We start from the raw sequence: 68,731 nt of genomic DNA, 5'->3' as shown, positions 1-68,731 counted from the left end.
AGAGCAGTTTTAGAGGTCACTGTGGTTGTTCGCGTCCGCGGGCAAAGTTAGCTCGTCCTCGGTCGCTCAACAGTTCTCTCAGGTGTCCCTGATTTAGCACTCTCACTACCTCCTGCCGCAGACCTATGCAATCCTCGACTTTATGACCCCTTTCCTGGTGGAACTCGCAAAGAACGTTCAACTTCCGGGTGCTTGGGTCGGACTTCGTCTTTTGCAGCCATTGTACCTTTGGACCGAGCTTTTCTAGTGCGTACACTATTTCTGAAGGGGAAACACAAAAATTGTGAGTAGATAAGAGCGTAGGCAAACCTTTTTCGTTTCGGTGGCGCGGTATGTCGAGGCGGGACATCTGTGTGCCGCGGAGGAGGTGGGATGGATGTCTTGATGTAGGGCTGATGTCTTTCTCGGCCGAGACGGGGACCTAACCGATCCCTTCGACCGTCGTTGCGACGATCTTTCCTTGCTTTGGCTTGAACTGACGTCAGTCGTTGGATCGGGCCATTGAGGTCGTCCTCGCAGCCCTTACCTCGGCGCAATAGGCGTTGTGGATTTCTTCCCAAGTGGTGGGAGGGTATTTCATTAGCCTGCTTAACAGCTTTCTGGTTGCTCTCGACTCATTCATTTAACCCATTCTGGAAGGCTGCTACCGCCATCCCCTCTGAAACATTTGGATCCTATTCCGGCCGGGAGAACAGGCCATTCGAACAGGGAGATTCTGAAATTGCAGAGGCTTGGTTCGATCAAGCCGCTGAGTATTGGAAAACTGGNGCTAATAAGTCCCTGAGTCCCTCGCCGTGCGTCTGCCTAACGACGAATATGTCGTTTACCCTGGCTTCCGCCTTTTTAGCTCCTGCATGAGTGGTAACGAACTTGTCCGCCAGTTCTTTGAACGTTGTTATTGACCGTGCTGGTAGTTGTGAGTACCAGGTTAGGGCTTCCCCTGTTAGGGTTTCGCCGAATTTTTTCAGTAGCACCGATGGTACTTGTTCTTTCGAAAGATTGTTGCCTTTTACGGCTGTGATGTAGCGGATGATATGATCTTCTGGGTCTGTAGTACCGTCATATATCTTCAGGTATGGTGGCATTTTGAAGGTTTTCGGAATGGCCTGAGGGGTTGCTTCCTCATTGTATGGTTGCTCGATGAATCGACCAACGTCCCGTTTTGGTAACAACTTTGGGGCGCCTGGTATTTTATTGACCCTTTCTTGATGCTCCTTTATCTGGTCACGGAGTGCCTTATTTTCATTTTCCATTTCCTCCATTTTCTTTAGAATAGTTGCGAGTGCGTCATTACCTGCGTCAACAGTAGTATGAGTGTTACCTTTATGGGGGGCATCTTGTTCGCTAGCGATTGTCGTGACATTTATGTGTGCAATGTCTCTATTCTCCCTTTGAGCGGGTTTATCAAGTATGTTGTTCAGAGTGTTTGTTAGCCATTCTTCCAGTAGTCTTTTCACCGTCGGTGGTGCCTCTCCTGTTGTAGACGCGGAGGCTTCCCTTTCGCGCGAAGCAGTTACGCTTTCGCGTGGGGGAGGTGAAGCGTCTCTCCTAGGTGTAGTGTTTGGTGTCACGTTTTCGTTATCTTCCCTGCCATCTTCGTTGATGGTGTCCAGGATGTTGGCTGTGACACCCGCTATCGCTTTTAACCTTGCATCTCCTTTTCCTGCCATTGTTAGTTTATGCAAAGCTAGGAAGAGATGGCTATCCCTTTTTATGATCTAGATGAAACTAAAATCTTAACTAAAGAAGTCCCCACAGACGGCGCCAAATTGTTTGACCAAAAAAGTATTAAACCTTTTGATTAAATCAATCAATGATGAGAAGAGGAGTGAATCTTAGTTAAGGATGATAAATCTAGATCAAATGATAGATAGAATAGACAAAATGGAAGACGTTGGTTAATATGTTTGAGTCGATTAAATGCTCATAAATGCAGCAACATAAATATGCAATCAATTTAAGTAAATGCGATAGGCGTAATCATACGAAGTTGCTACCCAATTATTGGGATCTTACGGAAAGCTTCTTTCCTCGGTAACAGAGTGGAAAGAGAAGAGATATGAGATGATTGAGGAATCTTTGGACCCTGTTAATGTAAAACAATGATGTATATTTTTTCATATGAATTTGTTACAAAGTGTTCTTTTTTCTCTCTTGCCCGGATCCCCCCCTTTTTTTTACTAACTCTTCCTATTTATAAGGGACAATCCCCCAAGAAACCCTAAAAAGTACAATATAAAAAATATTCGAAAAGCATATTCTTATTGTCTCCTACTAAGTTTAAGTTGTCGTTGACATCTCGTCTCGACTGACCGCTCTTGGTCGTCGTCCTACTCGGTAACTGTCGTGGTTGCCAAATTTGGACCCATAAAATGACAATCCATCTCAATAGCAATAGGGGATCTATGGTACTTCATCTTCAACCACCTCAAGGCTTCACGGACTGTTAAAATTTCAGCCATTACTGCATCATGTTAAGCTTCCAATGGAGTACTAAACCCTCGAATAAAATTTCCATGAGTGTCGCGAATCAATATACCATCTCATGCCATAGTTAACATCATAGGAAGCATCAATGTTGCATTTCAGGGTACCCGGATCAGGGGGAAACCACTTAACAATAAATTCTGGCCCAGGCACGAAATAAATATTATCATCAAACCGCGCCGAACTCCACTCTTTCCGGGAAACACTGGCTCAAAGAATGACAATCTCTGGCTGTATAGTTTTGCCATTACAAATCAAATTGTTGCGGGTATTCCAGATCTCTCATAGAAGCATAATAGCCTCCTGCAAATTTTCACTCGTGACAGCTGGTACTAGCGCCGTGAACCCTTCCGTAAACGAGGTTCCCACTGGCAGAGGCGGATCCAGAATTTTAAATCCTATGGATTTAATTTTAAGGTTTTTAACAGTTTGTTTGGATGGTTGTTACGTATCGTTTCATAATGTATCGTGTTGTATTGTATTGTATTGTACTGTATCGTTTGATGAATACAATGTTTGGATGGATTGTGTCGTTTTGGCGTCGTTTCATGGTATCACGCACTTGTGATATGATGAATAGACTTGCAATATTATAAAGAAAAATTATGATACGGTATATAAAAAGGTAGGGTAAATAATAAAATAAAATTATTTAATAATAATGAAGGGTGAGATTGAGAGAAAAACACAAGGAACGACGCGATCACACCAAATCGGTCGTTACATAAAGTGGCACATTTCATCGTTACGTAACGACGGATTTAACGATACGATACAATAAAATTTAAGTAACAATCAAAACAAACATTGTATTTAAAGAAACAATATGATACGATACAATAGGTAACAACCATCCAAACAAGCTGTAACATTGAACCGCATTATATTTTAAAAGTTATGAGTTCATATCTACTATTTTTGCAATTTTAATGAATTTTTACATACAAATTTTTACTCCGCGTTGAAAGTGAAAGAAATTAGACTTGGGCCACCCATATGGGCCAACCCAGTCCATGTTTAATAAGTAAATATATTTATAAGTGTGTGTATATATATATATATATATATATATATATATATATATATATATATATATATATATATATATATATATATATATATATATCTNATTAAAAATAAAAGAAGAGACACAACGGTTAGGACTCCCTAAACTGTTGTGTCGTATCTGTTCAATAAAAGGAGGAGTATGCGTGAAAATTCGGGTATTGAATTCTCTCCTCCTTCAACGGAAAAAATCTCTCTCTTGTCTCACAAAGTTCTAAAGAGTTCCAGTGAAGATCTTGTGAAGATTTCTTCTGTGAAACACTTGGAACGAATCTCTTTAACAAGGTACGATCATAGACTGTGAACTTTATAGTTTAATTCGTGTGTTAATATGTGATTGAACTATGTGACTAGTGAAACAAATACACTGATCCTGCAAACTATGTGTTTGATTTAATTCTTCAGAAAGTTATGGGTTCAGTTGAACCCGTAGGTAGTACATTACATCCGCCTCTGCCCATTGGACGCCACTTCATAGAAGATTTAAGCCATACTAGTTTTGTTGCAGTGCACATGACTAAACAGTGCACGACATATTAAAGGCATGCTAGACAAATATTGCTTTGAAGAACATTTCTAGAGAATAAATTGTCACGAGTTGGTAAAACTCCTTTCAACGCTCGCCCAGCAAAATTTAAAACCTTTGGTGGCAATTTTAAAGTCTAGAGTTTCTTTCTAATGTTACCGTCCGAACTAGAAAGATTATTATTTTGTAATTTATAGCACCAAGTAGCCACTCTTAACAGTATATTTTCCTTTTCTATCTAACCTTCACATCCAAATATCATCACGGAGATTTAATCCAAGAGGAACGCCAGGTAAAGTTAGGATTCGATCTCTCGCCCACACTAATAAAGTCAGAGTTGCAAAAATATTTAGCCTTGAGGACGCGACTTACAATAGCACGTGGTCTTGTCAAATTGTCCAGCCCGTTTCAGCTAGTAGTATTGTATCGGTATCTCGATGTCCCCGAATTCTCATACCACCTTCACTTATCTATTTAGTAAGGCGCTCCCATGAAATCTATTTAATTTCAGATCTCTCATTTCCTCCACTGTTTATAATAAAATCTCCTTTCCTGCTTTTGCCAGTATTATTCGTTTCCAACTTTCAAGTTTTGAACGTATTTTATCCACGTATATTGTGAACCAATTAAAACGGAAGAGAATAAAATATTCACATTGTCTTTTCTTTCCTATATTCAAAGGACAATAGATTTTCAATTTTCTCAAAAGATACAATTAGTTATCTTTGAAGCATCCGAACCATCAATTTCAACCTAATATTCTTCATATCATCTGTCTATTATTTTTTTAACGTTTTTATACGTTTCTTCATTCTAGTGCTTTATTACAAAATTTCAAACCGATTAAACCATATGCTCCAAGCTACTATTCACTTTTTTAGCCACTTTAGCATCAATTCTAACAATTATGAGGAAAAAGACGTACTATTTGTTTTACCCAGAGAAAGTCAAGTTGAATGTATAGGAGATGTAGGAGATAATATCTTGTATAGTTAATGTACCAAAAGATATAAAGTCCAATATATCTAACATGTTTATTTAATAAATATCTTAATATTTTCCCGTGATATAGTAGTATTTTATTATTTAACAAGAGACCCATCAAGCTGGGGCGGAGCCAATGTATAAGTTACGAGTTCGGCCGAACCCACTAACTTTGGTTCAAATTCCATATTTGTTTAAAATTTTTATTGAATATGTGCACATTATTAATTTAGAACTCATTAACTTATAAAATTAAAAGTTTGAACTCATAAACTTCGAATTCTGACTCCGCCTCTACCAACGAGATAAGACGTCCAAACCATCTATATAATTCACGCAAAGCTGTTGATTTAAGACAATTTAATTAGCTGCCAAATTTGGTTATAGATTTATAGGGTTCACCAAGGTCTATCCATGTCGTTGCCTTTTTTTTTCTTCTTTTTTTTCCTAATCGCTTTATACTTGTAATACAGTACTGTCCTTTTCCTTCTATTTCAATTTCTAGATGTTTTCAATATTCATGATTAATTATCAATTAAGATTTGTGACGTATATGTCTCATTAGAAGAGGAAACCTCCCTGAAAAGGGTCAAGAGATTTCTCAATTCAGAAGGTTCGAACTCAAAACTTTTGATTAAGGGTAAATTGTTCCTATCATCCACCACACACCTTAGCCGTTGGGCATGATATTATATTAAATAAGAGGATACCTTTTAATGTATATGAATTAAAGATGTGATTTCACATTGTGCATAATGTAAATTTTAAAAAATATGTTGAATTAAATTGGGTTCCATCATACCAGTGATAATGCTTGAGGAGCTTTAATTATATAGGTAATATCACGGAAGTATAATTATTTTCAGACACTTATTTGTTCGACGTACAATAATACATTTGATTATTTATAAAATATGTGAGTGAAATATCAACATTTGATGTTTGTACAATAATATCCACTACTCCTAAATAGCCGGGCACCGTAACAAGAAATGATGTATTCTATTAAATCGGCCCTTTACGTAAATTGTTTTGAATAAATTAATTAATTACTTACTCATGAGGATCCGACATTAATCCTTTTGTACCTACTAACTAATGTACTCGAGATGTATTACCTCTAAGTTCCAAAAGACATTATATAAAGTGAATTAAGAGAATTAGTCATCCTAAATTAAGATTAATTTTTTGTCACAAATATTCTTTAATGAGTTGACATAATTTTAGTTGATTTGTTTGTTTCTTTGATCTCCTCTAGCTCACCCTACAATTTGATCATTTGTCCTCGAGGATCTGACATTAATTATCTCGTACTTATTAATTGATTGTACCGGATGCATTGTCTATAACTCCCCATAAAGACATTGTATGAATTGGATTAAGAGAATCAATCATCCTAAAATTAAGATTTATTTCATGTCGCAAATATTCATTCGTACGTAGCATATTATATTTTAATGGATTGATGTAATGTTGGTTGATTTGTTTGTTTCCTTGCTTACCTCCTGCCGACCCTGCTACTTGACCATCTGTGTCCTCGAGGACCTGACATTAATTCTCTCGTACCTACTAAATGATGTACCTAGGATGTATTTTCTCTGGCTTCCAAAAAGACATTATATGAATTGGATTGACAAATACATAAAATTAGAATTTAGTTCTTGCGGCAAATATGCAGTTGTAGCATATCATATTTTAATGGATTGACGTAATTTTTGTTGATTTGTTTGCTTCTTTGCTCCTCGCTTGCCCACCCTACAATTTGATCATCTGCCTTTGAGGACCCGACATTAATCCTCTCATACCTACTAACTTATGTACTTGAGATGCATCTCCTTTAGCTCCCCACAGAAGACATTATATGAATTGGATTGAAAGGATCGATCTTTCTAAAATTAGGATTTATTTCTTATCCTAAATATTCATTTACGACATATCATATTTTAATGAATTGACGTGATTTCAGTTGATTTGCTTGTTTCTTCGCTCCCCACCTGCCCACCCTATCCTATTTGATCCATTGCCTCATGTAACTAGTAGTTTTTAAGGAAACTTCAAAATTTATTTGAAAAAAAAATCATTTCTTCCTTTATTTCTAGCAAGTTGCATCTAAGACTAAAAAAATAAAAAAAAGTAAGTATGTGTGCGAAAAAGTCATGATTTGAAGTTATAATAAATCATATATGATATGTGCATTCCTTATATAAAATATAAAACCCATCAATGTGTTCCATTGATTGGCCAGTCAAGCATTAAAATTAAATATTTAAGCATTTTTTTTAATAAAAAAATTAGCGTTCATTACGAATACATGTGTACTTTCGAAAATTATATTTGACATACTTCATAATTGCCTTTAAGCTCTCTGAGAAATTATTAGTACTAGATAATAGTTGGAAGAGTAAAACCGGAACCCAAAATATTTATGTGTTACGTTTGTTATTATTTAAACTTTTTTATTTAAGAATAGAGTCTCCGATCTTGGGATGGACATCAAACAACTACTAACTACTTTTATAGTAGCCTTATTGTCAATAGATTTCTTTGGGAGGTATGTTGTTGCTGACATTTTTATTATGCATTTAGGTATTTGATTATAAAATAATTTATGCTTCTCAACCAAATAAAAAAATAAAACATAAACTCGACACCGAGTCTGAAGACTCTTAACGCCCTAAACAATAATAATAGCACATGTGTTCGAAATAGTAATTCACGGATCATAGACGTATCTTAATAGATTATATAAAATTATTACTATAACTGTACCATTGTCAATGTGTCATGATCTAAACAAGTTAGTAGCAAAGTGTAGACTTAAATAATAACGCACGTTAAAATTTATTTTATGAAAGATGATTTAATAAAAAATCAAAATTAAATCACATAAGACGACGATGCTTTTGCCGTTAAGACAATATGGGATTCTACAAGCAAGGCTTGCATGCTATTTAATTTTATATAACTTCAAAATCAATATTGATTGGGACCACATAAATTTCAGGGTAAGGTAAAATCATGTCACTTTGTTATTGCAAAATACACAATTATTGTAATTAAATTATCAATTAAAGATCATAAATATTCAAGCAAAACACAATACTATGTCATTGCAATTATCATGTTGTTCCTGCTCTTGAAAAACAATGTAATAAAAAGGAAAATAAAAGAAAAGAAAAAAGCAAACATGTGGTACCAATCTCCAAGCAATAAAAATGTAATCTACACATATAAATATAGTAGTAGCGTGGTCCGTGCTGGTAAGCAGGAAAATAAACGATACCGAACAAATCTACTGTGTGTGTGTGTGTTTGCTCGTACGCCGCAAGCGAATGAGAAAGAGAGAGAAGACAGTGCGTGTTGTAACTGTTCACTGAACGAATCAAATGTTCATTCAAATACCTTCCTAATCTCCGCCATAGATTTACAGCTCCCAAAGTATTTTCCTTTTTCTAATAAAAAATACACATTAGAATATACATACTCCAATTAGATTGTACTCCATACATAGTAAGTATTTTATTTTTCTCGGATTTTTTCTTTTCATGTTTTGCATAATCGCCCTTTACAACTTTCAAAATTAACATTTGCTACCACATATATAATCAATATCAATAGAGAGAGAAATAGAGAGCGAGAGAGGGTACAGATAATACGCATTTGTATTTTTGGGGGTATTCTTTGTGCTATTTTGTTCATTGCATGCGTTGAATTGTAGAGATAATTACGGTTTGAATGGTATCCCCAAACAAAGGCAAAGGTGGATGCTTGATGTTAATCGATCCTCTCCTTGTCGGCGATGTCTAAACACAACAAGGAACGAACTATCAATGACTTATACAATGTGACTTTCACTCTCCCCCAACCTAAGGCACGTCATTTGCCCTTTTTTTAAAATTCAATTAGGGTTTTCTTCCTGTGTTTTTTGTCTTATATCCTATCAGTTCATCAGTAGATAATAGCTTCAATTGATGCCGGTGTCTTTCAGTTTTAACTGCCTCCTAAATCGTTGCATCAATCAAAAGTTTCGATTTTTTTTATCTCAATCGGAATCAGTATGGAACAGCATCGTTTGTGGATAAAATCAATGTTGATTTGTTCCTGATACTTGTTTGAAGACGATTTATCTGTTCTGTGAAGGTTAGGGTTTCCGATTATCAAAGATATACTTTTTATTAATTTATTATTTCCTTCATATATGCATACTGGAGTTGTGGGAATTATTCAGTTCAGTTTATGTTATTGAAGTTGTTATGCTTTGGCATGTTACACGATCTGTTTGCTGCAGCACTGTTGTTTTTAGATTTTTGTATGATGCTATTTGGCTTTGACTGATAGTGTATTTAATTCGTTTTTAGATCACCCCTGTGTTGAGAGGAAGCTATCGAATGCAAGGGCCATTTGATGAACCTATCTGTAACTCCCAGACGTATACGGTGAGACTACAGGGTAATTTACGTGCTGTGTGCTCGTTCTTCTGACTCATTATTCTCTTCCATTACTACGATGTACATTCACTTCCTATTTGCTGTCGATTAGTTTATTTGGAAAATGTATGTAAATTGCGGGTTTTAGTTCTTTTTTATACTGGAGTCGCCTGGAGTTTGACACTCCCCTGAATTATGCTTCACAACGTTGTTAAGATATTCTTTGTTGGTTTTTCGGAGATTTGGTTGTTTACTGTGGAGAGCAGTGCCATTTCTTGGGCTATATTATGGCATCATTGATAATTACAAGCTGTTAGCAACTTAGAAGAAATGTGTAATGTGGTGCAAGTAGAATGTGTCTGATTGAATCTAGCATTTTTCATTATTAACGGAAGGATGTGAGAGAATCTTTTTCCTGTATTTGGTAACAGACCTTTAGAATAGGCAATATCTGAACAAAATGTTAATCATAGGGGTTAGTCTTTCTAATGGAAGGGAAGTACTTTTGAAATGCGAAGGACTATTTTTTTGTTATTCAGTTATAGTTTCAGTAAGGAAGGGCCGATTCTTTTCGTTTAATATATTTAGACTCTGAGATCTTAGGATTTGGTAACAGGTACTTTTGTTTTTGACTAATGTTAAGAGGAATCTTTTGAATGTGAAGGACCAGCCCGTTCTTATTTATTCTCCCTTTTTGTTTTTAAGAAAAAGAAGGGCGCTGAGTGCTCCTGTTCAGTTAATACCATTTAAGATACCTGAGATGTTAAAAGTCTGTTAGTAGGCCTTTTCTAGTATGCGCTTTCCGGTAAGGATCTTTTCCTAGTTTGCTTGACTCACCTTTTTTGCCTTAATCTCTTTTTGTTGAGCAAGGTTTCCATGTTGTTGATTCCTCCCCTCAAAAACTCCTTTTCAAATGCTCTGTTGTGTTCAGGTGTCAACTGACGTCAGTAAGGAATCCATTCGGTGTCCTTGGAATCAGAGTGTTGGTGGAAGTCTAGTCTCCGGGTTGTGTAACGTGTGTTCTACTCCTTGCTCATCTTGTTTTCCTACTAGTCAAAGTCTCATGGAGTCAACAGTCGATGAGTTTTCCGGGGAAACCGGTATGATAAATAGTTTAAGTTTCTCTGTCAATGATGTTTCATCTTCTAATAAGACGAGAAAATGTGAAATTAGACAGAGTAGTGAAATAAACAGTGTAATCCGCACAAGTTCGAGTAACTTATCTTTTTCTGCAAATGCTGAAATTAAATCAAATGCAAGGACTTCTGATGTTTCATCCGCTACTTCAGATGGTGCAGCGTATTTGAAGTTAAAGGATCCCAAATCTCTTGAAGGCCTTGATGACAATATATCATGTGTCATTAGAGCCGATGAAGCTAATAAATTGTCCAGCTCCAGTAAGATGAGCGAAGACAGATCAAGTCTACAGTGTTCTTCTACTTCTGGTGGAAAAACAATAAATAATCAAACTTCTGCTGGATGTGTACATGTGAAAAATGAGGCAGATGACAGTCCAATTGACCATAGTGGCCGGAATGAAAGTAATGGTGAGGCGAATAATAAGGCACCTATGGGGGAAACATCTTCAAGAAATGCGCATAGTATAGGAGACTATTTGGAAATTAACCATTCATCAATAAAGAACGATGTGGCATCTGAAGCTTCTGGCGATCTACCTGCTGATACTTGTCCTGAGAAGGATGACCAAAAGATTGTTGGATCACCCGTTTCGTCTGATACAAAGGATGCTCTGCAATCACATCAAATGGATGGGAGTGAGGATTCTGACATTGAGGAGCAAGATGTAAGTAAGAATGCTTTTGCTATTTTCTCTTGGAATACTCCTTTCTTTTTGTTTGTTTTGTTTTTAATTTGTCTCATCCCAATAGATCAACCCCAGGCAAGACCAACATGATTTGTAACTGATAGTCAGTTGTGATTGAATTTTGTTTAATTACCCTTTACTGTGTGCTGCACAACCTGACTTAGGAGACTATGGGCGATTAACTTCTAGGGTAGGAAATGTGAGAAATCTTATGCTTCCGTCTCTTTAGATACTGAAGAAGCTAACTAAAATTTTAGATGTAAACGCATTTGCATATGTTCTTTCATGTCATCAGTCACATGCAGAAATCACTTAAGCTCATAGATTATGTTTATTTTGTAATATCTTGCATGTCGAGGCAGAGGACTATTGAATGACTAGAGCATGACGGGCATCATGCCTACTATGGGGTTAGACAGTTCTAACTTGCTTACAGAAAATAGTATTTTTACGCTGGTAGAGCGAAATGCCAATATCAAATTCTATGGTTCTTTGTTGAAGATGTTAGTACCTCACTCACTGTATATCAGACAGGGGTTATTAGATCTAAACAGGAAAACTGCTACTTCAAATAACAAAGGAAAAACTGTTGAGCAGAAAACTAATGAATAGTTGCACTTCAAATGGATGGTCAAATCGATTAACTTCTATATATGAACACTAAAAAAACAAGCGGTTCCTGATCTGCAACAACTGCGTCGTTGGTTCTTTGTTTGTTTAGATTAGTCATCCAGATTCATTTTGGCCAAAAAAGGTTTAATAAATTAAGGTGTCATCTGAAATTCCTTAAGCAGGAAGATGTTTTCTCAATACTATTACTTATTACAATGCATGAATTAGTGCTATGCATGTGACTTTTGTTTCCATCTTTAATTGAGGCACACATTTCTCTTTTCTTATGCACTTAAGTGATGAATTTGGCATGTCTTGTTTTCTAGTATAAGAAATCATGCTGCCTTATTGTGCGGATTTTGTAGTTGTTACTTCTTCCTAGTTTGTAAATTTGTATGTAAGACCCTCCTTTTTCCTCTTTGAAATTGTCGGTGTAATTTCGTTGCCAATTACAGGTGAAAGTTTGTGATATATGTGGAGATGCTGGTCGGGAGGATTTACTTGCCATATGTTGCAAGTGTACAGATGGTGCGGAGCATACGTAAGCCTCTAATTCATTTTATCTCCACGTGTTCATTTTTGTTCCTTGTGTTGTGGTTAATGAAAATGTTGCTTTATCCTAGGTATTGCATGCGAGAGATGTTACAAAAAGTTCCAGAGGGGGATTGGATGTGCGAGGAATGCAAATTTGACGTGGAAATGAAAAATCGGAAAGGTGATAAATCTGTGAAGTTTGATGGATACAGAAAAAGTTATCGTACTGGACAAACTGCTATTGACGATACAGGCGTCACAATAAAAACGGAAGCAAAACCTTCTGATGCTGATGGGGAAACAGCTTCTGATACTAAAATTTCTGGCAAGAGGCGTATGGATGATAGTGAAGTTTCTTCTGTGGCAAAGAAGCAGGCCTTTGAGCCAGCTTCGGGATCACCAAAAACACTAAGTCCCAACAGACTTACTGCACTTTCCCGTGAAAGTTCATTTAAGAACTCAGATAAGGGGAAGTTGAAATCCGTTAATCAGATCTCTTCTGGAGGTCTTTCTGTTCATGATACTCCAGCATGGGGGCCACGACTACAAACTGCTAGAGGTAATTTTATCGAAATTGGCTTGGATCATACCTTCTCCACTTACTAAGAGATTCTCTGAATTCTCTAAACTTTTAGCCACTTTGTACGGCTCATAGTATTGCGTTATTAATTAAGCTGGATTCTTTTTTCTACCTGCAGGTACCTTTTCAAAGTCTAATTCTTTCAGTTCCCTGGCTGCAAAACGAAAAGTGCAACTTGTAGATGAAGGTTTCCCGCCGAAGCAGAAATTGGTTAGAGAATCTGCTGGTCTTGATGTGAAAGAGAGTTCAATCCGATCAATGAGCAAATCTATGTCATTTAGATCCATAAGCACAAGCCGCAACAATGTCTCTGAAGCAAAGGTTAAGATGTTATCCCCCAAGTTTTCCCCTGCTCAGGACAAAGGACAAATGCAGACAAAAGAACGAAATCCACTTGAAAGGAAGAGTTCTTTTAGATCAGAACGTTCTTCTGGTACTTCTGTTCCTTCTAAAACCGAGCAAAGATCAGCATTTCGAGGTGACCCTTCTCCACTTTCTTCCTCAAATAATAACCGTGATTCTAGACCAGGTCAGCTTGACAGCAAACCTGTGTCATTATTGAAATCATCTGGTGCTGTTGCTCGTAGGACTCCAGAAGTATCTGTTCATTCAGGTAGAGTGGCTTTGCATTGATGTGCCTTTTCAATCCTTTACTCATAATTTTCTGCGAGGGGGTGGGAGTTAAAGCCTTTTACTTTTAATAGTCATTTCATGACGTATCTTTTGGTCTACGTGAATCAGATGAAGCTAAGAAGCAGATATCACTCACATCCATCTCCACTGGAGTTCCCGCTGCCAATAAAATTAGTAGCTCTGATCAGAGGCCTAACCAGAGTAATGCAAGGGATGATCCTTCGTCGAACTCTTATATTGCTGAGAGGCCAACATCCAACACTGGTGAAGGTCTGTTGGATGGGGTGTCCCAGCAGAGGGAAACAAAAAATGTTGGTGAGAGAATAAGGGAGAATTCTGGGAGACGCTTAAAACACAGTGGAACTGGTACGAAGTCACTTTTCTGCCAGAGGTGTAAAGGAAGCGGTCACTTGACAGAAAGTTGCACTGCTGACGGGCCTGATTTATCCACGTCTGATGTTTCTGCTGTAAAAAATTCTAGAGAGGCCCCAAATGGCACCAGCGATCTGAAAGCTGCAATTGAGGCCGCCATGCTAAGGAAGCCTGGAATTTGCCGTAAGAATAGGGTTTTTGATCAGTCTGATGATTTGGCTATGTCAAACACAAATTCTGAAACAATGGCTCAAGATCTACCATCTGGTTCTACTGGCAGAAGAATTTTACCTACCAATGAAGAAGGTTATGGGGTTTTGTCGAACTCTATGGCTGGCTCCTATAAACAGGAAATCAGCAATATGAGGCAGCTGTCAGTGCTTGCCGCTGAAGCTCTTAGCAGAGCAGGGAATGCGGTCCCTATTCTTCCGTCTGACGAAAAGTCTTCATTTGTTGATTTAGATAGATATTCTCAAGCAGCAATCGCAATACTTTCGAGGACAGCAATTCCAGAGCATGAATATATATGGCAGTATGATGTCCACCTTTTATCTTAATTTTTGTTATAGTTTTTCCCTTGGGGTTTATAATTGGTTGTAGTTGTGAGATTTTATTGCATTTCGGAAGCAGTTATTTACGCATACCTTTTTGTTCAGGGGTGCTTTTGAGGTTCAGAAGAATGGGAGAACTCTTGACTTATGTGATGGAATTCAGGCTCATTTATCAAGTTGTGCATCACCCAAAGTTCTTGACACAGTAAACAAATTTCCTCAAAAGGTCCTCTTTAACGAGGTTTCACGATTGAGCACTTGGCCAATACAATTTCAGGAGTATGGTGTTACAGAAGATAATATTGCACTGTTCTTTTTTGCTAAAGACATTGAGAGGTAAAATTTTACTTTCCTCCTAAGCTTTCTTGCTTTCAATAAATTGGGTGTCCCACCAGTATTATCTAGGTTTCGATCTGAAATTGATGGTATTGTAAAATGTCTCAGCTACGAGAGGTGCTATAAAACATTGCTGGAGAATATGATTAGGAATGACATGGCTCTCAAAGCGAATCTTGAAGGTTGTGAGCTGCTGATATTCCCATCTAACCGACTTCCTGAAAAATCTCAACGTAAGGATGATTGCATTTTGTGAGATACTTCCTTGAACTTGATATATGCTGTGCTTTGACATTTTTAATGTTATTCATAGCTACTTTATATTTTTAAGCATTATCTCGTAATTTTATTTCAAGCATGAGGCTCTATGGACTGTGACAGACTTGATTCACATTCTATTACCTTGCTTTGCTATACGGAGTTACTGGATATGGATGGATTAGGGTTTTTTGATGTTTCTGATCCTGTACCCCGATGCCAAAAATAGAAGAACTCGTCTTCTGTAACTTCTTTTATCAGCATTTGCTGAATACTCCCCTTTCAATTATTGTTTAAGCAGATGCTGCTTTTCTGCTTGCTACATTAGCTACTCTCTACTTGCTTCTATGCAATTGTGAGTATACTGGTCAGCGCATTTCAGTTCATTCACATGTGGTGATCAATGATCTGTAGGTTGTTGAAATTGAACACATGCATTAATGCAAACTTATGCTCTGGAAGATACTTAATGCAAATGAGATGGAGAAAATTGCTCTTTGTTTTTGCTTATTCTGATCAACTTGTTTATGCAGGGTGGAATATGATGTTCTTCCTATGGGGTGTCTTTAGGGTAAAGAAGGCAAGTTGTGCACAACATATGCAGGCAACTGGAAAGCCATTTCCTGTACCCCAGGATATTCCAAAGTCAAGCATGCCTTTTCCAGAGAAGGTACATTGTCTCAGCCCTGTCGACAATGCTGCAAGTGATAATGTTACCATGGATGTTGAGGTAATTGCTTCAAAGGAGTCTGGTTGTCCATTGGTCAATGGAAATGTTAATTCGAAAGCATCCCAAGTGTGCAAAGGTGACTCTGTAGCCGTAAACGTGGAGCACCTGGAGCCTAGCTCCGTCACAAATGTACCAACTAGCCGGTTGAATTCTTCCCCAGGGAGGAGAGGATATGGCATTTTCCAGGTGCTGTTTTAACTTCATCATGTTTGCATAGAGGGGTTCGCCAACCACTGTTCAATGGTTCAGTTTTGTAATAGTTTCATCTAGAACAAATTTGATTAGTTGTTTCCTGCTTATTGTCTTTTGAATGCAATCTGGTTTCTAGTAGGTGGTGGGGCATTTGTATTTACCCTCTATTTCTATCTGGGATGTTCTTTTTAGGTACATGTGAACAAGGAGGTTATGCTTCCATTATAGGAGAAAACTTGAGAGGAGAAATGAGAGAGCAAGGAGTTCCCAAGGCAATGAAGTAGAAAATTTCCTATTAAACAAGATTTGGAAAGAGCCAGTGTGTGAATTTGAAACTCATTTTGTTCATACACAGTTACACACGTTGCACTAGAGTGCCAGCCCCAACTCCTCCCCCCCAACCAGCCCAACCCAAAAAATGAAAAGAAAAAGGCACACACACACACACACACACACACTCTCTCTCACAGAGATAGTTCCAGTCCAGTGCTGCTTTGAGTTCCTTTTGAGACTCTAGTATGTTGTCTGCTTGGTTGCTTCAGTGACTTGCTATTCAGTACTTATTGTGCTTTTTAATTCTTGCCTTTAAGAAAAAGTACTTATTCTGTGTTTCATTGTTAAGGGCTTGCCAATCTGGGTTTTTGCTGTTGAATTTGTGACCTTACAAACAAATCCTAGTCAGCATTGAGTTTTCTAGTTTGTAAATAACATGTCATATATCAATTTTTTTTAATAAGGTAGGATAAAAAACATGTCATATATCAACTCAAAGTCCAAATGCAGCCAATTCTGGCATTTGTTGCTTCAAGTGATGAATGGTGTCATTATGGCTTGATTTTTCAGAGTTTATATCTTTTTTTTTAGGTTTGCGCATTTCTTGCTAGTATCATTTCCTCTCTTTTGGCTGGTGTAAGGATCATGGAGAGCACTTGAGTCATTTGACTTGATATCTAGACTTGTTATACTGATTTTTATATGGATCACAACATTTTCTTATGGATGTATTCTCATTATGTCCCAAAACACTGTAATTGGCTTGGGCGACCCACTGAGAGTCTCTACCTCAATCTTTCATTTGGGTCATCTCTGACTTAATGGGGATAAAATCTTGGACTTCTATATGTTTACACTTAGGATATAGTTGAATTGTGCCATGTGCTATTAAGTCCATATCATTCATTTGTTGCTCACATCTAATGCTCGAAGTTGGAATAGGTAATTGGCTATTATTTCAGGCTTTGCAACTGTCCCGCTTCACTTAGATTTGGCATAGCTTATTTAGCTATTGCACGCTGTTTTCCTCATGTCAGTACATCTGATTTAGTTCTCTTGTGTATATTGTCAACCCTAGTTTTTGTGTTTCGTTGTCACTGTTTTAATATGCTTCCCTGCTAGTTAGTTGTCATGTCAGTGATGGCTTTTCAAACCTAATAGACCTATAAAGGTACCACGGTTATACCAGAGGCCCACCATCAATCTAGGATTGAAGTTAGGAAGAAGTTCTCAATGACAAATGAAACTAAAGAAGAAAAACTCTATGGTTGTTTATCTTGTCGCATACTAGTTGTCCCTTAATGGTCAACCTGCTGCTATGTTGTGGATATGGTAGTAGGTTTAACTTGTTATTCACAAATATTTCTTATGCTTCTTTTTTCCTTAGTAGTGAGTGTCAGCTCAAATTTCTTTTCTTCAAAATCATGTCTAATCTATCCTTCATGCTGCAGTTATATGGGTTTTATTTTTCTGGCTCAATACCTATTGGCAGCATAATTGGTCCAAAAGATTTGGCCTCTTTTAGGCCAACGGCCCTGATCATCGTGTAGGGACCACAAGTGGACCATGTCCACAGTTCCGTATTGCTCACTCGCTTTTTAAAATTCTTCTAGTGGCTTGATTTATTGCCTTTACCTAGTGGGATCAATTTGTGCAAAAGTGTTCGTCCTAAGCCTGCAACCAGTGGCTTGGGTGGGGTGGGGGACTCCCTGTTTTCATTCCTTGAATGTTTATTCGGAAGATTTTCCCTTACTCTGCTGCTTAAAAACTAGTTCATTTACGTTGCTGTTGCTTGTTCCTAATGCACATCATTAACACTCTCTTAGGTCGGAGATGCTGGACAGGAATGCAAATCGGAATCGCAAAATAGTTCTACTCCAGCTGCCAATACTTGGACAAATGTTAGAATAACTGAACCAGTGCCAATGGAATGTGGTTCTTTAGTTGATAGACAGAGGCCATCCCGTTCTGTTGATGAAGCTCCAGGCTGTATGCAGGAGAAAGCTTCTATGGGCAGCACGGAGAAGGGCTTCGGTAGCACAAATGGTAGGAAATTCGAGATAAATCTGGAGGATGAGTATAAGGATGAAGAAGCATCTGAAACGAGCGGAAGTGCAACTACTGAACCAACACGGAAGGTGCTTAATAGTGATATGCTGAACCACCTTAAACGTCCACGTTCCGTGGAGACAGTGATGCAATCTGTCGACTCTGGAGTTAATCTGGCAACCCGAAGTTTTAATGATAATGACATTGTAGTTGAAAAGGCACCCTACGACAAAAAATTGAAGACTAGTATTGGTGGATCATATGGTAATAGCGAGCAAACTAGTTGTTCCAGTGATGATTTTTTGTCACGGATGCATGGTTCCTCTTATGGACCCTATCTTCCGGATACAGGGTGTGATGAAGCTCTGAGTAAAGCAGCTATCCCGGAGTGCTCAGGGAGTGCTGCAAGATATTTCTTCCCTGTCGATCCACATCCTGTTGAGGCTAGCTCAGCGCCTTGGCAAATGCACCATTCAGATAATGATCGGCTTAGTGATAGAGTCCCTAATCTCGAGCTAGCGTTAGGTGGTGAGTCAAATTCGCTGACACAGGGAATCCCACCCTTTTTAGTTGGGAAAGTAGACAAGAAAATCATTCAAGACCAAGCTGCTGAGACACATTTGCTGACTCAGGGAATCCCACCCTTTTTAATTGGGAAAGTAGACAAGAGAGTCATCCAGGAACCTTCTTCAGCTAAGGAAGCAATTAGAGTGGAGGAGGTGGAGGATGTCTCTGCTTCTCTCTCCCTTTCTCTTTCATTTCCTTTCCCGGAAAAGGAACAGCAGAAAGGTTCTGTTTCACAAAAAGAGCAGGCAATGCCTGAAACAAGACGCGGTAATACACCTCTGCTTTTCTTTGGGGGGCTCGGCAACAAGTAGGGTGAGATTACCAATAACGGTGTACATTACAGTTATTCACATGGATGCGGTAGGTTTACAACATGTTCATAAGGATACAGGGTTTATAATTTTGTTAGGTGTTTCTGGTCTCAATTTTTATTTAGCTTGCAAGTGCAGAGTGACGGCTCTTTGTAAATATAAAGAGGATATTAGCCGTTATGGGCTCTAGTACCATAGAAAAGTTTAACATTTCTGCGCTGCTTCAGTGTTATTCCTTTTAATTATGAATCATCTCCCAGTGACCTCCTTTATGAATAAACGCAGTTTCTGGCATTCTGATGAGGATTTTGCACCTAATGAACTGTTGCAAGTGGGTTTAGATGCTTTGAGACATTCAGCGAGGGTGCAAATTGTGATAATCCAAATGTTTGTGGGGATAGGTAATGGTAGAGTTAACAGAAAAAGGTTGTATTGCTTAATTGTTGATTATGAGCGCTCCTAGTGATTCAGTGTTGGTTATTCTGTCGAACTAACACAGGGTTGCACTATTGTCAGCTACTGTAGTTTAATTTATCATTTATCGTAACACTGAAATTATAGACGGAAGAAATGAAACGTCCTTACATATATTGTTACCTTTAATTCCAGTAACATGGCTCTCATTCATATTACTATAAGACTACATTATTCCTTATTGAGGCAACAATGGCAGATGACGTGTATTGATTTTGGGCTGAACAATGTAATTTCTAGCTCACACAATGAAATTTGAGATTACGCCGTCTCAAAATCTTCGACAATTGAAATGAAATTGAAAACAAAAAGTGTGGAAAACGTCGTTTTTAAAAATAAAAAAAAACATTTGCCTGTATTCTCACGAAGATATTGGGACCAAAAAAGAGAGAAAAAGGAAGAAGGATTAGTCAAGTACTCAAAGTCATACGAATTTAACATTCTATTTTCTAGAATTTTCATGGATGAAAAATGCGGTTAATTTCATCAATGATTATTATAATAGCAAAATCAAAAAGTCATTTTTTTGTCACATTAAATAAATTGAACTTAATTGTAAAATCACTACTAATTTTTGTCAATTCAAAGTAATTGAATTATGTGAGCGTTTTAAAAGCATAAATGATCAAAAGGTCAAATTTCTAGCTTAAAAAATACAACTGACTGACAATAAAAGAAATACACATGTAAAATTGTTTGACTACCCATATTTTACGAACTAACAGTATCTAAACGAAACCAAAAAAGGAGAAAATTATTCAATTCGAGTTGGTCTTGAAACAATTCATTGCATTTTCCACTTCAGTCGTGCTCGTCCTTTCTCGAAAGTATCTATCTATCATCAAATATTGGATTTTCCAGTAAATTTATTTGCTAAATGATTAGACATAGTTATTACAGTGAATAAAGTATAATTTCATTAATGTGATAGCAAATCGTGACTTTAGTATTATTGTAAGAAAAGTTCTATGGCTGCACGTGAATTAACTGCAAAAAATGTTATAGCGTTCAAAATTGGATGGTCAGGTACTCAGGTTCTCGTACTTTAAAGTTGGTCCCTCTTTTTGAGTCAGAAATTCTTTTACAATATTTTGTTGCCTTTTCCTCGAATATAGAAGCAAAACGCACATTAAAAAGATGTATGCATATAAACTATCCTATTCCAATTTTGTTTGGAATTAGCGCTTGGTATTGTCGTACACGTATTAACTACAGGGCTGATTGAAAAATGGAGTGTTCAACAATAAGCCTGCTCTCCTTGTCAGAGAATTTAAAATTTATGGGTTCAAAAATCTAATCTGTTTAAGTTATAGAGTTCTAAATTACTCCCTCCGGTCTAAAATAAGTGATTTTTTTGGTTGTTTTAACACATATTAAGAAATTCACCTTTTAACATTAATTAGCAATGAAATTGACCATATTAACCTTTACTATCTTTCTCATAAACACTCCTAACACATACTCCAACATTATTTACTCCAAGGGCGATATAGGAAAAAAATAATTAATTTAGTATTAAAATCTGAAAAAATTACTTATTTTGGACCACAAAAAAGGACCAACAAATCACTTATTATGGACCTGAGGGAGTAATCAACTGCATATATTTAATGTTTCTTAAGACAAATTAATGAGTTGGATGGGTTCGGCCAGAGGCGGATTTAGGATTTCTAGTAAGTGAATGCACTATTAAAAAAATTAGGAAACAATGTATTAAGTGAGAATTGATTCCTATTCCTCTTAATAATCAATTCAACCTTCAACCAAGTTCACCATTTAACCTTTTTGAAACATGAGTGTCAACAATTAATATTATACCAATTTTAGAAAAAATGTACATAAAATATTTAATTTTGCGGAGAAAGCATAATTTCACGTGCCTCATATTTTTGCCTATAAATTCATCCCTGAGTTCGGCCGAACCCGTAGTTCGTGCTCTGACTCCGCCCCTGATCCTAGCTTTATTTTCTTCACTTGATGGTGAAGATGTAGGCGATATGAACTATGTTCACTTTTCTATTTTATTTTTTTTATTAAAAAGGGAACCTAACTAAAAGCCAGGGCATAGGTCATAAACTCATAATCATAAATAAAGAAGGGAAAAATAACTATTGCTCCGTGGCCAATTTGATGGGAATTTCTTATGATTAAATTCACCCGATTGACTAGTTCTTGTAATAATATATGATTATTAATAATAGTGGCAACATGATATTGCTGTCCTATATTCTTCCTATCCTAATTGCATATTCTAGCATTGGCCTTTGCCTGTTGTATCTTTTGGTGTTCCATTTTCTTTTTTAAGCAAAAGATATAATAACAATTATGCCTTAATCTCAAATAAATAGATCGACTACATAAATCCTCATTTCTTATCATTTAAGCTCAAATTATCATCATCATATTAAATTTCTAGGTAAAAAATAAAAACTAAAAATATTGAATTGATTAATGTTTGAAAGTGTTGAAATTAGTCCTTAGGTGATATAGTACTCGAGTTTATTCCCTTACACTTTCTCATACTTCGAGTATGAGAAAAATTAGCATATTACTAGTAGTAGTTTTGCAAGAATAAAACAAAAAAGTTAAAACCATATAATCAAATTTGGAGCTTTTACATATTTTCTGAGAAAAATTTTCTTATCCAATTCCTCTATTTTTGTTGTTATTATCTTATTTTTAATGGACACAATTCCTTAGTTTTTATCTGTAATTTTGAAAATGGCTTATTTGGATTGCTTTGCCTCATATAATCAGCTATTATCTACTTCTTTTTTATTTTATTTTAAATAAAATAAAATAAAGAAACAGTTTTAACTATCTCTCTAAATAGAAAAAAAAACAAAATCTTCATTTCTTCGCTCTTTGCATCTGTTTACTGTTCAGTCTCGTCTCTCCTTTTTTCCTCTAATGGCGACCGGCGCTGCCTCATTTTCGTTGTTAGGTACCACCCGCTCGACTTTTCTTCTCCCTTTCTAGTTTTATTTGCCGTTGCTAATATTACGGAAATTATGATACTTTTTTTTTGTCTGGTTTCTTTCGGATAAGATTTCAGAATGGGCGGTTGTAGCTTTGAATCAAACAATAAGGAATGAATCTATAATTATGACCTTACCTGTCTCTGAAATCTCTATTTTATTGTGTGGATCTTTCGCTGTGATTAAAAACTGTCATTATTTCTGATCAGTTGTAGGGATTTTTTCCTTCAGATTGTGTTTCGCTTTACATTATTTCCTGATTCGTGCAATTCGATTAGCTCTAGAGTCTTCATGTAACTTGCCTTGCGGAGTTCATTGCGAAACTTATATTCTCATATTACTGAAAAATAGTTGATGTGTTAGTTGTGCAAATGCATTAGAGAACACTCCATCTGACCAGTGACACACCTCTATTTTATTATCTGTCCTTTCTATGTTCCTTGGTTTTGTTTCTGGAGTTTACAAGCTTTAATTAGAGCTAAGCATTACTTCATTAAAAAATAAAAGCTTTAATTAGAGCTAAAGGAATGAAAGTTTAACTCTATAAGGTTCAGAATCATAAATTTAGGGTTTCTGTTTAGGACAAATGGAGATGTTTGAGTGTTGATTCTCATGAGAATCTAGTGATTTTGCTCCTTCAAAGTTATGTTCTCTTGGCGTCATGCCCTCTCCTTGTACTTTTAAATTGCATCTTTGGAGTTTCCAGAAATGGAAAGAATATCAGAATTCTTTGTTAAATATCCTTTTCTGGTAGTACTGTATGATTGAAGAGAATGCCAAGCATCTTTTGTCGAATTGGTGAAGTGATAGTATATTAACGTGGCAACGAATCTCTGACTGTGCTAGGGATTTTGTTTACCTTTTTTTGTTGTTTGGATCTATATTGGGAGTTTCCATTTGAGGTAATTTTCTGTTTCCTTCTAAATTAGGTGCAACTCATGTCAAAGCATGCGAAGCTTGGTCTGGAAAGTCCTCCTCATTTGTCAAGACACCTATGGTGGCTATTCAAAGGAAATCAAACTCTCAGGGAACAAATGCTGCCAAGTTGTCTATTCGTTCAGACTACAGGTATTCCATTTTTGTATGCTTATACCCTGCTCACTACTTATTGAATAACAAATCCGTTGATGATTATTTTCAATGAATTGAGATGATTTATTCTTAATCTGGTTAATGCATAGTTATTTGCTTGGTCTGCGGATTGATAAGGCGAAACATAGTTAATGGCCGTTACTCTTTTCATAAAGAAGAAGAACAATTGGCTAGGAAGGTTTTTTTCAATTCTTCTGCTATAACATCTGGTTATGAGTATGATGGAGTCCCCAGAGCTGGATGTGCTTATGCTAAAAGTAAATGGATGTCTCCTTCCTTTCAAGGGGGCTTTCTTGTACTTGTATAACTTTGCAGATTCTTTTGGTGCCCTGAATTATGGCCATATAGATCTAATTTGACTGTTTTAAGTTGGGGCTCTTCTCGCCATGTTCTCTTTAAGTTTGCATTTCCTTAAAGATGGAGGGAAGCATCTGGGGCCTTCCGTTTTCTGCTGGAGTTGTAATTGTGTCACTTACTTTCATATTATTCCGTAGATAGAAAGACCTGTTTACCACAAATCTAATTACCTGGCACCAGAATTTTAATCCACCTCTAGATTGTTTACCTCAGAAGTCAAAGTTTATTAGCACATTCATATTCGCAAAGTGACAAAGAGTGATGTAACTTTCTTTTTGTTTCGATATAATACAAACTCCTTTTTCTTTTTCCCATCCAAGCATAGTTGGTAGAGCTTTCTGGGCTCTTAAATTTTTGGTGTCTCCACCTTGCACATCTTTTTCTCCAGCTATCCATTTTATTGTTACTGTATTCGAACTTCTGTTAATGTTCTCACCAGTCCTTTTGCTTCCTCCTTATGGAAAAGCCACGATACTTGAGCATTTGGATTTCTTCTACTCGGTAATTCTTCCTCATTACTTGCTATTACACTGTTCGTGTCAGCAGGTGCGATAAGCTCTTTGGATAGAATTGTGTACGTTCTTGACAAATCAGTTCCTTTCCTTTTTTTTAATTCTAGGTTCTAGTTCTGAAAGGATAAGTCTATACCATCAGCATTTGATGCCTCTCTCAACTGCTCACCCTAACTGGGAATCAGAACAAATTCCTAACTGGAATGGTGCAGTTCTCTTTTTCTCTGCATTCTGCAGAGGTCACTTTCCATCTTTCGTGATTGCAGAACTTCTGGTTGAATTGTTCCCTCTTATATCTGCCTTTAATGGACTCACATGATAGAAAGCAGTGGGCGGCCTTTCTGAAAATATATAGGTGGTTCCACATTAAATGCCAATTTAACAGATCACGATCTGTCTCAGATTTTTGCAGCATTGATTGCTTTTACATACCTCAAATGGATAATGGAGAAAAGATTCTTTCAAGCACATAATGTGAATAAGTCTCTCTGTGTTGGTTTTCTAGCAGTATGCTTCAATCTTTAATCATGGCCGGACCTTCCTGGTACCTTTAGAAGTTGAATGAGTTAAGGCCTTTCCTTAGGTATGCTTACTTATATTAAAGTAACCAAGTGATGAATTAATTGCATAGGTCCAATAACAACCCAAATCCTTTTCAGCTGGAGAGTGAAATAAATATGTCCCATTAATCTTTACTGTACTAAAATTTGAAATCTGTTTTCTCTCAGTTTAAGGATAATCAGATGGTCCTTACAAAAACAACAATTTCGGGAACACAATTTGATGCATGGCCCATTGTTATCCAGCATCCAAAGTAAATGCTTTGACTGACCCATCTTTTGAGATCAGAAAGCTTCTCTCTGTGCCTGTGGAACCAAAGGAACTTTCAATTTCTGAATCACTTTATTAACCAAAGGAACTTTTATATGAGTAGTGCAGCTCTAATGCATCTGCAATTCTACATAAGTGTCGTGCTTTTGTTTATTCTTTTTACAGGATTAATTATTTTCATCATGGTTGTTGTTTCTATTATTATTTGCATTAGAAGGAAAATGGAACTCTTTTTCAACGTTGATATCACTCCAAAATCTTATTGGACCTTGTTTAAGCTGGCATCCTGGTTCAGAAAGAAAAGGAAGCCGAGCTTGTTACATATGAAAAGCATAACTTTCCAACAGTAATTGTTTGTGAATTGTGATTATGCATAACATATCCTATCCATCGGGGTCATGTCCTCAACATCGTTAGGCCCACTCGAAGTATCAATCATTTTCTTCAATGGAAGCTTTTCTCTTGTGCCCTCATTTTCGAATTAATTAGCCAAGAGGGACAGTAGTTTCATTCACATATATGCTACCTTGAGGACAAATATTTGCTATATACGTTCACGGTTCAACTGTGAGATCATTATGAAATGATGTAAGACATTAGCCAGAGACCATAATAAAAGAAAAAGAAACAAAATGGGGTAGACAATCACACATGACACAATAACTAAAAACCTACCAACAGCAATTGTTGAAGTAACACAAGATCCATATAATGGCATAGGAGACTTTGTGAAACAACAATTCTAGACCTGTTTGATTGAAGTTTCCATGGCTTCTGAATTTGCGTGGAGCTATCAAGTCCAGGTAGATTTCTTATCCTTTAATCAAAATTTGAATCAATTAACTGGAGATGGTAGATGATGATGACTGATACATTGGGAGAGATAAGAGCTCTTGAAGGTGCGACCTGAGATAGAGGGCAAGAGGTAGAAGCTGATGATTTGGAAACTTTCCTTGGTGGCTGAACTTCTACTCGGGATTCTCCAAATTTATTCCTGTCACTTTTTAGGTAAAGAATGCTGGAATGTTGTGTTGCTTTAGACATTTAGGAGACACCATGGAAGTTACTATTATTGCTAGGGCTCTATTACTCTAGATAAAGATAAAGAAGCAATATCACATCAGAAGTTACATTTAGAAGCTTACTTTTCACTGGGGATTTTTTTGTGAAAGTATCAAGTTTCTACTTATTTCCAGTCGAAGTAGAGAAAATTGCTTCATCCCTATTCTTTTTATTTTTTTCTATTGTTCTTCTGAATTCATCTGTAGCCTATTAGCTTATGACGCACTTCAGAAAAACAGAAAGAAAGAAAGAAACTATAGTTTTTATGATCCCCGATTTTGTGAGTGGGTTAACTAGGTAAGGAAGTAGTGAGGGTACATTTCCTGTTTAGATTGGAAATGACATATACAGCCTATCAGCACATGATATTGCTGAGTCATTTTCCTTCAATGCCTTTTAGTTACTTATCCAATCATATGAATGGGTTACAATTTCTGAATTATCACCTATCCGTCCATGTATGCTTGATTTGTATTTTCAATTGTGCCTGTTGCATGCAGTGATCGAAGAGGTGGAGGTGGCGGCGGTGGTGATTTTGTTGCTGGTTTGCTTTTGGGAGGTGCAATATTTGGAACGCTTGGCTATATATTTGCTCCACAGGTAATTATAGTGTTGTCTCTTGGTATCAAGTTGATGTTTGATTCCATAACACTGATGTGCTTATTAGGTATGGTACATGTTGTTGACTGACTTGTTTCCTGCTGAGTATGTGCGCTCATACTAGGATTTCTGTGATTTTTTTTGGTAATGAAGCATGTAGCAGCTATTGTTTTGAGCAGGATATGGTTAATTGTCTTTCAATAAAACCACATACAAGCTTCAGGAAGGTGCATATGATGCAATATCTTTTTGGTCTATCATCTCTGGTTAGCAGACCATATTCAGGCTAGATTTTAAAATAGAATAAAGCTGATGAGTTTCTTAGTATATGGAGTCATGTCTGTAGATAATATTCATTGTTTGCTCCTTTTTTTTGGGGGGGGGGGGGGGGTAAGTCTTTCTATTTCTTGTTGGACTTGAGTTATGCTTTATTTATGTGATTGTCTACTCAGTAATATAATATGTGCAATCACAGGAGATGTGTCTTTGTTAGCAGCATCAGAGTATGCGGCATGGATGGCTCTTCATCTTCTTCTTCATTTTCTTTTTCCAAAGCCTTTCTCTTTTTGAAATAAGTATGTGGAATCTGCAATATTCCAGTTTGTTAGTGAAGTGATTCGTCTCTTATTTAGCAGTTTTTAAACAAATTAAAGATCAGTAAGTTTATATCTTCAAGACTGAGTTGGCAGCCAGGAATTGGAGGAAGAGAGAAATTTCTCCATTTTGAAACACTTGGTTGAGTGTTTTCATCATCATTTTGATGTCTTTCCTGAATTTAGAAGGCTAGAACACCTAAATTTATTAGGATATGAGCTAAAAAGAAAGATTGCATGGCACTGATTGATGAGCATTGACCTTGAACTCTCCAGTTTTCATCTCTAAATGCCCATTGAATTTAATGAATAAGAAAATCAGCAAGTTTATCATGTAATTGTGTCTTAATATATTTACTAGGCATCAATCTTAATGTGTATTGGAATGTGCATTTAAACTGCTAAAATAGGATGTTGGAGGACATCAAGGAGGATTTGTTGTGATTGCAAAGGAGATAAAAATAATCTGCCTCTATAAGCAGCTCTCTGCAATGGGTACCAATATTTTTAAGACCAACCTAAATTTCTCCTTTTCAGTAAAGAAATTATCGCTAATTCATAGAGTCCTAGAGTCAAAGCTACTATTTCGTTGATGCAGTATTGCCCTTTTTGGAAAGCTAATTTTTAACTTTACTAAACACCTTATTTGGATTTACCTGTTGTAAGGGGTTCTTATGAAGTACGAGTTTTCTGAATTGTGAAGACGGCTTACATGTATGATCACGTGTAGTACTATTATATATATATGTTTGACACTTTTTTGTTTCTCGTCACCCTTTCTTTATTACCTTAAAGATGCAACTGTATGAAATGAATATTTCTTCATTTTCCTCAAGTGTTCCTGTATTTTGTTTGCTTATATAGTTTTCTGTTTTCTTTTCACTGACTTCTGATATTAGATACGGAGGTCATTGCTCAATGAAGATGAATATGGTTTTCGGAGAGCCAAGCGACCAATATACCATTATGATGAAGGTTTAGAGGTGATATTAATACTTCTTTGCATTATTATGTCTTTTTTATGTATATGCTTGTAGGCTTACATTCTGTATCCGAGTAGCACTTTTCTGCTAAATTGGCTGGTAGGGTTATAATTTTGTTCTAATTACTTGTATGCAGAAAACTAGGCAGACTTTGAACAAAAAGCTAGATCAACTGAATAGTGCCATTGACAAAGTATCTTCGCGGTTGAGAGGTGGTAACAAAATGCCTCCAGTGCCTGTTGAGACTGATCCAGAAGAAGCTACTATGTGAGAACTGGTTTTATTTTCCCCCTATTAATCATAGGATTATACAGAGGTGGAAATACGGGGCTACTGAAATTATGTGGTATATCTTAAACGGATCTTGAATTTTCCAGTCTTACCAGACTTTTATCGTCGTTTTGAATCTTTTGGGAGGTTTGATTGTGGAACATTAAAGAAAGAAAACAGAGCATAAATTTCCAGAGCTGATGAAGTTGGAAAAAAGAGAAAAAAGGATTTGAAATTGAAGTTTAAAATGGATATTTGGAAGTTGAAAATTGTGGTTGCAGATCATTATTTCACTTGAAATAGTTCTCAACCTCAAGTCCGTATTCCATTAATTCGCTAGCATTTCAAATACTGAACTTCGGTAATTGCTACTAATGCAAATAGCTAAACCAATATTTGCCATATTTAACATCCGATGCCCAAAGAATTAAAGCAAAATTACTCACTGGATATTACCCTTCAAAGCCAATGACGAGGCATTTGGTTGTGTTATTGAAACAATACAATAAGGACCAGAATATTTCTGTAGTCTCGGACCATAATGATCTCTGTGGACCATTAAATATCACGGGGTCAACATTATAATAGTCCAATATTTGGGGACTATGGAAGAAGTGATCCAAAGTGGATAGTTATCATTAGGGGTGTTCAAACCGAACCAAAAAATCGCACCAAACCGAAAAACCAAACCAAACCGATTAAAAAACCCGACTAGGTTTGGTATTGAATAAAAAAATCCGAACCAAACCGACATATAAATATATAAATTTTATTTATATTTTTAAGACTTTGTAGTGATTTTTCTTTAGAAAATGTAGAAATATTTGGGATCCTCTCATGTATTAACCTTGAAAGCGTAAATTAACGAAAAATTATTATTAGACGACTAAGAAAATAACTATCGTGTGTTACTAAAAAATTTCTCCCATTAGAATATTTTAATAGATCATATGTTTGTCAATTTTTTCCATATTTACTAAACATATATTCACTTATCAAAGCTTTATCTATAATTTTAATAACGTAAGATTGAAATAATATTCATGTAACAAAAAAACCCGAAAAACCCGACAAAACCGAACCAATCCAAACCGATATAATTGGTTTGATTTGGTTTTGATAAAAACCGAACCAACCCGATCCATGTACACCCCTAGTTATCATCAAGAAATATTTACCCTGCTGCCTGGAACAATACCTAAGCTTTCTCTCTGATATAAAACTTCAGTACATGTTTTTCCCATTCATATCGTATCGTTATTGAGGTGGGAAAAAATATATCGTCAAGTCGTCATTAAGGGTACTACAAACAATACAGTAACTATGTTTTAATTCCAAACAGGTTAGGCTTGATTATGAATACTTATTTTTTCCATTTAACTTAACTCATATCATCATCATGAAAGACACCTATTTCTTCCATTTAACTTAACTAATATCATCATCATTAAAGACACCGTTATTATATTATAGAAGTAATGATAAAGTCACATTTTTAAATTTTTTTGGTAAGTTCATATCATCATCACTAAAGATATTGTTAATACATCATAGGAGTAATAATAAAATCACATTTATAAAAAAAATTAGTAAGTGTTTTTGAAAACTTGCAGCCGCTGTCCTTCCAGTGCGCATTGAGTAGCCTGTTCATTGTGCTACATCAGAGGAGTAATGATAAAATCACATTTATATAAAAAGTTAGTAAGTTTTTTTGGAAACTCGCAGCCGCTATCCTTCCAGTGCGCATTGGGTAACCTGTTCACTGTGCAATACAACGAGCTCTGATTGAGGAGACCGCTGGTGAGGGGAGTCAATCTCAGGTTTCCCAAACCACTCACCCAACCAACTTAGCCCTATCTCGCACACAAAAAAAAAAAAAAAAAAGATCTATAATTATCAGTACACAAGGACCTTCCTATCCAATATTCAAGAATTAGAGACCAATTTGGCAATCTACCGAATACATTTTGGCATAAGTCTGTTCGGTTAAACTTGTACAGATATTAATCCTATCCGATGCCAAAGGGTTAAGCCGTCAATTGTTGTCAGCTTGTTCCTCCGTCTCTTTCCCTTTTCTCTCTGTGGCTTTCAAATTTCAACCATTATTTTTCACGAGGGGGAAAGATAATTTATAGTAGCAATTTGTTCCTCCCATTTTTATATGAAACGTTTGCAATATCTCCTATTTGATGTCCCATTTTCTGGATTAAAGTACGACACATCATTCCAAAATTTTACTGCTAATAAAGAGAAAGTTTGCTTTATTCTTAAGTAGGAGAGGCAAAGAACTTTTTGCAAACCATATGGAGGATGATAGAAAAACCACCTACAAGGTATCGAATCTATTTTACTCTCTTCATTTGCATTTTAGTTCACACTTTTCCCCTTTATTTTTTCCTATTTGTTGAGCAAAATGGTTCTAGATTTATAGAACAAGAATACAAATTGCATCAGAATTGCTAATAAAGTTGTCATCTTTTAGAACTGATCCATTTCCTTCAGACTGCTGTAGAAAAAAGAAGCAACAGAATGCTTTGACCTCTACTTAAACCCCATGGTTTCAATTTTAAGTTTGTTCCTTGTGGAATATCTTGGGTTTGCTGTACTCTTTTTAATTGAAAAAGAAAAAAAAAACCTTTGGTGTTATATTCACTCTGTTGAAAGCCACTCCTAGTTATCATCTTGAGTTTTGGGGGGGGGGGGGTTGAATTGATAATTCTTGGTAAAACGTTAACTCTTTACACTTCCCTCAACTAGAAAAAGGAAATTCTATGGTACTATTCATGTAACAAGGTTTCCCTCTCTAGAAATTAGAATCATTGCCCAGTTTCATAAGTGGCTAAGATTGTTGTAGAATTGGGATTCTTGTGTTCATCCTTTGGCATATAGGAGAATGGGAGCCTTGTAGCAACTATCAAGTTGTCTCCGTGTGACCTAGGTCACGGGTTCGAGCCATGGAATCAGCCACTGATGCGTGCGTAGACCGCCTACATCACACCCTCTTGGGTGTGACCTTTCTCCGGACCTGCGTGAACGCGGGATGCTTTGTGCACCGGGTTGCCATGCCTTTGGCATATATGAGGCGGCTAGTATATCTTTTCGGTTGTAAGGAAATTCTTATCATTCCGATACTTTCATTTAGCTGTAAAGGATCATAGATTGTCATTTGGTTTCCTAATCTTCATGATCTCATGACAAAATCTCTTTTGATTGTTTAAGGATTATTACAAGGTTCTTGAAGTGGAGTATGATGCATCCGATGAGACGATCAGATTAAACTATAGAAAGCTTGCACTGGTTAGTCATCCATATTTCATCAAGCAGCACCAGCTACACAGCTCCAGCTCCTTCTCTATTTTGGAGTTCTCTCTCTGTCTCTTCCTCTCTTTGTCTACAGCATGCATCTTTTTAAGGCAGTATGTTCCTGATTGCAGTCATATCATTCATATTGATTGAAATCGCAGAAGTGGCATCCGGACAAACACAAGTGTAATGATGCAGTAACCGCTAAATTTCAAGAGATTAATGAAGCTTATACGGGTAGTTATTTTGGTTTTGGGCGAAATATTTTCATATATAATCGGTGCTACTTGATGCAGATAATTGCTATTTGTCCTGCATGATTTAGTTAGAACGTAATATAATCTCTCTACATTTTTACCACTAATACCAAGTGATGTCTTATTATGCTTAAATGTCAAGAGAAACAACAGTTAATATCTTGTTGGTTGGGCTCTATATTAAATGTATTGCCAGCATCAAATTGTCCCAAGAAATTTTTCGTAGTCTATATCTGTTGTTTATGACAAGGTACCTAGGAAGGTTCTTTGGAGATGCCTGGAGGCAAAAGGCATGCCGGTTGCTTACATTAGGGCAATTAAGGACTCGGTTTCTTACATTAGGGCAATTAAGGACATGTATGATGGGGTTAAGACTCGGGTTAGGACATTGGGAGGCGACTCGGAGCAATTTCTGGTTGTTATGGGGTTGCACCAAGGATCTGCGCTCAGCCCATTTTTATTTGCCCTGGTGATGGACGCACTGACGCACCATATTCAAGGGGAGGTGCCATGGTGTATGTTATTCGCTGACGACATAGTTTTGATTGATGAGACGCGAGGCGGCGTTAACGAGAGGCTGGAGGTTTGGAGATAGGCCCTTGAGTCTAAGGGTTTCAAGTTTAGCAGGATTAAGACAAAATACCTGGAGTGCAAGTTCAGCGCCAAGTCGAGGGAACTGGGCGTGGACGTGACGCTTGAATCATAGGTCATCTCCAAGAGAAGCAGTTTCAAGTATCTTGGGTCGATTATTCAGGGGGATGGGGATATCGACGAGGATGTCGCGCATCGTATAGGGGTGGGGTGGATGAAGTGGAGGTTAGCATCTGGAGTCCTATGTGACAAAAAGGTGCCACTGATGCTCAAAGTTAAGTTCTATAGAGCGGTGGTTAGACCAGCCATGTTGTATGGGGCAGAGTGTTGGCCGGTTAAGAGCTCTCATATCCAAAAGATGAAAGTAGCAGAAATGAGCATGTTGAGGTGGATGTACGGACACACTAGGATGGATAAGATTAGGAATGAAGATATTCGGGAGAAGGTGGGTGTGGCCCCGATGGATGACAAGATGCGGGAAGCTAGGCTCTGATGGTTCGAGCACGTGCGGAGGAGAAGTCCGAATGCCCCAGTAAGGAGATGTGAGCGGTTGGCTTTGACGAGTATGAGAAGAGGTAGATGGCGGCCCAAGAAGTATTGAGGGGAGGTGATCGGGCAAGACATGGCGAGGCTTCAGATTTCCGATGACATGGCCCTTGATAGGAAGGTGTGGAGGTCTAGCATTAGGGTTGTAGGCTAGGAGGTAGTGGAGCTCTTTTCTACTTCGTACTGGGTGAGAGGCTAGTCTGATAGGGTTGTGTCCTAGAGTGCTAGTGGCTATTATTGTGTCCATACTTTTCTTTCACTTTTCATAGTACCGAGCCTTTCTTACATGTTACTATTATTGTTTTTCATCTATCTTCTGGTACTTATGATGCTGTTATTATTTCTATGATTTCTGTTGTTGGTACTTATATTTTGTCTTTTTCGTCTGTTTGAGCCGAGAGTCTATCAGAAACAGCCCCTCTACCCCTTGGGGTTGGGGTAAGGTCTGCGTACATTCTACCCTCCCCAGACCCCATTTGTGAGATTTTATTGGGTTGTTGTTGTTGTTGTATATCTGTTGTTTAGTGTTGATCCTGAAATTCGATCTTCTTACCTCTTTACCATCAGAAGCTTATTAGTTTTGGAGGCTTACTTCCTTTCTTTATACTTGTTGCACAATTTTTTTGAAATTTTATACCAAGAAAGAATTATGGAGCCCCATGTGCAGCATAACATGTATAGTTGACGGGTAAAGATTTGTTCACTGCTTACATCATGCAGTCACTAATTGCTACCAATTTACATTCATTGCAGTGTTAAGTGATCCTGATAAGAGACTTGAGTATGATTTAAACGGAAACTATGAGATAAATGATTATACCTTGCCAGTAAGGACTTTCACGCTTCCATCTTGTTAATTTCCCTTGTTGAGTTCTGATGGTTTGACATTGAGATTCTGACTTCTTGGTGTTCTGATACAGGAATATCTATCCAGATTCAAAGGGATGATACTTACCTCTAATGGGCTTGGTATGAGTTCAGTCTGGTGAGTGTTTGGTTCAGATTACTAATTGGAATTGTTCAATTGGCTTTAAAAATCTGACCCTGAAGGAAAAGAAACTTAGTGTGGTTTGTAAAGGACAATATTCTGTCATTCTGTGACTAATTTTTTCTTCTCTTATATAGAAGCTGATAAGAATGGACCTTGGGCCTAACTCAACCCCAAAAGCTAGCTTGTAAGGTGAGGATTTCCCAAGCCATATAAGGAGACCAAGGACCTCAAATCCCTCCGATGTGGGACAACTCAACACCCCCCTCACGCCCAGGCCTCTGGAGCGTGGACAACATAAATGGGGGCCCAACATCGGTAACAATAATTGGGATGGGCTTGGCTCTGATACCATGATAAGAATGGACCTTGGGCCTAACTCAACCCCAAAAGCTAGCTTGTAAGGTGAGGATTGCCCAAGCCATATAAGGAGACCAAGGACCTCAAATCCCTCCGATGTGGGACAACTCAACAGAAGCAATATGAACATTTTCTTTAGGGGGAATGGGGAGGGGTATTAGATGAATTTTCATCAGTGTTGAATTTAGAAGTTTTCTTCAATTAATGTCTGGTATGATCCTATCAATTTTCACAAGGCATTAAGCTGTTGTAGCATGTCCGAAAATTTTCTCCTAGGTTGTGAAGATTCTGAAGGTGTAGAAAGTGTCAGACACATGATTACGCGCATAATTTTCCTCGTCTTTCTATGTGCATGTGAAACAGAGTTACCAGCACAGAGGAGAAGTCATCCATATAGAAGACCACATTCTCTCTCCGAGTTATTAGATTTGTCTGATTGTCCTGTCTTTAACAGCATCATAGTGTTTCTAAATAGGAATTTGGAAAGAGTTAGCGAGGACTATTTAACAAAAACTTGAGCATTTGACTGACTTCTGATGCTCTTTTGTTTGGTTCAAAGTTGCTTGCTTATTTTGATTTCTGAAAAGATTGTATATTTTACTGTACACTTTTAGAAATAGTAGATAGTTGAGCAATTTTCGGCTTAAGACAACTTGTAACAAACCCTAAATTCATTGTTAATTCATGCTGTAGCATCATCTCGCCAGCAGCTTTGCTGTTGATCTGCTAATGCTTTTAAACAGAGAACAGATTCTAAATCCTTTGTTACTTTCATGTCAACATTCTAATAGCGAAATCCTTTATTACTTTCATGTCAACATTCTAATAGCGAATCAACCATGCAGGTCAGAGCAATTAACAGAATTTAACAAGTTGATGGACAAATGAAAGAAGGTGGTCATTCTTTTTCTCTTCACACCCATTGTCTTTCCTATAGTACCTCGCTTACCCCTCACGGATCTTAATGGTTGTAACATTGTGTTATTGACAAGATTTTATGTGCTAAAGTTGAATATTCATAATCTCGCATAAAGGTTTTCCAGGGCAACCATGCTGTATGTAACTGGCAGGATATCTGTACTCAACTTTTGCAGTTATCATGATTTGGTATTTACTGTATGCCCTTTAGACTTATTGTAAAATATAGATTCTGTAACAAGTGTATTGGAAGATAGGATTGCCAATTTCTTCCTTTCCTCAAGGTTGTATCAATTCACATGGTTATATATTGATGCTGACTGAACTTACAGATTGACAAAATTTGATATCAGAAGCTACATTCTTAGTATATATATATGATGTTTCATTATTATCCCTTTGTCACAGATAATATGCATTATTTAATTGTTCTCTCCCTTTGGACCTGCAGACAATTACTAGTAATAAGACAAGTAGTTACAAATTTTTTTGATGTTATGCTTACAAATGGATAACTACTGTACATACTTTCTGTCCTTACTCTTAATTAGCGGACATAGATTTGGTTGAAACTTGAAAAAGGAGTTTTAGAATATGTTTGAAATTGTGTTTGGACATGTGCTTTACTTGAAAAAAAAAACTAAAATTTTGTAACGGGAAGAAAAAATTTCACGCAAAAACTGGTTTGCTGACCAGACTTTGAGTGCTGTACAGGAAACTATAAACTTCTACGTCACGTTGTTTTCATGTAAGACTTGTTAAATTTAGTCACAAATTCCCCTAGTATATTTAAGTTAGGACTACCATGTTCTTATTATAAACTCAACGGTAGGTAAAATTTCTGTAGTTGCAAAATTTGACCTAAGATTTGCCTTTAGTTTCTTTAATCGCTTTATTATCCCTTGAAAAGATGAAGCGACATGGATAGTGAAAATTCATAAATGTGATTTTAATATTTGTGATTAAGACTTTATATTGTTGTAGCAGTAATGCAATATGCGTGGATTCCATCAAGGCATGACATCATTGTATTGTCTCTTCCATGCTTGTTTTGTTTGAACTAAATAAACTATTCCCTTATTACTAATAAAATACACACATATTCATCCAAAGTTTCATCATCATTTTCAGGGTCAAGTCTAAACTAAATTGCATCTTAAGATATATATTGATTCTTCTTGAATCTTTTCCACTGTATGTGATGCCACTATTCTTTTAATATTAATGTAATTAATTAATTATCAGTATAAGAAGGTTTATTTGTACGAGTTGGTGCCTGTTGAATTTTGCCCCTCTTGTGCACGCAAATATGTCATACTCATAATTACTTACATAAATAGTTAAAGAATAGTGATGTTGATGTACTAACAAAAAAAAAGAATCAGAGAGTCAGTAAACCACAGAAAAAAAAAAGCATACAACACATGAAGAGACAGACCCCTATAAGGTTAAATTAATGAAGGTGTAACATTTTTGTTTATTCATATCATTAATTGGCTCTTGAGAGAATTTAAGAGTAAACATAGGTGTTAAATTGTGAATTAACAAAAATTTCTTTTCTGGGTTAGCCATACTATCCAGATTTGCCAGCCGAGTAGGGAAAAATCAATAGGTCAAAAGCAAAGTCAAGTTCAAGGACTGATTCAAACACGAGAAGATAGGTAATAATGCATAGATTGAATTCCAACGTCCTATACCTTAAATCATGTATTTGATCTCCATTATCGGAATAATAAGGGGTCATCTGATTTGGTGTATAAGAATATTATTGAATGGGGTACATTAGTAATGTTGAGATTCGTAATGTTAAGATTAATTGTGTTAGGATTAGTTATCTTATTTCGACTGTTTGATTTGGTGTATTAAAAGGTTTTGAAAGGACGATTCTATCTTTATATATACTTATCTATGTAATTAAAAATTATGGTACTAATGTCATGGTTTGTTATGTATAAAAATAGTACTATTGAATAAGGTGTATAACTATAGGTTGAAAAACAATATCAAACAAAGTACTTAACAATATCAAAATGTTATAAATAGAATTGTATTTATGGTGAATGTCTATATTTAGAGAGATTCTAGGGTTCATTGCTTGGTGGCTAAGTCACCCTCTCCCTATAAATAGAGGGTTCTATTCCATTGTAATTCATCCCATATCAATAAGAATTCTCTCTCTCTACTTTTCTCTGCAATACTCTTCTTCTTCATTTATTGTTTTATAACACGTAATCAGCACGAAACTCTAACCAATTGAGTAGAAGCTTTGGGACTGAGCATAATGATTGACAATTATTCCATAAACTTCCTTCATGATTAAATTTCGGATTTAAAGTAAGTACTTTACTTTATTTTTCTCTTTTAAATTCTTGAAATTCTATAATTTGATTTTATATACAAGCAAAGACAACAAAGTTTGATTATAACTCTAATGGAGTTTGTAAGAAATTATAACCACCTGAAGTGGTAAAATTTATATGCCTTGCCATGATCAAATTCGGGTATAATTGTGGGCAAAGAATTGAAAACCCGTCCCATTGAATTTGCTCCATTCTCATTCCCTTAAGAGAATGTGATAGCAATATGTAATAAGTCTGAAAGAAGACAAAATTATTACCATAAAGGTATCAATGGATGTGGACGTGGTAATAGACGAAATTATAATCGTCATATCGTGGTAATGAGAATAATAAGGATTCTCAAAATAAGCCTTCACTCTATGAAGTTAATGTTTGTCATCGATTTGACATAAGATTTCGTAAAGCACATAGAGATGATTATGGTCAATTCATGATGTGAATGTGACAACATCTGATTTATGAATACATATTCATTACTGGAAGAATATGAACGTGCTAGTGGTAGTGAATATACCATGCACTCACCTCTAGAAGGAGGTTTAAGATGATATAAGAAAATAATGTCATTATTATGGTATGAATAGTGATTGGTCATGTACCTATTGTACGCCAAAATATTTTGGCAATGTGATTATTAAAGGACAACAATAATGCAAGAAACATATCTTGCATATAATTTTGACCATGACCATAATGGTATAACTTTCTCCTTGGAAGACATATATGACCATATCGATATCGATGAATATGTGGTAGTACAAAATTAATTGAGAGCTCTGGAAGAGCCAATTATCACTATTTTGGAGAAATAAAATTTATTATCAATAAGATGTTGTAGTAAGTCTCAAAGAAACTTATTTATTTATTAAAGTATTCGCGAAAGCAATTGGTTATATTGAGACTATAAATAAAGGAAAGATTTAATATCTTCTATTACTACAACTTGTAGCGGGGTAATATATATGTGAAAAATTACCCGCTTTATTCTCCAGTTTGTACTACACAAACAAAAGAATGCCATAATAAAGAGAAGTTTACTGATATAAAAACCCATATCATAATAAACTTGGAGTTTATTGATAATTGCACACGTCATGGTGTAAATCTGAAGTTTATCAATATTGATAATTTATTCAGTTGGCATAATTGGTTTAGCCATATCAATTTAAGTATGATGTGCAAAAATAATAGATAATTCACATGGGTAAATATTAAAGAACTAGAAAGTTCTTTATGAATTCTCTTATATTGCTTGTTCTCATTAATTAATTGACCAACTAAAATTGGGATTGAATCCCATGAATGCTGGAAATATCAAAGGTGAATATGGGCCCATTCACCTGCCATGCATACCACATAAGATGCATCTATGAGATGGTTACATGTGCGATTATTAATAACCCGCAACATGGTGTTTTGCGAGGTAACTTGCTCAATAATTTAATTTCGAGCATAATTTCTAGATTTTCTATTCAAGAAGTTCATCTTGATAAGTTGGTTTACATCACAGTTGGTTTAGCAAAATAATTTATTAAGTGCCTCTACTTAATAGCTAAACAATTGCTTATGAGAACAAAGTTATCTATATCAGTTTGATATACGTTATATACCAAAGTATATTATTTTCTCCCATCACAAGTGGTTCAGGGTCACGAACCAAATAATTTCATCTTATTATTATTGATGTGCAGTGTATATTTTGATTAACACCATAACGCACAAAGGTGGATTCTCAAAGTTGAGGTAACAAGTTAGTTTTTCTAACATAAGAGGGAGACATGATAAACAGTTGAGAAAAAGTTACGTGGAATGAACTATCATTTGTACATCTAGATCCTCGAATAAGATAATATGAACTTGATATTCATAAAAGGATAATTCATTTGCAATATATTGCAAAGCATGCCAGATGCATTTGCTGGCCCAAAGAAAGTAACTATATTCTCATTGTAAATGCTCCTATTAAGTCCTAGAAGGACAAAGTCTATGGTACGTTTAAAGCATATAGACAAATCAGTTTCAAATAAACTTCTTGATAAAGAAGATGAGCAAATAATCTAAATTAAATGATCATAACAAAGGAGGCAAGTGATCTAGAAGATCACATGACATAACACTTCATAAAATCTCAGGAGAGATTCAGGTACCTGAAAATATAAATGAAGGGATCTCTATGTTATGTCTTTATGAAAAATAAGGAGGTTGGAACCGATATAAAATGTTTGTCGACGACATCTATAATAGCGCTAGATCTTAAGTCCAAAGAAACAATTCAAGTAAAATTGGTTTCATATGAAAGACATATAGTTTTGGACCTGCAATTTAAACACTTGAAAGTATAAAGTCAATGGTATGTGCAATCAGTTTTTAATATCTTATATGTCTAGCATGACATGAAAACTTGATATGCATCTAAAGTCTATTATATGGCTTATATGACTTAACAATCCCTGAATGATTTAAATTGCTTAAAGCATATAGAATTCATAGTCATGCAGTACTACATCCTCAGTGCAATTTGTGCACAAATGTATCTTGCTATAACTATATGCATGATAATATGATAGCAAGAGTTTTCACCTCTATGTGAAGATGTTGAACTGACGATTCCAACAAGATCATATGAAAGACAATTCATCTCTATCAAGAATGATGATTTTAAGGTGCAATATATTCATTCAAGTTAATATGGCTGATTTGTTCATCAAATCTCTACCAAAGATCTTTTGAAGATGGTGCACAAGATTGGAATGCAAAGCTCAAGGATGTGAATTGATGCTCTCATCAGGGGGAGTTAATACGCATTGTACTTTTTTTTCCCTTACAAGGTTTTGTCCCACTGGGTTTTCCTTGCAAGATTTTAACGAGGCAACCAAAAGGCGAATTGTTAGATATGTGTACTCTTTTTCCTTCTCTAGAATTTTTTTCCCATTGAGTTTTATTTTAGTTAAGGTTTTAACGAGGCACATTATCTGTTGAATAGACATTCAAGGGGGAGTGTTATAAATATAATTGTATTTATGGTGAATGTCTTTATTTAGAGAGATTCTTAGGGTTCATTGCTTAGTGGCTAAGTCACCCTCTCCCTATAAATAGAGAGTTCTATTCCATTGTAATTCATCCCATATCAATAAGAATTCTCTCTCTACTTTTCTCTGCAATACTCTTCTTCTTCATTTATTGTTTTATAACACAAAACTAATACATGCATTATTTTCCCTAATACATCCTACCAAACGATAAAGTTTTATTATGAGCTACTCCCCGGTCCATAATAAGTGACTTTTTGGCTTTTGGTAAACCCCTTAAGAAAATACTAACTTGTAGAAAAAAAAAAGCATTTTGACTAAATTATCCTTAATTAAAATTAGCATATTATTAACTTGACATAGTGAAATTTGTAAACAAGGGCAAAGTTTAGAAATTAAATCCTATATCACTTATTTTAGACCAAAATAAAAAGGCAAAAAAGTCACTTATAATGTACAGAAGTATCTTACTATATCTCCTGAAAATTCATATAACCATTTCCAATTGATTGAATTTAAGATGCAGATGATTAACCAATATAAAAAATCATAACATAGAGCTAGTAAATTGTCGCTTCATATGCAGCAAACGAATTCATGGTTCAATTAACTCAAATCATTTGCACACCACAGAAACAGAAGAGGATTTCTGTAACACCTTTAGCATCAACATCTATTGATCTAACAATTATTAGCAGCAGCAATAACAGCACATAAAACAAGATTAACCCTTATCAGTTCCTAATTAAAAACTAAAAATTACTAATACTAATACATGTTTTAATGATTAACAACATTAATAGGAACTGAAGCAGCAGGAAGATGCTTGTTGCAATAACAAGAATTGGGATTATCTTTTTGATCTGCTGATGAAGAAATAAAATGCCCAATTTGCTCCAAAAATGTCAAATGTTGAGGCCTATCTTTACGTTTCACGTACCCTTTCGCCTCTTTCTCAGAATAACAACTGTAACCCTTTTCCCCATTCCTCTTCCACAGCGCCTCCGCATAATTTCTGTGTGCATAATAAGCTTCCGCCGTCGTTACCTCGGGCTGGGCCTGGGCCTGTTGTTGGACTTTGATGGGTAGCCTCTCGTAATGGGCCCGAGTAATTCCTTCCAATTCGTCCATACGAATCAACCCACGCGCGGAAACCGCGTAAAGCTCGCCCCACACGCGCTCGCCGGAGCCCGGGAAATTGAGAAGGAAAGGTACCCTGTAGGGCCCACAAACAAGGGGAAGACGATCGGCGGTTTGATAAACGCCGAGAAAAGAAGCGTCGCCGGCGGCTATCATGTCCTGTAACAGCACGTGATTTGAGAATCCCCTTTTGAGTGTTCCGTAGGTGAAGATGATGGTCTTTTTCTCTGCCTCTTCAGCCCCCATTGTTTCTATAAAATCACGAAAATACCAAAAAAAAAAAAAAAATGAAGACAAAAGAGGAGAGAAAGAGTAACAGAGGAATATGAAGAGGAAACTGAGGAGTGTTTGGTTTGTAGAGAATAAAAAGAGCAGAAAAAAGGGCCCCACCAAAAGTAAAAAAGGTTTTTTTATATATGAATGTGAGGAATAAAACAAACAAAATTGGGAATCCTTAGAATTTCTCACCATCAATAGTGACCACCCAAATGAATATGAAGATAGAAAATTTGGATGGTTGTGAAGGAGCAATGGTGACTGCTGGTGATAAAGACCAATGCATTGAATATTTTGAGGAAATACATTGGGAGGTGGAGGAGAGTCCTAAGAATATCAAATTCTAGAGTGAAAATAACACGGAATAACCAGTTTTTGGATTGATAATTGAAAAATAGATATTGTTTGTAAAGTTATTAAAAAATAACCACTATTTTGCTGCAATATGGAAAATTCCAGCATAATATACTAGAGATTGGTGCATTTTAAGCATATTATGCTGAAACTCCAGCACACGAAAAGTTCCAGTATAATCTGGAGATTGAAGCACTTGTGTATAAACTTCCAGCATAATACACTAGAGATTTGAGCACATGTGTATGAATTTCAAGTATATTATGCTGGAACTCCAGCACAATGAAAGTTCTAGCATAATATACTAGAGATTGGAGCACCTATGTATGAACTTTCAGCACATTATGTTGGAACTCCAGTATATTATGCTGGAATATTTTTCGGATTTTGAACAATGTTTTTGTTCAGATTTATCTTTACAGTAAAAGTGATTAAATTTCGATTATTTTTGAAACTGTGTCTATTTTCAATTATCACTTGTAAATCAGGTTATTTTGAATTTCACTCAATTCTAGACTATCCATGATTTATTTATTTTTTTAAATTGTTGGTTTTGCATTTTACTTCACTAATTATAATTAAATAACGTGTTACGTTACAATTAAAATATTAGGTAATTTCTTAAGACATTAGTTGATGGTGTAAGGTATGCCGTGAAATTAATCGAAACGGGCGAATTGCCTTGAGAACCATGATTATATTATAAAAAAGAAGTTAGAATATGTGTTCCATTTTTTCCCCCGGAAAGATGATTACTCCATTGACTATTTCGGGAAAACAGATGGGAATTGGATGTAATTGTATTTTATTTTAGAAGTTTTATATGCAAGCATACAGTACAAAGAAAGAAAGAAAATATTGAATACAATTCATAAAACACTACATTTCAGAGCTTAATTATCATAAGTAATTGTAGTTTGTTTAATTACTATTCGTAACTACTCTTCAATTGTTACCAACTTGTATCACTTATATTCAAACGCGCAACAAATACAGTATATGTTAACTATATTCGTTTGGGCAACGAATACAACCTATATCAACTGTATTCGTTCGTACAAAAATACACTAAGGCAAAATACAGGAATATATACAAAGGATAGAACCTTTATCGACTGTATTCGTCTCGATATTATTCATTTGCAACACGAATACAACCAAGACAAAATACAGATATACAAAAAAAAATATAATGTTCTCGTTGAGCGTGGTATTTTCTATAAAATTCAAATATAACTACAAATATTAATTTTCTAAAAATATAATTGTAAATAATAAATAATTTATATATATTTATTGTGTCACGTAATTTCCAAAAAAAAAAAAAAATGATTCCAGCATAGCAGTTTATCATGGGATACAACGTGATAGCTAGGACTAAACGAATAAGATAAGGACCAAGTCTTTTTCTTCTTTTCTATTTTAACCTACCTTTTCCATGATATGCTTTTGAACCGTGCGATATTTACTAGGAATAAACAAAATGATAAGGACTAATCCTTTTTTCTTCTTCTTAAACTTAATTTTCCTGAGGCGTTTTTCGACCTTGGAATATGGAGATTTTTTTATGGCCATAATTATGTAAAATTAGCATTATTCACCTTCTCAAATTTTAATTATTATCAAAGTGTCCGAATAAACAATTCGATTGATGATAGATCTTATTCACTAATTAATCTTGAAAGAAATGTCATTTGTATATTTATTTAATGTAACTATGGAAACATACACCCAACATAAACAACAACAACAACCTAGTAAAATCCCACTAGAGGGGTCTGGGGAGGGTAGTGTGTATGCAGACCTTACCCCTACCCCGAAGGAGTAGAGAGCCTGTTTCCGGAAGACTCTCGGCTCAAGAAAACAAAAAGACAAAAATGAGACAATATTAGTATCACCATAGAAATCGTACGGCAAAATAGGAACAATATGAAATGTAGAAGAAAGATGCAAAGCAAAAGCGAAAGCTAATCAAAAGGTCCTGCATTGAAAAGCGAGATAGTAAGACACAACATTGCCACTAACTATCTTCGACAAAAAACTCTACCAGACTAGTCTTACAAAGGTGCGAAGTAAGGCAAGACTCAACTACTTCCTAACCTATAACCCTAATACTCGACTTCCACATCTTCCTATCAAGTGTCATGTCCTCGGAAATCCGAAGCCTCGCCATATCCTGCCTGATCACCTCATCCCAATATTTCTTAGGTCACCCTCTACCTCTTCTCGTGCCCTCTACAACCAGCCGTTCACACCACCTTACCGGAGCATTTGGGCTTCTCCTCTTAACATGCCCGAACCATCTTAGCCTCGATTCCCGCATTTTGACCTCAATGGGAGCTACGTACACTTTCTCCCGAATAATATCATTTCTAATCTTATCTATCACATACGTCTAGGAAAAATAAAAGTTGGAAGATTTGCTTTCTGTCGTTAGGTAATATTGGAAACATTTTAGTATTATTCAGTGGCTTAACAGACATGAAACATGTGGTCACATAGATAAAAAAGAATTAAAAAATGTTTTAAGGGATAGCTGTCAATTTCCTATTTCCATATTCCAACAGTGGGTTATTGGGGTACGGCAAAATCATAGTGCCAACCACATGCTGGTTATGGATTTTGGACACTTTTGCACGGCTTTTGTACTTTCTGTACCTAAGTTTTGTCCTTTTTTCACTCTCTTTTCTTCCTTTATACACCTCATTCTTCTCATCTTTCTGCCATTAGTCTTTGCTTTTTCTGTAGCCCACCATTATTGGTGAAAAGAAAGTGAGCTTATCAAATTGGAATACACTAAAAGCATTCTTCTCTTTATTTTTCCTTTTTTGGCTTTTACGCTAGACATCTCCAACCCATCATTATTTTTTTCGCCGAACATTATTTTAGTGTAAAATTTGGTTTTTGATGCTCTAACCCAACAATATTTCTTACACTATTTTAGTGTGAAAATAGTGGTACACCAAATTTGATGTAATACTATTTATTAGTACTCCCTTCGGTCCAAAATAAGTGATCTTTTTGGTCTTTTTTTTGTGGTCCAAAATAAATGATTTTTTCAGATTTCAAGAATGAATTAATTATTTTTTTCCTACATTGTCCTTAAAGTAAATGGTGTTGGAATATGTGTTAGGAGTGTTTATGTGAGATAGTAAGGTTAATATGGTCAATTCCATTGCTAATTAATGCTAAAAGGTGGATTTCTTAATTTGTGTGAAAACATCCAAAAAAATCACTTATTTTGGACCGGAGGGAGTATTTTATTATTATCTTTTACTTCCTCCAACTTTTACTTGTCACGTTTTGACTTTTTATGCCCCTTAAGAAATAATAAATAAAGTATATTATTTACCATGTTATCCATATTAATTGATGTATAGTCTTAATGGATTGGAAAAATAATTTAGAATGAGTAATTAATGCTAAGGGCAAAACAGGAAAAATAAAATATTTTTCTCTTGATATGCGAAAGTGGACAAGTAAAAATGAAAATCTATTTTTAGAATAGTGGACAAGTAAAAGTGAACGGGGAGAGTATTATATAACACTTTTAATTTAATATATTATAAATTTTGTAATTACTTATGCTTTTTATGTAATATCTTTATAATATTAATTTAAATTTTAATGTATTATTTTTATAAATTGATTTTTGTATATTTTGTGTTTATATAAAATTATAATTTAATATTTGCTTATAATTTATATTATTAAAAATTATAGTATAAAATAATTTTGTATTAAATGGTTATATAAGAAAGAAATATGAATTATATGGGATGAATATGTAAAAAAAAAAGGATTTAATTTTATGAAATAATAAGATACAATTGAATAAAAAGATTATAGTATAGAAGAGAGAGAAGAATATAAAAGGAATATCCTTTTCTGGTGTAAAAATAGTGTAATGGGTTGGAGTTAATTTGTACTTGCAGACAACAAATTGCGTCGAGAAAATAAAATCAAGACCGAAAAATATTGCAACAATTGTAGTATTTGATTTATATTTGAGTGTTACAATCTCTATGATTCCTCTGCTTCTTCTTTTCAATAGTATTCAAGGGCCTTTGAGCTTGATCTTGAATTTGAATTGATTTATCCGTTGCGACCACTTTGATTGTTGCCACGAATTTTATCATGAACAAGCAGCCTTGATCTTGAATGCCTTATATTTGACTTGACTTCGTTCTTGATCTTGAATATTTGAAATTTGTATTGAAGTGCTTGAATGCTTGAAAACTTGCAGTTTGCAGAAAATTGTGGCCTTTGATCCACGAGCTCCCTTGTGTCTTCTTGTTATAACTTCTGATCCTTTTTCTAGGTTATGAGACCCCTATTTATAGTTGTGGGAGGGAAGAGTTATGATAAGAATGAACTCTTTTCGACCAATCAAATTGAAGTATGACAAGGCTGTATTTGATTGACCAGAACATGTCACTAGCACACGTGGCATAGTTTCATTGCCCTTTTAATTTGCCTTGCATGCCTTGTCATTTTGACACGTGGCATATCCTATTGGCACTTCCCGTTTGACTTGGCATGCCACGACATTTGACCGTGGCACCAAATTGCGCCTCTAGGAAGATAACAGATTGGGCCTAATGAAGTGATTAAATGGGCTAGCCTAATGGATTTGGACTTATTTAATCCATATTGGACTAATATAATTAATTTAATTATATTAGCCCATAATATTTATTTGGACTAATGTAGTCCAAATTATTTTATTGAATTTAAATTCAACAAATTTTGCATGCCTACAGTACTTGATAAGTTATATGCCTTCTTGTATTTTGATGATCTAACAAACTTCATGATGAGAACCAGATTAGGACCTGTTACACATCCTCAAAGTGCTCAGGAACAACAAGTATCAAGTCTAAACAAGTTCCAATAACTTGAGTCAAAGAGACGACAGAGGAAACAAATGGACATCAGTTCCCTTGCTGACGGCACAAGTTAACTCCCCACAGTTGTAAAGTCGCTGTACTGTTTCTCTGCACACACGCAACAGTGCAGCAGTCACTTTATGGAGCATGCCTTGTACCGGATAATTGCTTGCATCATCTAAGTGACGTCACTTGGATATTATCAACATGAAGCAAAGGAAAAACATACACTTGAACAATCCAAAAATCATCAAGTTTCTCTCTCAAGTGTGTTGCCATCTTCCAAGTGACTTCAAGGCTTCAAGAACGAAGAATAGCATAACGAAGGACCAGTTTCCAGCACTGTGTTACTATATGTCCTTAGTTGTGTTGTACCTTTGTTATAGTGATCTACTTGTAATTCCTAATTTTCTTAGGTAGAAGCATTGTGTAGGAAACCATTTGTAAAATCATAAACCTTGTGTCTGTGTCTTGGCTAGAGTTAGTCGAGTTGTGAGCTTTGTAATAGAGTTATTACAAAGAGGCTTGTAATAGAGTTATTACAAGTAAGTGAGGGATTAAGAGCTTAATTCCTAGGTTACAATAGTTTGTAATATGAAGTTTGCTCAGTTAGTGAAGTTAAAATCATGCGAGTGTAGGTCGTGGGTTTTAATTCCGTGAGCTGGGAGTTTTCCGCGTAAAACTCTATTGTGTTATTTACTTATCTCTGATGTATGTGTTCTGTGGGAACTGATAGAGAATTAGGTTCTCTATACAGTTTGGTGGACCCTAAGTTTCCATCAATTAGTATCAAAGTAGATTCTTTCTATAAGGCTAACACCTAGAAAGGATCTACACGGCTGCTCCACCAAACTTTGAAGAAGTTCAATCAACCTACAGACCACCACGATTCAATGGACAATACTACGGATGGTGGAAGACAAGGATGCATGATTTTATCATGGATGAAGATCCAGAGCTTTGGGACGTTATTTGCGATGGACCCTTCATTCCCATGAAGACTGTCACGCCCCAAACCTGGGGAGGCGTGGCTGGCACCCGGTGCCATGCTGGCCCGAGCGAAACACTCAGTAACTTTTTTTTTTGTAACTATCATGGGCCAACATGGCCACATCTTGTAATGTACAACTGTAAGTGAGCAAACACTGTATCAACAACCCATTGTACTTAAAACATGAATACATATGGGCCGTCAAGGCCTCTGACATACTGTAAATGGGACAGGGTACCGGCCTACCCATAAATCTGTAGCAAAACTCTGACATGATGACTCATAAACTCAGCTGCACTCCGAATGAGGTGGAGTCTTACCGATCCTTCGGTGAATGCCAATCTCGTCTACTGTGAGGGCTCGTCAAACTGATTATCTATATTTGCAGGCATGAATACAGCGTCCCCAACAAAAGGACGGTAGTACGAATAATGTACTGAGTATGTAAGACAAAACTGAAACATAACAATAAGTCAACATTAATTAAAGACATATAAGAATCAACCTGAATCTCTGAAGTGCCACCGTATATGCATACTTATTATACTTATATATATATATGATGCTTCTCTGCCCAACTGATTAGTGGTAACTGCCCGATCAGCCGTAGCGCGGTGGTAAATGCAAGACTGCCCGACCGGCGATAGCTCGATGGTAAATAAATATGCATGACTGCCCGACCGATGGTAAATAATGATACCTAACTGCCCAACCGGTGGTAACTGCCCGACCGGGCGTCGCCCGGTGGTAAATGCATGTCTACCAAACCGGCTGTAACACATGGTAAATGAAGATGCATGACTGCCCAACCGGCCGTAGCACGGTGGTAAATGAATATGCATGAATGCCCAATCGGCCGTAGCACGGTGGTAAATATGTAATTGCCCAACCGGCCGTAGCTCGGTGGTAAACGCATGACCGCCCGACCGGCTGTAGCTCGGTGGTAAATGCATATGCATGAAGATGCATGTATTACTATATTATGAACATTAACATCTTTATCAAATACCTCAATAATGACTTAGGAACATATTTAAACATGCTTGAATATCATTTTATAGGAATGAATAACATAGACACCCTTAACTGCTAAGAGTAGAACCATTTATGAAATAACATTACGTTTACGTTTTGTTGCTTGGATCATGCCAAAAGAAGGAAGGATTAGCCTTAACACACCTGTATGACCTCTTCCTTATTACTCAACCAAGCTCAACACAACTTCTTGCATCTACAACAAGTGAAATGATATTGCCGTTAACATATAATGCCGTACCATCGTATTTGACTAGTCGTATGACTTAAGGAAAATCGGGCACAACTACCCTATTTTTAATACAACTCAAAGACCACTAAGGGTCATCAACAGCCCAACAACAACAACTATAACCAACAATAGCAACAACAACAATATAATCCAATATGAGTTTCTTCGATTATCTTAACAATCATATTGAGCGGCAAGCTCATTTTTACTCATAACAAGATATAACTTGAATCCAACTATTATTCCATAAATTAGTTTACAACCTTCAGAACATCATACTTATATGTACCACATTATTTCCAGTTTAAAACATCCACAGAATGCCTTCCAAAACAGCCCCATACATCTAGCACCTTAACTTTTATCGTCAATCACTTGTTTTTCATGTTTTCTTCTTCAATCAACTTAACTAACACCTAGTAAAGCTTAACAACAACAGCCACAACATTATCAAATTATTTCTCACAATTTCCAGCCACTACAAATTATATATTTAGCCACAAAACAGTCCAACCAAAAAGATAACCATATCCCATGTTCTTTCAAGTGCTATCTTATAGTTTTTCACTCAAACAACACAACCAACACAAGATTAACCTTAGGCACAATCAAGAAGATGTTATACATACCTTGGACAACAGCTACAACTCGAAACCCCATCTCAACTTAGCTCACAATAGCCCTCAATCACACCACAACACCATAGAGGTATTCTCTTGTAGTCTTTAACATCTTTGATGATGATTTGAGTTGTTGTTTCCTTGAGTTTGGTTATTGAGATCTTAGAGTAGTTCTTGGAAAGTTTTGAGAGTGTTTTGGTGTAAGTAACCTATGGATATTGACGAAATTTAATGGATAAAGACAACTTATAAGCCCGCCGCCTCAATTCTCCAACCAGGTGGGTAAGCTGCCTGCTTGGCAGCTTGAGAAGTGCTACTTCGGACACGTGTATCTCTCCACTCCGATATCGTATTGACAAATGGTTTTCAGCGTTAGAAACTAGACACATGGAGATTTAATTCCATATAAAGATATCCTTGTAACTCTCAATAGATTTGGAGAAAACTACGTTGCAACTTGACCTATAAACTTGCCAGTTTCTCTGAACTCCGGCAACGTGACTTGGCAACCCTACTTTAATAATCCATATTTCTCTGCCCTGATGTCGTATGAATAAATGATTTAGACCGTTGGAAACTAGGTTCCACGTCCTTTATACTGGTATATAATATGTCCCAAAAATACCTCATATAACACATGAAATATATTGCACAAAATGCTTTATGACAAGGCAAATCCTTAGTCGGTTTTTCCACGACTTAAATCCGATTTTTTCCCAAACTTTATATTTCATATTCAAACATAATATATAGCCATATTATGACTCTAAACTCATTTAAATCATGATTAAAAATTCTCATTCATCCTAAGTTACCTAATACTTTGATAAACCTTCCTTAGCCTTGTAGAAGGATTTCATCCTTTTTGAGCTTACATCAATTTACTTATGGCGTACTTTCACGTACGCAAACATGGGGTGTAACATCATTTCCCCCTTTGAAACATTCGTCCTCGAATGTTTACTGTTGCACTTATCATTATCATAACTTATAGCTCTTGCGAATACTTTACTATTCTCTTTGCCAGCTAGGCAACTGTTCTATGAATAAATCCAAAGGCTAAGACTTTCCCCCCCTTTAGGCCTCTTTCTCACACCACGACCTGTGGTCAGAATTCTTACAATCTCTTAACTGTTGCTACCTTCTATCATGTAGCCTATACAACTCTGTCCTTGTATGTGCGCATATGCGGCTCTTCCATAACCACATTCAATCTCTTGCAAACTGTCTTTCTGGATGTAGGTGTCGTTGTAATATGAATAAAATAGAGTTTAGGATTTCAAACATATTCTAAACTGCCCAACCGGCTGTGGTAAATGAATATGCATGACTGCGCAACCGGCTGTAGCACGGTGGTAAATATATAACTGCCCAACCGGCCGTAGCTCGATGGTAAATGCATGACTGCCCGATCGGCCATAGCTCGGTGGTAAATGCATATGCATGAAGATGCATGTATTACTATATTATGAACATTAACATCTTTATCAAATACCTCAATAATGACTTAGGAACATACTTAGACATGCTTGAATATCATTTTACAGGAATGAATAACATAGACACCCTTAACTGCTAAGAGTAGAACCATTTATGGAATAACATTACGTTTACGTTTTGTTGCTTGGATCATGCCAAAATAAGGAATTAGCCTTAACATACCTGTATGATCTCTTCCTTATTACTCAACCAAGCTCAACGCAACTTCTTGCATCTACAACAAGTGAAATGATATTACCGTTAACATATAATGACGTACCATCGTATTTGACTAGTCGTATGACTTAAGGAAAATCGGGCAGCAACTCCCCTATATTTAATACAACCCAAATACCACTAAGGGTCATCAACAGCCCAACAACAACAACTATAACCAACAATAGCAACAACAATAATATAATCCAATATGAGTTTCTTCGATTATCTTAACAATTATATTAAGCAGCAAGCTCGTTTTTACTCATACAAGATATAACTTGAACCCAACTCTTATTTTATAAATTAGTTTAAAACCTTCAGAACATCAAACTTATATGTACCGTGTTATTTCTAGTTTAATACATCCGCAAAATGCCTTCCAAAACAGCCTCATACGTCTAGCACCTTAACTTTTATCGTCAATCACTTGTTTTTCATGTTTTCTTCTTCAATCAACTTAATTAACACCTAGAAAAGCTTAACAACAGCAGCCACAGCATTATCAAATTATTTCTCACAATTTTCAACCACCACAAACTATATATTTAGCCACAAAACCGTCCAACCAAAAAGACAACCATATCCCATGTTCTTTCAAGTGCTATCTTATGGTTTTTCACTCAAACAACACAACCAACACAAGATTAACCTTAGCACAATCAAGAAAATGTTATACATACCTTGGACAACAGCTACAATTCGAAACCCTATCTCAACTTAGCTCACAATAGCCCTCAATCACACCACAATACCATAGAGGCATTCTCTTGTAGTCTTTAACATCTTTGATGATGATTTGAGTTGTTGTTTCCTTGAGTTGGGTTATTGGGATCTTGGACCAGTTCTTGGAGAGTTTTGAGAGAGTTTTGGTGTAAGTAACCTCTGGATATTGATGAAATTTAATGGATAAAGACAACTTATAAGCCCACCGCCTCAATTCTCCAAGCAAGTGGGTAAGCTGCCTTCTTGGCAGCTTGAGCAGTGCAACTTCAGACACGTGTATCTCTCTACTCCGATATCGCATTGACAGACAATTTTCAGTGTTAGAAACTAGACACATGGAGATTTAATTCAATATAAGGATATACTTGTAACTCTCAATAGATTGGGAGAAAACTACGTTGCAACTTGACCTATAAACTTGCCAGTTTCTCCGAAGTGCGGCAACGTGACTTGGCGACCCTACTTTAAAAATCCATATTTCTCTACCCCGATGTCGTATAAATAAATGGTTTGGACCGTTGGAAACTAGGTTCCAAGGCCTTCATTTTGGTACATAATATTTCCCAAAATGACCTCATATAACACATGAAATGTAATTCTCAAAATGCTTCATTACAAGGCAAATCCTTAGTCGGTTTTTTCACGACTTAAATCCGATTTTTTTCTAAACTTTATATTTCATATCCAAACATCATATATAGCCTTATCTTGACTCTAAACTCATTTAAATCATGATTGAAAAGTCTCATTCATCCTGACTTAGCTAATACTTTGATAAACCTTCCTTAGCCTTGTAGAAAGATTTCATTCTTTTTGAGCTTATATCAATTTACTTATGGCGTACTTTCACGTATGCAAACATGGGGTGTAACAAAGACCATTGACGAGCCAGCAGTATCAGTTCCCAAGACAAGGAAGGAGTACAACGATGTTGAACACTAAGTTATAGAGAAGAACTTCCGAGCAAAAAGGATTCTCGTCTGTGGAATTAGACCAAATGAGTATAGCAGAATTTCTGCATGTCAATCTGCCAAGGAGATTTGGGAGGCTCTTCAAACGGCTCATGAAGGAAAAAATCAAGTCAAGCAGTCGAAGATCAACATGATCACCACTGAGTATGAACTTTTCAGGATGAAGGATGATGAGTCCATTCAGGACATGCACACTCGATTCACCTCCATCATCAACGAGCTTCACTCTCTAGGATAGATCATTCCAAGGAACAAACTTGTCAGGAAAATACTTAGTGTATCTGGTTCCTGGGAAAGCAAATTCAATGCTATCATAGAGGCAAAGGATCTGCAAAAGTTGACCATTGATGAACTCATCAGAAATCTAAAGACCTATGAAATGAAGAAAAAGAAGGACCATGAACGAAGACAACCCAAGAAGGAAAAGAACCTGGTCCTCAAGGCTGATAACAATGACTCAAGTGGCGAGGATGCTGACATGGCTTATCTGACAAAAAGCTTTCAGAAAATGGTGCGCAAAAATAGAGGCATTCCAAAAAGGGGTAGCTCTAGCAGACCAAAAGGCTATGACTTGTGTCATAAATGCGGGAATCTAGGACATTTCATCAAAGATTATCCTCCGCACAAGAAAGATCAGTACAAGTATAACACAGACAAAGCAGCCAAGAGGAACCCGATTCCTGATAGGAGATTCAAAAGAAAAGATGTCACTGACAATGTTGTGAAACAAGCTCTTGCTGCACAGGGAAATTCCTCTAGTGAATCTGAAGGAGATGATGAACAAGGTAACACCTCCATAATGGCCATTGAAAGCGGGTTTCGACATTGTGAGAACTCTTTTAGATAGGAGATAGAGTGCTAAAAGAAGAAGAGTTGCCACCTAACGGTTTTTATGGTGTGTTAGGGCACCTATTATGCGGATAACTCTATTTGACTAGTCAACGCCACCAAAGATCGGGTAAGGGATCAAATTACCATAAAAAGAAGGTGTTAGGCACTCTTCGAGGTCCACAACTGTGGGTTCCGGCCGAACTTAAGACTATGTGGATTATAATTAGACAAGATGATCAAATAAAAAAAGAGAACGAAGGTACCCAAAAAGAGTTTTGTTATAACATAATGAGAATTGATATAAAAATCTTAAGGACTGTAAGATATAACTATAACGGTCTATATTAGATGACTAAGTGTATAAAGAAAAGGGGGGGGGGGTCCTAAGTGTTTAGCCTAAAGGATCACCCCGTGCAACATAAATAATACTTTGCAACTCCCTTGAGGTTGGGAGTTACTCATATTATTCAGCGGGCACAGACTATCATCTCCTGCTACCCGATTAGTATGTTAAAGTTGTTTACCTAAAGCGCTCTAATTCAATTCTAAGTCGTACCCTATGCGTGCACTACCCATCCCATGCCTGTGGTCCAAGAGGCTTTGGGCCTCTATTTGGGTGGTTCTAGACTTTACTTAGGCTGCTCAAAATGATAAAACTAGGCAACATAAAAAACAAATAGGACTTCTTGTAAAGGAAGTTAAGGGCTCAAGTTAGCCTCCACACTTAGACAACAAATGCACGCAAGTATATTCTCACATTAGGCGTTAGACAGTTTCAGAATTGAGGCAAATTAAAGTCATTAAGCCCTATAGACATGGTTTCTATATGATTTGATTTCCAACGTACATGCAATGCTGATTATGTTAGAACAACACATTTGCAGATTATAGGTATTACAAATCCTATAGGCATGATCTCTAAGTTGTTTACGTGAAGAGGTAGCAAAAACCATTGGGAGGATTCAGAATTATTCGTGTTTGATCCTATTGGCATGCTTTCTAAACGAGTAGCAGTATTTTATAGCTAGGTTCTAATAGTTGGCAGTTGAAAACTGATTATGTAACACGTCATCCCTATAGGCATGTTTTCTAGGCGCACGATAAATATAACAGTAGCTGACGAATCAATTAAGAACCTATGGACATGATATCTAATGAGGACCAGTAGAATATAAGTTAATATAATCCTATGGTTTCTAGGCGAGCAACGTGATGAAGACAGTAGGATAATCAATCAATTAAAGGATTATAGACATCATATCCAGATAAGGATCAAGAGAAGATAAGTTAATATAATCCTATAGGCGTGGTACCTAATGAATATGCTGCAATTATGTAAATTGAAGGACAGTTATTGGCATTTGTTTTTACAGGCATGATGTCTAGTAACACATAGCAGTAGACATGGGAATAAAGTACTTAAGCTCTTGCTTTGATAGTAAATAAGTTGAGTGAGTGTGTGTGATTCCCTATAGGCATGATTTCTAGTAGTGTACGTGGAAACTAAACAGCATATAGGGCAGGTTGGGTAAAATAACAAATAAGTCATGTAAATCCTATAGGCAGGTTCTCTACCCTTTCATGCAAACATTAGAATATACCCATTTCCCTAATTTTACTAACACCCCAAATTGTTAGTCATTACAAATTATTACAGGCCCAAAGAATATAGATACAAATATTACGTGCGAATAAAACTAAAGGCCCAAGAACAAGGCTTAAAATGAAGATAACCCAGCGTTGCCTGGGCCTTCGACAAGCTCAACTTCCACAACTAGCATGCCCAGGTCCAAACATCTCTCAAACAGGGGATTATACCCATCAACACAACCCTAAAGTCACAAAAGGAATGCCAGGCCAAACAGTTACACATGACCCCAAACAAATTATAAAACCACACAGAAATCACTTAAACAACCCAGTTTGGCATATTCAGCAGATAGAATGAGGAAAGAAACTAAGTGTCTGAGACAGCTTAAGTCCTAGTAGTAAAGAGAGTGACCAAAAGACCCCAAATACTAGTGTATCAGAGTTCTCAGGAGTCTCAAATGGACCCCGAGCAGTGCTCACACTAGGGAGGTCAATAGAGAGAGTTTTGGTGGCCTTGGCTTTCAGCTAGCCAAGAGTGATAGATTCAGAATAGTGTAGGTAACAAATGAGAGTGAGTGAACAGTGATCAAGTGATAGAATTTGAAGAGGCGCACTTATATTTTAGAAGCAGACATAGCATGTGTGATTAAACAAAGAACATACAAGCAAAGAGAATCAACAAAACTCAAAGGATAGGTTGATATCACAAGTTCAAACACTTAGCATATCGGTCAGAAAATATTTTGTAATAAGCAGGGGAATCAGGTTTTCTTAGATTACAAGATTAACATACAAAGGTGCACAATGCCAAAGGAGTCTAAAGTAGAGCAGTAACTTAAATGATTTAAAGCCTAGGGGTCCAAATTATGTTGAATATCCATCACAACACCTGAAAGCATACATGCCAACTTATATCAATAAGACAAAACAGTATCAAACATTATAAGGAAAGGCAAGTTAAGATAGCTACTCTAAAGGTCCCAACTAATCACTAAGGGATACGGGATTAAGCAAACCAAAGACATAATGAGTGACAAAATAGCATGGGAGTAGGTCATAGCTAGAGTGAAGGTCTTAACATAGATTATAACACATTATAGACGCGAGTCAGTCATTACAGGAATTCAAAACAAAGTAGGGAAGCAAACTCATGCCAAGCAGCAAATGTGAACATTCAGGGATCAACATACCAGGCTAAATGAGCTTAAGGGAGTCCAAATTATTCAAGTTAAGCATGAACAATAAACACGTCTTAGAACTGGAAATTTTAGGTAAAATCAAATGCTAGGGAAATTCAGATCATAAAACAAATTCAGTGCCAATAAGGTTGCACACAGAGATGGTCTAGAAACACATTAAGTCACAAAATTTCCGAAGTATGAATATGCAAGACTTTAACACAAGAGAATGAAATTGTAAAAGCTAAGAGACTTACTAGTTATCAATCGATAAACAGACAAGCAAAGAGAACATACTCCACAGTACTCTAACGTAAACAAAAAGAAATAGAACCCAGAATCTTAGTGCGTCAGAGTTACCAAGGGCTTCAAATGAACCTCGGGCAATGGTCGCACCATGAAAAGTTGAAAATTTCCTGTGGCCTTGGCTTTCAGCCGGCCAAGAGCCAAAGTATAGAACAAGAGAATGAGAGAACAATAGAGGGATAACCTTCCGTTTTTAGTGAATCTAGTGATTAAAGTCTGTTTGAAAGAGGAATGGGGAGGGATTTATATAGTAGTTTTAGGGTAAATCCAGGAAACCCTAGTTTAGACGAGGAACAAAAATGGCAAAAATCTCACTGAATCGAAGCCATGGGGTCTGATAGTGAGTGTATCAGGTCAGAAACATGAAGATGATACAGAATCGGAGTCAAACGAATACCAATGACTGAACTTCCATAAATAATCATGTACCCAGTACTTGTAACGTTCAAAAGATGGTAAGTATCTCCGTTTGTGCAAGAAAGGAAAGGAATCATGGATGATTTCCATGTAATATCGGATTGGGGCTGGGATTTGAGTGAGGCAGCTAGGATTTAGGTTTGAGAGATGAGAGCGTGTGAGGGCAGTTGGGGAAAGGGAATGGTCTCTAGGGTTTTGGTGTAGGGATATAAGGAAAGGGAGTGGAATGTTATGAGACGCTGATCGCTTTTGATCAACGGCTGAGATTTGAGAAGAGCTGGGTCGGGTTTTGGACCAGGTAGGCTTATTGGGGTTGCTTGGGGTTGGGATTGAGGATTGGGCCAGAGGTTTGGGTATGTTTAGTCCGAAGAATAGCTCAAAAATTGGGCAAACTTTTAAATAAGAGATCAAAAGGGAAATAATTTAATAAAAATAGTTGAATAAATATATAAAAATTCTATTTATGCAAATTAATACTTTAAAATAATAGTATAAGATTAAAAAAAATGTAATATATTATTTTGACCCTGAATAAAATGACAAATACAATAAAATGCAAAATATAGGATATTATTGCAAGATTGTGCAAATAGTCTAAGAATATTAATGTAATTGTATAAAATGAAGTAAAAAAATATTTGAAAAATGTATTATGGATGCAAATAATAATTTTAGGTGATTAAGTCGTCACAAAATAATTTGAAGGAGTAATTAATAAATATTCAAGTAATTTAAATGTAAGAAAATAAATTTTAAAGCTCTAAAAATTATGGAAAATTATAAAAAATGCTTGTATAGATTTTGTGAACTAAATAATGATGCAAAATGATATTTTTAAAGTATATATACTATTTGAAAAAATATGAGGGCAAAATTGGCCCTCTTTACCCGGGAATGATGAAAAAGTTATCGGGTAAAGAAAATGATGACCAATTTTGGCCAAATTGAGTGAGGAATGATGTGATTTAAAAAAAGGGAGGCCGAACCCCGGTTACTTAGTTGCCTACATATTCCTGGTTTTACGGGAAACAGGCCATGTGCAGTTCTGGATCCAACGGTAAACAAAACCGATGGAGTTGTTATAGGAATGTTTGCATGTTTCGTAGAGGGTTTTTTTGGTTATGATAGTATCGGATGAATTTATGCGGAGTCGTGAATGTGAATTTGAAACATTACGGATGTGTCACAAGGCAGAAATCTGAATGGTCACAGAGTAAAAGGTAGGCAATTACTGGTAGTCGGTTACATTTGAAGTAGTCAAAGGATGTGAATGTTGTGAACGGAAACCGGAGCGAAGATTGTTCCTGTTCATAAAACGGTTTCCTCCTGGATTACCTGAAAAACTTAAAACACGGTGCATGCGAATATATATTTGGTTTATTTGCGAAAATTTAAACGTGATGCAAGTTTTCTTTGGACCATGAAGGTTGTCTTTAGATGATGAGGTTGATATCCTTAGACCATGACGTCCTGGTCCATGAAGCATATGATAAGGGATTCTTAGGCCATGAAATGGTGTCCTCGGGCCATGAGGATGGTGCCTCTGGACTATGATGCCTTTGAATAATGATGTGCAATTTTGAGAGATCCTTAGGCCATGGAATGGTGTCTCCCGACTTTTAGGATGATGCCTTCGGACTCTGACGCCTTTAGACAAAATGGTGATGTTTCAGCCCATGAAATGAAAAGATATAATGCTTGATCATATGCGAGGACGAGACAAGACAATGCTTAGTCTTGTGTGAGGTTAGGACAATGCTTAGCCCTAGGTGAACAAAAAGATAGTGCTAGGTCTTAGGTAGATAGTATTTAGTCTTATGCAAACAAAAGGCAATGCTTAGCCTTATGCAATTATGGAGGCGATGCTTAGCCTTATGCAACTAGGGAGGCAATGCTTAGCCTTATGCAAGAAGAGGAGACAATGTTTAGTCTCATGTGGGGAAATGCAATGCTTAGACTTATGCAATTAGGGAGGCAATGCTTAGCCTCATGCAAGAAGAGGAGACAATGCATATGTCACGACCCAATTCCCCGCTCTAGTCGTGATGGCGCCTTTCGTGAAGACAAGGCCAGCCAACTAACCCATATCGCCTTTTCAAAAATAGTTAAACATGAATAAGCAGTCTAAATATGATTTAATAATATTAATAAGCGGAAGTACAACCCAACACAGCCCTAATCGGGGTGTCACAAGTCACGAGCATCTATAAGAGGGTATATATAACTACAGGGTCTAAAAATACACTGAACAGGAATAATGAACAACAGAGAGAGAAGCGGTGCTGCGAACGCTGGCAGTCACCTCGCTAAACTCCTATAGCTCTGCCTCCAATCAGCCAAAACCCGCTACCGGGTGAATAAATACCTGCATCTGCACACGAGGTGCAGGGAGTAAAGTGAGTACTCCAACTCAGTGAGTAATAAAGGTAAATAACAACTGAGCAGTAAGAATTCACGTAAGGCAAATCATCATGCTGTATAGAGCAGTGCAAAACCCTCTTTAGAAAACAGTGAAGCTGTGAAATCCTTAGAAAAACATCTTGGCTCAGTTTAAACCTCTTTTGGAAATAACTTTTTCAGCGGTTACGCAATTGAATGCAAAACAATAGTGCAGATAAATATAGAAACTCGCCCCTCGGGCACAACACTCAGTTTTCAGATAATGCCAGGCAATCAGGTAGGTATTTCATGAAGTAGCACAGACAACAGATAATGGCAGACAAATGAAACAAAGTAAACACATAGAACATTACCAGTACCGCTGCGGCGTGCAGCCCGATCCATTTATCATCGACGGCGCTCACTGGGGGTGTGCAGACTCCGGGAGGGGCCCCTTACGGCCCAAGCGCAATATCAAACCATCTCGTGGCGTACATATCTCCGACCCTCGGCCTCATAATAAATTCAGTATCTCACTACTGCAGCGTGCAGCCCGATCCAAAAGTATCCTCACAACACAGGCCCTCGGCCATACTCAGTAAAAAATCACATAAGCCCCGCGGGCAACAGTAAAACATGATGCTCAGCCCAAAAATATTGTTGGAAATATCATTTCAAGTGTTATAGTATAATAAACTTGGCTGAGTTTTGAAAATAGTGGAAAATACATGACTGAGTTCAAGTATAAAATTAAAACAGTGAGGAAACAGTGATAATAATCCCCAAAGGGTTCAAATAGTTGGCACGAAGCCCAAATATGGCAATCAACCCAAATCATGATGATAACAAGTAAGTTTCAGTCAAATACACGGTAAATTCATCAATCGGGACGGACCAAGTCACAATCCCCAGCGGCGCTCTACCCCACGCTCGCTATCCGGTGCGCAAGTCACCTCAATATAGCACTACGATGTGCAATCTTGGGTTTCAAACCCTCAGAATATCATTTACAATCATCACTCACCTCGAACCGGCGAATTCTCTAGCTCGCGATGCCTGTGCCCCTCAAATCGGCCTCTTCGCGCGTCGAATCTGACCAAAACCAGAACGAATACATCACAATATGCTAAGGGAACAAAGCCCAAGCGAAAACAATTGAAAAATATCAAAAATCCCGAAATTAGCAAAACCCGAGCCCCGGGCCCACTTCTCGAAGCTCAGAAATTTTTACATCAACGGGTTCCTTATCCTTCCACGAGTCCATACATATCAAAAACTCTCAAATCCGACCTCAAATGGCCCTTCAAATCCCAATTCATAATCTCAAAATCCCAAGCCCTAGTTCTTCCATTTTTAGCTAAATTTCCATGAATTTCTAGGTTAATTTCACAATAAAACCACGTTTTTGGTTCATAAAACTTACCTCCAATCAATCCTCTTCGAATCCCTCTTCAATTTCTCCCAAAGAGCTCTCAAAATGTTCAACAATGGTGGAAAAATGACTTAGGCTTGCGGATGAAATGTTTTAAAAATCCTTCTGCCCAGCTATGATTTCCTTGTGATGAACAAAACTTACCTTGACAAAATAACTCTTCACGAACGCGCCCGTACTCCCGCGAACGTGATGCCTTAGCCCCTGAACCTACGCGAACGCGACACCATATACGCGAACGCGATTAAAAACTTAGCTAGACCTCAACTTCTACTATGCGAACGCGGACTCCACACTGCGAACGCGAAGCACCAGAAATTTACCTTCCGCGTTCGCGGACCCACTATTGCGAACGCGAAGAACAAAAATAGGCCTGCCAAAAATCCTTCTACGCGATCGCGAGGGACCTCACGCGATCGCGAAGGCCAAAATGCACCTGCAACTGCTGCTGCAATTTCTGCAATTCCTTAAGTCTCAAAACTTCCCGCTTAGCCATCCGAAATCACCCCGAGGCCCCCGGGACCTCAACCAAAAGCACCAACGCATCCTAAAACATCATTCGAACTTGTTCCAATCATCAAAACGCCTCAAACAACACCAAAACCATCAAATTACATCGAATTCAAGCCTAAGTTCCTCTAAAACTTCCGAAACACGCATTTGATCAAAAACCCAACCAAATCACCTCCGAATGACCTGAAATTTTACACACACATCCCAAATCACATAAAGAAGCTACAACAACTCTCAGAATTCCATTCCGACCCTCGGATCAAAATCTCACCTATCAACTGGAAATCGCCAAAATACTAACTTCGCCAATTCAAGCCTAATTCCACACCGGAACTCCAAAACCACTTCCGATCACGCTCCTATGTCATAAATCACCCCTCGAAGCTAACTAAATCATAAAAATTCCGATCCGAGATCATATACAAATAAGTCAACCCTTGGCCAACCCTTTCAAATTCAAATCTTTCAACTGAGACTGTTCCTTCAAATTCATCCCGATTTTTCCTGAAAACCAAAACCAACGATCTACATCAGTCATAATACATTACACGGGGCAAGTCATGCACGGGAACTGGCGATCAAAGTGCAAAAGCTCAAAACGACCGGTCGGGTCGTTACAGCATAGTCTCATGCAGGGAAAGGCAATGCTTAGCCTTATGCAATTAGGGAGGCAATGCTTAGCCTCATGAAAGAAGAGGAGACAATGCTTAGTCTCATGCACGGAAAGGTAGTGCTTAACCTTATGCAATTAGGGAGGCAATGCTTAGCCTCATGCAAGTAGAGGAGACAATGCTTAGTCTCATGCAAGGAAAGGCAGTGCTTAGCCTTATGCAATTAGGGAGGCAATGCTTAGTCTCATGCAAGAAGAAGAGACAATTCTTAGTCTCATGCAGGGAAAGGCAGTGCTTAGCCTTATGCAATTAGGGAGGCAATGCTTAGCTGGAGGTGTTTGCGTTTGGTAACTTGTAGTCATAAAGGTAGTGATTTGACGTATTTACGGATATTGTTGTCTTACCGTGCCTGTATCCAAAGAAAAATCGTGAGTTTTGTGGGGGGGGGGGGGAAGGTTGGTTCGTGCTTTTGTCTTCTTGCTCTGTCTTTACTCCTGCCTTGAGATCCTGTTTGAGTTACCTTAGGCAATGTCTGGCTGTCATAGAAACAAAGTTTTCGAAAAATATGTGTGCATTTGATAATTTTTGTTGCAAAATATAGTTATTTGAAATGTATTGGTATGTGATATAAAATAATTTAGATGAATCGGTGACCGTGACACATTTTAGAGATATTGCAACCTCCCTCAAAATTCTGCCCTAGTTTAAATGCATACTTCTAACAATACTTTTAGCTGTTCCACATATGACAAGGTTGGCTGAACTTGCGATCTTGCCCCAATTTCCGATCATGGGGAAAATGAAGATTTTAATAAGATGTGACCGAACCTACAGTGCTGCCTACGTATCACCTCTTAAATGGGAATCAGTTAAAGCGTAGTTTAGTTACATCTAGTGAAGAAATGTAAACAATCCTAAACATAGTATCTCTTGACAGCGTCTGAGTTGATAGGTTTTGGCCAAATCTCTCTGTCCATTTCTGCAAGTATAAGTGATCCTCCTGTTAGTACTCGATCAACCATGTAGGGACCTTGCCAGTTGGGTAAAAACTTCCCCTTGGCTTTATCTTGATGTTGGGAAGATCCACTTTAGCACCAACTGCCCTGGTGTGAGGTCTGACCTGTTTGTTGAAAGCTCTAGCCATTATACTCTAGTAGAGTTGACCGTGACATATCGCATTCATTCTCTTTCCATCAATGAGAGCCAGTTGTTCATAACGGCTCTGTACCCATTCTGTGTCGCAGAACTCAGCTTCTTGTATGATTCTTAGAGAAGGGATTTCTATTTCGCCAGGAATAACGGTTTCAGTTCCATAAACCAATAGGTAGGGAGTTGACCCAGTGTGCGAACTGTGGTACGATACCCTAGAAGAGCAAATGGCAGCTTCTCGTGCCATTGCTTGTAATTATCTACCATTTTCCTTAGTATCTTCTTTATGTTCTTGTTGGCGGCTTCTACAGCTCCGTTCATTTGCAGCCTGTATGCTGTGGAATTCTTATGCTTGATCTTGAAAGTTTCACACATGGACTTCATTATATCACTGTTTAGATTGGCGGCATTGTCGGTGATGATTGACTCTGGCACTCCGAACCGACAAACAATGCGATCCCAAACAAAATCTGCGACGACCTTCTTAGTTACATCTTTGTAAGATGCGGCTTCGACCCATTTTGTGAAATAGTCTATGGCCACCAGAATAAACCTATGCCCATTTGAAGCAACGAGTTCGATTGGACCGATGACATCCATGCCCCAAGCGGAGAAAGGCCAGGGTACACTTGTTGCATTGAGTTCATTGGGTGGTACTCGTATCATATCAGCATGTATTTGGCATTGGTGGCACTTCTGCACATACTTGATGCAGACTGTTTCCATAGTCATCCAGAAATACCCTGCTCTTAGTATTTTCTTGGCTAAGACAAAGACATTCATGTACGGTCCGCACGTTCCGACATGTATTTCCTCAAGCAATCTTGATGCCTCCTTGGCATCGACACACTGTAGTAATCCCAAGTCTGGAGTCCTCTATACAGAAGTCCCCCACTTTGAAAGAAATGATTGGATAACCTTCGAAGTGTGCGCTTCTGAGTACGGGTTGCATGCTCTGGATACTGTCCCTTTGCCAAGTATTCCTTGATGTCATGGAACCACGGATTTCCATCACTCTCTTCTTCAACATGAGCGCAATAAGCTGGTTGTTTATGGATTCCTATTGGGATAGGATCAACAAAATTCTTGTCTGGATGTTGTATCATGGAAGACAAAGTGGCCAATGCATCTGCAAACTTGTTTTGAACCCTCAGATTATGTTTGAATTCTATCTTTGTGAACCTCTTGATCAGCTCTTATACATAGTGCAAATATGGCAATATTTTAGTGTTCTTTGTATCCTATTCGCCTAGAACCTGATGCACCAAAAGATCGGAATCTCCAATTACCAGCAACTTTTAAACATTCATGTCAATATCCAACTGGAGTCCCAAGATACAAGCCTCATATTCCGCCATATTGTTGGTGCATAGAAACCTGAGTTTTGCGGATACCGAATAGTGTATGCCAGTTTCTGATACTAAGACAGCTCCGATACCTACTCCTTTGAAGTTTTTTGGTTCGTCGAAGAGCATTCTCCAACCATCATATGCTTCGGTGATATCTTCTCCTACAAACGGCACTTGCTCGTCGGGAAAGTACGTCTTCAGTGGTTCGTATTCCCCGTCTACAGGAAATGATCTGCCAATGCTTGCCCTTTGACCGCCTTCTGAGTTACATAGACGATGTCAAACTCACTCAGCAATTCTGCCACTTTTCTAACTTACCCATAGGCATGGGTTTCTGGAAGATGTATTTCAGTGGGTCCTTGATATGAGATATGTGGTGTATGCACAGAAATAATGCCTCAACTTTTGAGCTCTCCATGTCAAAGTTCAGCAGGTGCGCTCCAGCAAAGAGTATCGGGCTTCGTAAGGTGTGAACTTCTTGCTCAAATAATATATCGCCTGCTCCTTTCTTCCAGTCTCATCATGTTGTCCCAGAACAGAACCAAAAGCCCCGTCCAAAACGGATAAGTAAAGCAGCAGCGGCCTTCGTAGTTCTGGTGGGACCAGAACGAGTGGTTTAGATAAATACTCCTTAATGTTGTTGAAGGCTTTCTGGCATTCTTTAGTGTATCTTGTTACAGCATCTTTCTGCAACATCTTGAAGATCGACTCAAAGATCATGGTAGATTGTGCTATGAAAGGGCTGACGTAGTTGAGACGCCCTAAAAAGCTCATCACATCTTTCTTATTCTTCGGAGGTGGCAAGTCCTGGATAGCTTTGACCTTTGATGGGTCTGATTCAATCCCTCGGCGACTGACGATGAATACTAATAACTTTCCAGCAGGGACTCCGAAGACACACTTTGCAGGATTCAGTTTTAGATTTTATCTTCGAGGCCGATCAAAGAATTTCCTCAAGTCTGATATGTGATCTGTACTTCTTTTGGATTTGATGATGATGTCATCCACGTACACCTCTATTTCCTTGTGTATCATGTCGTGGAAAATGGTTGTCATGGCCCTCATGTAGGTGGCCCCAGCATTCTTTAAACCAAACGACATCATTATGTAGCAGTACATCCCCATGGTGTGATAAAGGCTGTCTTTTCGGCATCATCTTCATCCATCCAGACCTGATGATACCCCGCGAAGAAATCCACAAAGGATTAGAGTTCATGCTTGGCACAATCGTCGATCAGTATGTGTATATTGGACAGCGGGAAATCATCTTTGGGACTCGCCCTGTTTAAATCTCAGTAATCAACACACACTCTGGCTTTCCCATCTTTCTTTGGAACCGACACAATGTTAGCAAACCAAGTCGGATACTCAACCACTCTAAGAACCTTGGCTTTGATTTGCTTGGTGACCTCCTATTTTATCTTCAAACTCATATCTGTACTCAAACCAGTCATATCATCGTAAGACCATGCAAAGATATCTTCATACTCTTTTAGGAATCTGACATACTCTTCCTTCTCTAACGGTGACAAGTTAATGTATGAGTGTTTCTTTGAACATTTCGGAATCCCCTAACTGTCTCAGTCTCGTCCAAATTAGACTTAGGTTTGTTTTCAAAGTTTTCCACTTCTCTGATGATTTCCTCGGGTATTATATCATCTTCCAGATCCTCTAAATCACAATCCTTATGTTGCATTGTCTCATTACATGTCACGGTCATAGGTTCATCGAGATAGGTAATAATAATGCTGTAAAGAGAAAATGTAAATAATAATAATAAATACGAAAATAGCAATGCATTTAGTAAAATCTTGAAAACATCAACAAGTACAGCTCGATGACTCGAGCAATTATTTCAAAACAAAATACTGAAAATGTCTTAAATGCTCAAAACAATTTTTTTAAAATAATTGATGCTAATTGGCCAAGCTACCCAAGAACTCGACGGGCCCGGGATGGTGCAACAGTCCAATTCTTGAGAACAACTCCCTTTTCAAAGGTTTGAAAGGTAAGGTCTTCCTCCTCCTTTTCCTCCTCGATTATCGCACTGCAATCCATGTCTTCATCAGCCAGAAACAGCTTCCTCATGCCAGCTAAGACTTTATCTTCCTGAGACCCCCACATCATGTCAGCTTGATGAAATGTATGGCGCAAATGTGGTACCGGTTGTTCCAGCGGATAATAAGGACCATGCCATGGCAACAACCAATTTTGGTATTCTTGCCAAGCATATTCATACCAAGCCCGAAAGTTGTACTATGACGCTTCGGCTGTAATGGCTTAGTGATCACTTGGAGGTTTTTGCCGAGACCTTTACCAGGTTCATACCCTGTCCATAGTAGTATGCTTTCTATCTTGTTGCTCTACCATTTGTCCTTTTCAATTGCATTGACGAGCTCAATAAGATGGTATGTTTCTCCACCCAGCTTCTTCGTAGTCTCGATGACTGGAATGGTCTGATTGGTGTATATGGGATTACTTCCATCTCCATGGATGATTACCTCCTGATGGTTCCATTCAAACTTCACGGCCTGATGCAGAGTAGAAGCCACCACCCCAGTGGTATGTATCCAGGGTCGTCCCAATCATAGATTATAGGTAGCAGATATATCCAGCACTTGAAACTCAACA

At 37.0% G+C, this 68,731-nt stretch overlaps 4 protein-coding genes across 15 annotated transcripts; 3 read left to right on the top strand and 1 right to left on the bottom strand.

The window, feature by feature from the left end:
* The first annotated feature begins 8,338 nt into the window (after positions 1–8,338).
* On the top strand, positions 8,339–19,615 carry LOC109240989. Of its 11 annotated transcripts, none has more exons than XM_019407688.1 (12): positions 8,589–8,933; positions 9,421–9,498; positions 10,421–10,589; positions 10,779–11,293; positions 12,382–12,467; positions 12,550–13,019; positions 13,159–13,653; positions 13,782–14,577; positions 14,702–14,932; positions 15,041–15,165; positions 15,724–16,106; positions 18,212–19,615. In XM_019407688.1, the coding sequence occupies exons 1-12, from the start codon at positions 8,862–8,864 to the stop codon at positions 19,310–19,312; spliced, it is 4,521 nt and encodes a 1,506-aa protein (XP_019263233.1). In that variant the 5' UTR covers positions 8,589–8,861; the 3' UTR covers positions 19,313–19,615. The 11 variants fall into 11 exon arrangements, with proteins under 11 accessions (XP_019263232.1, XP_019263230.1, XP_019263233.1 ...); XM_019407692.1 differs by having other exon boundaries at positions 9,421–9,511; XM_019407687.1 differs by lacking the exon at positions 8,589–8,933 and adding an exon at positions 8,339–8,572 and having other exon boundaries at positions 10,421–11,293.
* A 2,998-nt stretch (positions 19,616–22,613) lies between these two features.
* Positions 22,614–29,265, top strand: LOC109240988. The gene is made up of 5 exons (XM_019407683.1): positions 22,614–22,730; positions 23,694–23,832; positions 27,119–27,218; positions 28,711–28,794; positions 28,931–29,265. Exons 1-5 carry the CDS (start codon positions 22,697–22,699, stop codon positions 29,063–29,065), a joined length of 492 nt encoding a protein of 163 aa, XP_019263228.1. The 5' UTR covers positions 22,614–22,696; the 3' UTR covers positions 29,066–29,265.
* A 1,745-nt stretch (positions 29,266–31,010) lies between these two features.
* On the top strand, positions 31,011–36,403 carry LOC109240987 (chaperone protein DnaJ). Of its 2 annotated transcripts, none has more exons than XM_019407682.1 (6): positions 31,011–31,397; positions 32,284–32,361; positions 32,529–32,604; positions 34,515–34,588; positions 34,682–34,746; positions 35,386–35,944. In XM_019407682.1, the coding sequence occupies exons 1-6, from the start codon at positions 31,368–31,370 to the stop codon at positions 35,390–35,392; spliced, it is 330 nt and encodes a 109-aa protein (XP_019263227.1). In that variant the 5' UTR covers positions 31,011–31,367; the 3' UTR covers positions 35,393–35,944. The 2 variants fall into 2 exon arrangements, with proteins under 2 accessions (XP_019263227.1, XP_019263226.1); XM_019407681.1 differs by lacking the exon at positions 35,386–35,944 and adding an exon at positions 35,955–36,403 and having other exon boundaries at positions 31,017–31,397.
* Positions 36,404–41,995: 5,592 nt separating this feature from the next.
* On the bottom strand, positions 41,996–42,951 carry LOC109240986 (putative gamma-glutamylcyclotransferase At3g02910). Its single transcript, XM_019407680.1, has one exon. The coding sequence runs from the start codon at positions 42,800–42,802 to the stop codon at positions 42,197–42,199; it is 606 nt and encodes a 201-aa protein (XP_019263225.1). The 5' UTR covers positions 42,803–42,951; the 3' UTR covers positions 41,996–42,196.
* Positions 42,952–68,731: the final 25,780 nt, after the last annotated feature.

Source organism: Nicotiana attenuata, unplaced genomic scaffold, assembly GCF_001879085.1.
Source record: "Nicotiana attenuata strain UT unplaced genomic scaffold, NIATTr2, whole genome shotgun sequence".
In the NCBI taxonomy this organism is placed as follows: domain Eukaryota; kingdom Viridiplantae; phylum Streptophyta; class Magnoliopsida; order Solanales; family Solanaceae; genus Nicotiana; species Nicotiana attenuata.
Note: the sequence above shows the minus strand (reverse complement) of the source record. Positions and strands in the feature narration are given on the sequence as shown.

Excerpts from the sequence above, each read along its gene's own strand:
- LOC109240986 (XM_019407680.1), bottom strand. The coding sequence starts at position 42,802 with ATGGGGGCTGAAGAGGCAGAGAAAAAGACCATCATCTTCACCTACGGA.
- LOC109240987 (XM_019407681.1), top strand. The coding sequence starts at position 31,368 with ATGGAGGATGATAGAAAAACCACCTACAAG. Across the intron at positions 31,398-32,283 it reads ATAGAAAAACCACCTACAAG|GATTATTACAAGGTTCTTGA; the intron begins GTATCGAATCTA and ends TGATTGTTTAAG. Across the intron at positions 34,747-35,954 it reads CTTGGTATGAGTTCAGTCTG|GTCAGAGCAATTAACAGAAT; the intron begins GTGAGTGTTTGG and ends TCAACCATGCAG.
- LOC109240988 (XM_019407683.1), top strand. The coding sequence starts at position 22,697 with ATGGCGACCGGCGCTGCCTCATTTTCGTTGTTAG. Across the intron at positions 22,731-23,693 it reads TGCCTCATTTTCGTTGTTAG|GTGCAACTCATGTCAAAGCA; the intron begins GTACCACCCGCT and ends CTTCTAAATTAG. Across the intron at positions 27,219-28,710 it reads GCTATATATTTGCTCCACAG|ATACGGAGGTCATTGCTCAA; the intron begins GTAATTATAGTG and ends TTCTGATATTAG.
- LOC109240989 (XM_019407685.1), top strand. The coding sequence starts at position 8,862 with ATGTCTAAACACAACAAGGAACGAACTATCAATGACTTATACAATGTG. Across the intron at positions 13,020-13,158 it reads ACGACTACAAACTGCTAGAG|GTACCTTTTCAAAGTCTAAT; the intron begins GTAATTTTATCG and ends TTCTACCTGCAG. Across the intron at positions 14,578-14,701 it reads GAGCATGAATATATATGGCA|GGGTGCTTTTGAGGTTCAGA; the intron begins GTATGATGTCCA and ends CTTTTTGTTCAG.